The sequence below is a fragment of the Rhinopithecus roxellana genome, chromosome 20, assembly GCF_007565055.1.
Source record: "Rhinopithecus roxellana isolate Shanxi Qingling chromosome 20, ASM756505v1, whole genome shotgun sequence".
NCBI lineage: Eukaryota > Metazoa > Chordata > Mammalia > Primates > Cercopithecidae > Rhinopithecus > Rhinopithecus roxellana.
In genome coordinates this window covers 31,076,115-31,148,203 of record NC_044568.1, presented here as the reverse complement: position 1 = coordinate 31,148,203, position 72,089 = coordinate 31,076,115, and the positions used below count along the sequence as shown (strand labels likewise).

The 72,089-nt window shown below is 42.4% G+C and overlaps 1 protein-coding gene across 1 annotated transcript; it reads right to left on the bottom strand.

Annotated features, from left to right (window-relative positions):
* Positions 1-23,407: 23,407 nt before the first annotated feature.
* On the bottom strand, positions 23,408-71,799 carry SHCBP1 (SHC binding and spindle associated 1). The gene is made up of 13 exons (XM_010354852.2): positions 71,661-71,799; positions 68,324-68,491; positions 67,729-67,844; positions 66,041-66,249; positions 59,394-59,486; positions 55,041-55,274; positions 54,792-54,960; positions 54,355-54,475; positions 50,420-50,551; positions 46,098-46,216; positions 26,852-26,938; positions 26,360-26,501; positions 23,408-24,534 (listed from the first exon to the last, which is right to left on the bottom strand). The coding sequence occupies exons 1-13, from the start codon at positions 71,761-71,763 to the stop codon at positions 24,209-24,211; spliced, it is 2,019 nt and encodes a 672-aa protein (XP_010353154.1). The 5' UTR covers positions 71,764-71,799; the 3' UTR covers positions 23,408-24,208.
* Between the last annotated feature and the right edge of the window lie 290 nt (positions 71,800-72,089).

The window sequence follows — 72,089 nt, the reverse complement described above, 5'->3', positions numbered from 1 at the left end:
GTCACCTAGGGAGCGACGTCGGCCAGGAGTGCGGGAAAACGTTTCCTGTGAAGTCAGTGGATAAAGCTGAGAAATGCCACACAGTGGACAAGCCCTTTGTGAAATGCGCACAAAAGGTTTCACCAGAGGCCCACCTGAAAGAACGCCTAAAAATCCACTTAGGGGCCGGGTGTGATGGCTTATGTCTGTAATGCCAGCACTTTGGGAGGCCAAGGTGGGTGGATCACTTGAGGTCAGGAGTTCGAGACCAGCCTAGCCAACATGATGAAACCCTGTCTCTACCAAAAATATAAAAATTAGCCAGGCATAGTGGTACACGTCTAAAATAGCAGCTACTTGGGAGGCTGAGGCAGGAGAATCACTTGAGCCCAGGAGGTGGAGGTTGCATTGAGCACAGATCCTGCCACTGCACTCCAGCCTGGGTGACAGAGTCAGACTGCAGGGGCCATTGAAAACAATATGCTAAGAATGGATAAGGCTCAAGGACAGTATCTCTAGCTAGTTGCACTTTTAATGAACTCCAGTAGTCAAGGATACTATCTTTAGTTGAACTTTTAATGAACTCTAGTAGGCGCCAAGAAGGCAGACAAAATAAGAAAGAACTTAGAAACAAAGAACTAAGCAGTAGGTTATATCTGGGTGCAGAAAGTTTGTTTTGCACTGTGTTATTTTTGCTGACGTGGGATTTATGGAGCATAAATAAAGTGAGGCGGAGGCTCTAAGTGCGGCCGCCATGTTCTCTGTTTGTCTTTGTCTCTTGTGTTTGTTCATTCTCCACTACCCCCGGCACGGGCCCCAAGAAGTGGCGCAGCGAGCAGGGTGCACAGGGTGAGTAGTGGGGAACAAGAAGGGGAACCCCCGAGGAGCGGGTAAAGCCCGGGAATCATTAAGGGGAAACTTCTTAAGTTTTCATTATGGGGAATTCCAGTTCCTTGGCCTCAGAATATTTAAGGTTATTACAAGGGCTTTTACTTTCGATTGGGGTTGATGTAAAAGAGAGAACTTTGCGGAAATTGTTTGCTCATGTGGAACAACATTGCTCTTGGTTTCAATATCAAACTGAAGTACAATTAAATAAGCGAGAGTGGCAACAGGTTGTTAAGACCCTTCGTCAAGCGCATCAGCTCGGCGATGTAATGTCAGCACCTTTGTGGGCCCTTTGTGCCTCTATTACTCAGGCTTTGGAGCTCTTAGAGGCAGACTCTGAAAAGGGGGAAGGCAGGGATGAGGAGTCTTTGAAGTCTCCGATAGCCATTTCCCCTCCTTAAAGATAATTCTGTAACTGAGGGAGAAGGTCCTTTGTGTGATAATTTGTCTCATGAAAAGGAATCAGAAATTCAAAAGGAGCTTCAGACGGTTGTTCAATTGTTACAACAAATTTTACAATTGCAGTTATCTCCCCCTCAACCTTCTCCTCCACCCACTCCTGTTTTTACTTTTCCCGTGGTTCATCCACCCCCATCAGTACCTAAGGTGGAGGAGGAGGACAGTTTTCCACCACCACCACCACCACCACCACCACCGGTGGAAATGCTGCCTCATTTAGGCATGGTTTTTGCTGTTCCTGCTTCTACTGCTAAAGCTGTAATTAAGGTATTGGATTCTCCAGAGGATGAGGATCCTTTACAATTGTTCCCCATTATTAGGCAACCTTTTGGTCCTAATGACCAATTTCCTCAAGGGGGTATTGTTTTGTTTTTCTAAGACCACCAGAGCGGGTACAAAAGAACCAGCGACTAGGCAAGGGTAGGAGCGAAACTGCAAGTTTATTTTGGTCACCTAGCTTCAAGGGAAGAAGGTGGGTAGGGAGAGGTCTGTTGGCCCCCCGACAAAAGGGGCCCCCAGAGTCACCCGTACAGCTCTCGGACGGAGTTCCCACAGTCCTGACATCCCAACAGGAGTGGAGGACTGAGGAAGGCCGCGCGTGGCGTGCCTCCGGAGCGGCTTTTCTAGGAGTGGGAGGGCAATAGGCGGGGCACGGGCGTGTCAGGGGGCGTTCCACAGGTGCGACCAGGTAAATCTTGGTCTCTTCAGATTGACATCACCTGGCGCATGCCTAGTTGGTCTGCACCTTCCCGGGTCACCGGCTGGATTTTCGCGCGCGCGGGAAAAGTTGGGGGGATGAAGAACCCGGAAGTGCGCCATCTTGCCTCCGTTCATCCAAACAGTCCAACCTTTTATTGATAATAGTGATAAGGGGCGCCGTGGTCTGTCTGGCTACTTCCTGCTGTTAAGGGGCGCTGTTAAGGTCGGGGCCCATGGTTGGCATTTGGATGTACGGATGAAGAATAAAATAAAGCACAGTATTAGTATAGGAACGAGGTATGGAAGCATTTGAGGGTTTGAATGTTAGTGTCTGCTAGGCCTGACTTGCTAACATAATAGCAGCACTCTTCTCTAAGGAAGAGACAAGTGCCTCCTTTTTCAGCTGTAAACAAGCCTAGGGCTTGCCTGTTTTGGACAGCTACTTAGGCTATTGAGGTAGTTCGGCGCTGCAGGGAGGCCAGGCTTTCAGCTGATTCCAATAACTAGAGGGAGGAAAAACAGCCCGTTTTGACGGGAGTGGCGTACTGGCATGGAAAGTTGCTGGAAAAGCTCTGCTACTTCTGCCTGGCTGTATAGAGTTAGACTGGGGACCAAGGACACGGGGACATAGAGGGATCAGTTAGTGGCTGTATGGTTAAGAGTTTTAGAGAGAGATCAGTTGCACGAGAAATAGCCTTCAATGGGGGCTGTTTTGGCCTCCATTGGGTGCCTGAGTATGATTACCTCAGGATGAATTTGGAGTTGAATAACGGAAAGGAAGGATTGGGCAGTTGCACGAGAAATAGTCTTCAATGGGGGCCGTTTTGGCCTCCATTGGGTGCCTGAGTATGATTACCTCAGGATGAATTTGGAGTTGAATAACGGAAAGGAAGGATTGGGCAGTTGCACGAGAAATAGCCTTCAATGGGGGCCGTTTTGGCCTCCATTGGGTGCCTGAGTATGATTACCTCAGGATGAATTTGGAGTTGAATAACGGAAAGGAAGGATTGGGCAGTTGCACGAGAAATAGCCTTCAATGGGGGCCGTTTTGGCCTCCATTGGGTGCCTGAGTATGATTACCTCAGGATGAATTTGGAGTTGAATAACGGAAAGGAAGGATTGGGCAGTTGCACGAGAAATAGCCTTCAATGGGGGCCGTTTTGGCCTCCATTGGGTGCCTGAGTATGATTACCTCAGGATGAATTTGGAGTTGAATAACGGAAAGGAAGGATTGGGCAGTTGCACGAGAAATAGCCTTCAATGGGGGCCGTTTTGGCCTCCATTGGGTGCCTGAGTATGATTACCTCAGGATGAATTTGGAGTTGAATAACGGAAAGGAAGGATTGGGCAGTTGCACGAGAAATAGCCTTCAATGGGGGCCGTTTTGGCCTCCATTGGGTGCCTGAGTATGATTACCTCAGGATGAATTTGGAGCTGAATAACGGAAAGGAAGGATTGGGCAGTAGCACGAGAAATAGCCTTAAGGAAGACAACTGGCAGAACTATGTACTACTGAGTGTGTTCGGCTGTCTTATGGCCAAGTTTCAGTGATGAGAAAAAAATTGCCATACAGTAGGTGGACTAGCAAAGGTCTGAGTGTATGAGTGAAACAGCAATATAAGTATAAAATGAGACTTCATTTTCAGTGTAGTCACGGAGTGTCCCTTGCCACTGGAGATGTGTCTGGGTCCTCCCATGTGAAAGCAAAAAGGAACTGGCAGTCTGTGTGTAGGGGTATGGTAAAGAAAGCATCCTTAAGGTCTAGCACAGTAAAATAAGTAGAATTGGTGGGGATATGGGACAGAAGGGTGTAAGGGTTGGGAACTACAGGGTGCGTGGGACGGGTGGCTTCATTGACTAGCCGAAGATCCTGTACTAACCTATACGTTCCATCTGCCTTTTTAACTGGAAGTATTGGAGTGTTACAGGGGGAATGTGTGCGGACAAGAATATGTTGGCTAAGTAGTCGCGTGATAATTGGCTTTAAACCTTGTAGATGTGTCGGAGAGAGAGAGAATTGGGGGTGGTTTGGGAAACGAGTGGGATCTTTGAGCTTGACAAGAACTGGTGGGTGGTGAGCAGCTATGACCGGGGTGGAAGTGTCCCACACTTGAGGGTGTACAGAAATAGGGAAGATGGGGGGTGGGGGCGACATAGGAGGAGCCTGTGCACTTGCACAAAGCATGAGCAACAGGTCATGAGGGGGTTGAAGGGGAGTGGATGAGTTGGTGGGAATGTATATGGAGGCCTTTAAGGTGCTCAGGATGTCTCGGCCTAGTAAGGGGGTAGGGCATGAGGGTATAATGAGGAACGAGTGCGCAAAGTAGTTGTTGGCCAGGCAGCAATTAAGGAGTGGAGTTTTTCGTGGGGTGGATGGCTTTCCGTCTACTCCTACTACAGAGATATCGGATGGAAGGCTAGGTCCAGAGAAGGACGGCAAAACAGAATAGGTAGCCCCGCTATCTATTAAAAAATCAATTGTCTTACCCGCTACCAAGAGAGTTACCCGCGGCTCGGCGAGGGTGATGGGGGTCCCCAAGTCTCGGCACCTTCAGTTGTCGTCGTCGTCCAGATGTAGGAGCTGGAAGGAGCTCCCAGGATCCTGGGAAAGGGGGTCACGTGGAGACGCAGCACCTGTTCTCAGGGTGGGGCAATCAGACTTCCAGTGTCCTCCCTGCTGGCAAGCAGGGCAGGGGGTTGCTGGTGGATGAGGCTTAGGACATTCATTGGCCCAATGTCCTGACGCCTTGCACTTATGGCAAGGCTGCGTTGGGGCTCGGGGACCTTGCGGACACCTGTTGGCATAGTGTCCCGCCTTGCCGCACTTATAGCAGACTCCTTTTGTAGCCTTGGAGTCTGCGGAGTATGTGCTTTCTGGTCTGGGGTTACAACTGGGCCGTAAAGCCGCTGCTAGGAGCTGGGCCTTCTGTTTGAGGCGTGCCTGTCGCACTGCCTCAGCCATCTCCTCTCTGGAGTTATAGACCTTAAAGGCTAATTTAACCAGGTTTTGTATTGGTGCCTGAGGACTATCCTCTACCTTCTGAAGTTTCTTACGAATGTCAGGAGCTGATTGAGAAATGAAATAAGACGCCAAAATGGTGGCCCCTGTAGGGGAGGCCAGATCTAACTGGGTATATTGGGTTAGAACCTCAGTCAGCCTATTTAAGAATGCGGCTGGATTTTCTTCTGGATTTTGAATAATTTCTTTTAATTTGTTAAAATTTACAGTTTTGTTTGAGGCTGTTTGCATACCAGCCAACAAACACTGAACCATTATGTCTCGCCTACGGCGCCCAGGCTGGTTTGCTTGATAGTTCCAGTCCGGGTCTGCCGAGGGGACTGCTTGCTCCCCTAGTGGGATGGTGGCGTCAGTTAAATGTAGTTGGTTGGCGTGCTGCCTGGCGGCCACTAGGATGCGCTCTTGCTCCTCAGGGTTTAGGGTGGAGGTTAGGATAACCTGGAGGTCATGCCAAGTTAAGTCATAGGCCTGACAAAGGTATCTAAATTCCTTTATGTAGACGGTGGGATTAGCTGAGAAATCCCCTAAACGCTTTTCAATTTTGGAAAGATCGGCCAATGAAAAAGGGACATGCACTCTGACTACCCCCTCCGCCCCAGCCACCTCTCGCAAAGGTGCTAACACTGTAGGAGGGTGTGGGGCAGGAGTGGAGGCATCAGCAGGGCACTTAGAGCGGGTGTGTGCAGAGACAGGAGACTCAAGACAGCCAGTTGGGGGCCCCGAAGGAAGCACGGGACTGAGTGGATTACTAGTAGGTAAGGAAAAGGAAGGAGGAGTCCAAGCGGAGGGAGGAGAAGTATAGGGCGGAAGTGAGGGAAACCCTAGATCCTCCGGCTGAAGAGAAAGGAATGAGGACTCCTCTTTTTCGGGTTCCTGTGAGCCGGCGTCCTTGGCTAGCATAACTTGGGCCAAAGAGCATCGGCTACACAGGTCGGGACGAGAGCGTAAGGCCCAAAAGCCTTGTATGTACGTAATTTCAGACCACTTGCCTAGCCGCTGGCAGAAATTGCTGAGGTTGATCACGCCACAGTGGAAAGGAAAATTAACTGCTTCCTCCTAAGGTCTTGTTCAAGCTGTAAGGTTTTTAAATTGGCTAGGAGGCACCCTAAGGGGGTGCTCTTTGGAAATTTGGACTGGGGGTTTCCCATTTGTTTCCTCTTTACCGACACAATGGACCCAATGGACATGGGAATGGATCCCTGCCTGGCTTCAAAGCGTCCTTTGGAACCAGCAGAGACAGATGAGAGGCTCTTGAAGCCTAAGTGGAGATTACCTTCAGGCGGACGTCTCCGTCCTGAACGGGTCTCCCGAGCCACTTAGTGGCTCCAAATGGACCCCGGACCTGCGCAGGATTTCTGGCCGAGGGAGGTAAAGAGGAGACAAGGGCACTTACCCCAGAGAGGCCGTGAGAGTGAGGGAAGCGGGTCTCAGGTCCTGGTCCGTCTGCTGCGTGGGAGCAGGAGGAGGTTCCTCAACCCTTAGAGGCCTGAGGAGGGGTCTCCTCCCGGGTCTTCGGCACCAACTGTTTTGTTTTTCTAAGACCACCAGAGCGGGTACAAAAGAACCAGCGACTAGGCAAGGGTAGGAGCGAAACTGCAAGTTTATTTTGGTCACCTAGCTTCAAGGGAAGAAGGTGGGTAGGGAGAGGTCTGTTGGCCCCCCGACAAAAGGGGCCCCCAGAGTCACCCGTACAGCTCTCAGACGGAGTTCCCACAGTCCTGACATCCCAACAGGAGTGGAGGACTGAGGAAGGCCGCGCGTGGCGTGCCTCCGGAGCGGCTTTTCTAGGAGTGGGAGGGCAATAGGCGGGGCACGGGCGTGTCAGGGGGCGTTCCACAGGTGCGACCAGGTAAATCTTGGTCTCTTCAGATTGACATCACCTGGCGCATGCCTAGTTGGTCTGCACCTTCCCGGGTCACCGGCTGGATTTTCGCGCGCGCGGGAAAAGTTGGGGGGGATGAAGAACCCGGAAGTGCGCCATCTTGCCTCCGTTCATCCAAACAGGTATAAATGTACAGTATAATGTTCTTCAATTTAAGTTTCTTAAAGAAATGAAGGCAGCTGTTGCTAATTATGGCCCTCAATCTCCTTTTGTCATGGGGCTTCTAGATTCTTTCTCCTCTGAGAATTTGTTTTTGCCTCTTGATTGGGAGACTTTGGGGAAGGCTGTTTTGGACCGCTCTCAGTGGCTTCAGCTACGCAGTTGGTGGCTGGAAGATGCTAAAAAACAGGCCCGCCGTATTGCTGCTGAAAATCCTCCAGGGCCAACAGAGGAGCAATTAACAGATACTGGTCAGTTTGCTACCGTACCGGCTCAATCTGGACTCGATGATATGGCATTATCACAAGCTAAAGGACTGTTTTTAAAGGGTTGGTGTAAAGTAGAATCATCGGGTAAAGCTGCCTTGTCTTTTGTTAAGGTTTTGCAGAGTGCCAATAAACTTCATCTTGATTTTGTTGCTCGGCCCCAAGATGCTGTAATAAAGACTGTGGGTAACGGGGCAGCAGGCAAAATCCTGGTAACCACACTAGCTTTTGAGAATGCTAATCAGGAATGTCAGAGGTTGTTGTGTCCTCTAAAAGCTACTGGAAACTTACAAATAGAAGATTTTATTAGAGCCTGTGCAGGAGTGGGAGGGGCTGCCTACAACGCTCAGTTGTTTGCTGGAGCTTTATCTAAGGCATTCATGGGAAAAAAGGGAGTTTGCTTCCAATGTGGAAAGACCGGTCATTTTAAAAAGGAGTGCCGTAAGTTCTCTAATAGGAGTGACTCCTCCAAAGTAGAATTTAAAAAGCTTCCTACTGAGCCCTGTCGTCGTTGCGGCAAAGGACGACACTGGACTAATGAATGTCACTCTAAGGTGGATAAAAACGGTAACTCTCTCATTTCCGGATCGGGAAACTTGCAGAGGGGCCCTTCAGCTTGGGGCCCCAACAACAATACAAGCCCTCTTCATTTGCAATTTCCAGTCAGCTCGGGAGTCCAGCATCAGCAAGCCATTCAATCTATGTTAACTCCCAATTTTTAGTAGCTCAGCTTTTCTCTGCTACTTCCGGTAGTGCCGCTGCTGATGTGGCGATTTTACAGGCTGTTGAACTCACCCCAGAAATGGGAGTTGTTAAATTGGCTACAGGTGTTTTTGGGCCATTACCTCCACATACTGTTGGATTGCTTATAGGACGAAGTAGTAGCATTTTACAGGGTTTACAAGTTCATTTGGGTGTTATAGATTCTGATTATAAAGGGGAAATTCAAATTATGGCTCAGGCTCATAAACCTATATCCCTGAAAGAGGGGCAGCGAATAGCACTACTCCTTGTACTACCCTATTTTCAGTTTCCTTCACGGAGGCAAGAAAGAACCGGAGGTTTTGGAAGCACGGGTAAACATATTTTTTGGGAAACTTTAGTAACTCAATAAAAACCCTTGTTTCCCCTCGAAGTAGAGGGACAAATTTTTCAGGGCTTGGTTGACACTGGAGCTGACGTTTCTATTATTGCCTCTGATCAATGGCCTTTGCAGTGGCCTAAACGGCCTGTTGCTGTTTCTCTTACAGGATTAGGTTCCGCCTCTGAGGTGTATCAAAGTTCTCAATCCTTAAATTGCCAAGGGCCAGATGGTCAAGTGGCCCAAGTTCAGTTTTATATTGTTCCTATTGCCCTAAATTTATGGTGCCGAGATTTATTGCAACAATTTGGAGCTTTTGTTTCTATTCCTCATGTCTCTAATTCTGCCAAGAATATGATGTTCCGCATGGGCCACAATCCCCTTGAAAAATCTTTAAACATGTAGCCACTGTGCAGCAGCCTCAAGCCCTTCCTTTGACATGGAAAACTAATGTTCCTATATGGATTAAACAGTGGTCTTTAACACATAAAAAGCTTAAGGCCTTGGAAAACTTGGCTCAGGAACAATTATCCTTAGGCCATATAGAGCCTAGTACTTCTCCATTCCCCTGTCTTCGTGTAAGTAAAAAAAAAAAAAAAAAAAGTAAATGGAAACTATTAACAGACCTTCGTGCTATTAATGCATGTATTCAACCCATGGGATCCTTACAACCTGGCCTTCCTAACCCTTTTATGATTCCTCAAGATTGGTTGCTCATGGTTATTAATTTAAAGGATTGTTTTTTCTCTATTCCTTTGGATCAAAAGGATTGTGAGCGTTTTGCCTTCTCTGTCCCTGTTTTTAATAATTCTCAGCCACTTTCTCTATATCAGTGGAAGGTTTTACCTCAAGGAATGTTAAACAGCCCTACCTTGTGTCAAGAATTTGTCCATCGGGCTCTGGATCCTGTTCGAAAGTGTCACCCTTCTGTTCTTTTATATCATTATATGGATGACATTCTTCTTGCTGCACCTACTAAAGAAAAGCAGCAAGATGCTTTCGCATCGTTACAAACTCAGCTTTCTTTATACTCACTTAATATAGCCCCAGAAAAAATTCAAGTGGATTTTCCTATTCAATATTTAGGTTATGCCTTGGGACCACAAAATATTCGACCCAAAAGATTCAAATTCGATGTGATCATTTAAAAACATTAAATGACTTTCAAAAGCTTTTAGGAGATATTAATTGGATGCGTCCTGTTTTAGGAATACCAACGTATCAGTTACAACATCTTTTTTCTATTCTAGAAGGAAACAGTCACTTGGACAGCCCACATCATTTAACTCCTTTGGCTTTACAGGAACTCCAGCTGGTAGAAGAGCAGCTTCAAAAAGCCCATCTACATTATATCCTTCCCGACGTTCCCCTTTCCTTTTGTTTATTTCATACTTTATATTCTCCTACAGGCATGATTCATCAAACAAATCGGCCGTTAGAATGGATTTTTTTATCCAACAAAACATCTAAACGCTTGACTACTTATATCGATCGTTTAGCTAAATTAATCATCAAAGGACGACATCGCTGTCGACAACTCTGGGGAGGAAATCCTTCCTTCATTATTTCTCAATTTACTCATAGTCAGATTACTTATCTTCTTGCCACTTCTGATTCTTGGCAAGTTGCTTGCGCTTCATTTGTCAGACAATTTTCTACCCAATATCCTAAGGCTCCGATTTTTTCATTCTTTAGGCAGCATTCTGTATTGCCCTTCTCACCAATATCTATATTTCCTGTTTAAGGTCCTACTTTTTTCACTGATACTAGTAGTAGTGGTAAAGCTGAATATTGGAGTGTTCATCAATCTCGAGTTACAGTTTATTCTTATCCCTCGGTGCAACAGGGAAAATTGTTTGCTATTCTCATGGTCTTACTTGATTTCCCTTCCACCAGTTGTAACATTGTTAGTGATTCTCAATACGCCGTCTATGTTACTTCTTATATTTCTCAAGCCACTCTACCTCTTTGTGCTACTTCTTCTCTTCAAAAACTCTTTTCTTTGTTGTCTTCTACTTTGAGCCAACGTCGAGCTCCTTTATTCATCACTCATCTTCGTTCTCATTCTCAACTTCCTGGACCGTTAGTTCATGGTAATGCTCAGATTGATTCGCTTTTAATCGGCCACCTACAGGCTGCAGAACAAGAACATGCTCTACATCACACTAATAGTTCTGGTCTTCAACGACGATTTCATTTAACTCGTAAACAAGCTCATTCTCTTTTTCCAGCTTGTCCTTCTTGTGCTCCTTTGAGCATTCCATCTTTCCATCCTGGGGTTAATCTGCGAGGTACTCAAGTTAATCAGATTTGGCAAATGGATGTCACACACGTCCCTTTTTTTGGACGATTAAAGTCTGTTCATCATACCATTGATACTTTCTCTCATTTTCAATGGGCAATTCCTTTGCCATCTAAAAAAGCCGATTCTGTTATTACTCATCTCTTAGCTTGTTTCGCCATCATGGGCATTCCTCTAATACTTAAAACTGATAATGCCCCTGCCTATGTTTCTTGTAAGTTACAAGTTTTCTTACAGCAATACAATATTCAACATCTCACCGGTATCCCGGGCAACAGTCAAGGTCAAGCCATCATTGAGCACGCAAATTTAACCTTAAAAACTCAACTGCTAAAACAAAAAAGGGGGAAATGAGTCCCCCAGAAATCAGATTTTAAAGGTTTTGTTTACCTTAAATTTTTTGAATCAATGGAGACAATTGCAGGACTCCGCTGCCATAACTCATCTTTCCTCACCTCCCTCGACAATAGTCCCCGCCGATAATTTAAAGGTTTGGCATCCTAATGAAGAAGGTAAGTATGCACAGGGGCAAGTTCTAAAACAGGGACGGGGCTATGCTCTTGTCCTTACAGGGAGCGGACCTGAGTGGTTTCCTACAAGGCGATTGAAACCCTGTTGAAAAGAAAACTGGGCTCAGCATGCATCTCTTCCTTTGTTGGATGTGCCTCAGTGGGGGACTTATTTCCCTTAGTGAGGCTTTGTATGAATATTGGACTTATATTCCCTTTCCACCCTTGTATCAGGGAGTCGCCTGGGGGGAGGCAGAAGTTAAGGTTTTCACCAATGACACTACTTGGATGCCGTCCCCCTATATGGACAAGGACAACATAGAACGGGAAACAGGAATAATAAACAGCATATACCAATTTGGAGTGGAAGGACTTCCGATTTGCATGGGAAATAGTCCTCATTGTCTCCGGAAATCGCATGAAGCTTGGGCTGTTCGCTACAATCATAGCCATGTGGCTGCCAATACTGTTATTATTGTAACTAGAAGTTTTCATTATAATCATACTGTATATATTAATGAGACTATTCCTAGTTCCTTACCTTTGTGTCCTATTCCAGAGGTTTCCCCTAATATTGAGGTATTGGAGTGGCAACATTGTCAGGGAACTAAGCCCCGGATTTTATTAGAATATAATGGGCTGCAAGTAATTGATTGGAGTGTGCACGGTGATTTTCAAACAAAATTTAGTCACATACCTTTGAAATGGCACCGGGTAAATAAAAGTATCGTTGCTGATGGTAATGAAACTTTGGTATGGCGTGAAGGAGGCTTGTCGCCACCTATGCCTCATCTTAAATACTCTTTACAAGTACAAAGTCATCTTTGGAAGTTATTAGCTGCAGGTGATGCTATTAGTACTTTTGTGGGGAATATGTCCCTTAATCTTTCTAACCCGAATAACCCCTTTCATATTCAATTATATCGGAATGTCTCCATATATATTATTGCTTGTGTCCGAAAGCCTTACCTATTGTTAGCAGGGAATTTAACATGGGATAATGATACGGGGATTGTTAATTGTAAAGATACCTGTACATTTTTGTCTTGCCTCAATCATTCCTGATGGCGCAGTTTTACGGGGGATATTTATATCCTCAGGGCTCATAAGGAAATTTGGCTACCTGTCAACCTTACGTGACCGTGGGGGGCATCACCTCTTGAGACTTATATTTGGACTTCCCTTCAGCGGACCCGTCGTGCCCTTGGACTTATAATTGCCTTGGTGATGAGCCTTGTTGCCATTGCCTCCACTGCGGCTGTGGCAGGGCTCGCGCTACATCAAGGCATACAAAATGCTGAATTTGTACAGCAATGGCACGAACAGTCTCACTGGTTGTGGCTGCAACAACGGAACATCGACTCCCAACTTGCTGAAAGATTGGACAACATGGAGCAAGCCTTAACGTGGCTTGGAGATCAGCTCACTGTCCTCAGTACTCGAATAACATTGCAATGTGATTGGAACTCCACTCAATTTTGCGTAACACCTGTGTCTTTTAATGTTTCTCAGAATTGGACCGAAATCCGAAGATTATTAATAGGCCATACAAATATTAGTTTGGACATCCAAGAACTCACTCGAAACATTTCTGAAGCATTTCAACAACAATTACATGTATTGTCCGGAGCAGCTACTATGCAGGAGCTGGGTCAACACCTTACTGCTCTTAATCCATGGACCCAGATGAAAACATGGATTTCTACAATCTCTGGAAGTATATTGCTTTGGGCGCTTGGATTGAGTCTACTTCTCCTGGTAATCTGATGCTCCCTCCGTCGCATCCCAAAACAAAGGAAAAAACAGGAACAAGTATGGGCTACCTTTCTTAGATTGAGGCAAAACAAAAAAGGGGGAAATGCAGGGGCCATTGAAAACAATATGCTAAGAATGGATAAGGCTCAAGGACAGTATCTCTAGCTAGTTGCACTTTTAATGAACTCCAGTAGTCAAGGATACTATCTTTAGTTGAACTTTTAATGAACTCTAGTAGGCGCCAAGAAGGCAGACAAAATAAGAAAGAACTTAGAGACAAGGAACTAAGCAGAAGGTTATATCTGGGTGCAGAAAGTTTGTTTTGCACTGTGTTATTTTTGCTGACGTGGGATTTATGGAGTATAAATAAAGTGAGGCGGAGGCTCTAAGTGCGGCCGCCATGTTCTCTGTTTGTCTTTGTCTCTTGTGTCTGTTCATTCTCCACTACCCCCGGCACGGGCCCCAAGACAGACTCCGTCTCAAAACATACACACGGCCGGGTGCAGTGTGTCACACCTATAATCACAGCACTTTGGGAGGCCAGGGCAGGCGGATCACGAGATCAGGAAATTGAGACCAGCCTGACCAACATGGTGAAACACCATCTCTACTAAAAATACAAAACTTAGCCAGGCGTGGTGGTGGGTGTCTGTAATCCCAGTTATTTGGGAGGCTGAGGCAGGAGAATCATTTGAACCCAGGAGGCGGAGTTTGCAGTAAACCAAGATCACGCCATTGCACTCCAGCCTGGGTGACAGAGGGAGACTCCATCTTAAAACAAAAAAAGATACACACACACATACGATGCACACACACTGGATGTAATCCCTACAGTTGTGAGCTGTGTGGAAAATTATTTACTTAAAGCACTGTCCGAGAGTTCACAGTTTAACAAAAGAGTTTGCATGCCACATGAGTGACAAAGCCTTCAAACCCAAGTCCCACCTCAAGATCACAAAAGAAGACACAGAAGGGAAACGCCTTGCATGTGGCTCCTGCACTGAGGCATTTATTTGCCAAGATGTGTGCTCCATAAAGGCACGAGAACCATGTGCCCTGTGAAAGGATGCAGGTTGCCCACAGTGCCATCCAGCAAGGGACCCAGCCGCTGCAGGCAGCATCGATGGCAGAAGCAGAGCAGCAGCTGGAAACACAGCCTGAAGCTCGGGGTGGGGGACAGAGACACTGCCTGGGAAGTAGTGACAGAGATGACATGGATCATAATGAATGGGTGCCAGTTACCCATTTCTGTGGAAGTGTATGGAGCAATGTATTCAGTTGACTTCAGGCAGTGCTTAGATATTTGTAAGACTTTCCAAGGAAATGACGTTCCTCAGTTCTGACCATACCATTTCACTGCCTTGTCTGGTGACTTTGACAACTCCTGTGTCCAGTTCAGAAGTCAGAGACTTCTATCCCATCTTTAATTGCACTACACTCGCCACACTGTCAAGTGCCCTGCACAGAGTACTATGTGAATTTTCTAATCACAATCCTGTTGATTTATGGTCAAAAGAGCAGGTTTAGTAACTTAATAATTAAGTTCTTCAGAAAGACGCAGAAAATATTGGTGGGTGACCAAGAACACTGTGCAAATATAAAACCAAGTTCAAGAAATGCAGAACGGTGTTAGATTTATGTTTGGATTAATTTTACATTACAGTTTTTCACTGTTTTGTGGACAAATCATGATTGCTTTGCTGAAGTGTTTCTTCATCCATTTTGATTGCCTTGTACCTACCCCAGAAGCTGAAGTCACACAGACTGAAGGCTGAGCAAACCCATGATGGTGGTGATCTTGGGGCTGAGCTCTTAGGTTCTTGTGATTGGGGGCAATGCCATGCCACACCAGCTAAGATTTGTGGAGTGGTGCAGTGGTGAGGAGAAAAGGCTCTCAGAGACAAGGCTTTACATGTGTAACAGTTCTAAGGTTTCCTGGATTAAAATAATTCTTGATTTTGAAATTGGATTTTTATTTAGAATTGAAATCAGAACAAGAACAGATATGTTTCTTTAGATACATTTGTGTAACTTCACAGAATGTCATCAAGATTTTGGGGTCTCCTGGGCACATGATTTATCCATAAAGGAGATGCAGTATATTTATTTAATTGATTTAAAATCTGTTAAGTGTGTAAAAAAATAAACAATGCAGTAATCAAAAATAAAATACCTATTTAATAAAGCATGCCCTATTTAGCAACATCTTAAAGTAGGTAGCTCAAGGTTAACTATATAGACCTGAAAATTATTAAAATGTTACTTTTGAAATATTTTCAGTACCAATTTTTCATAAATTTAATCTGGCTTCCAATAACTGTCCACATTAGGAAGGTGTCACGGGCTAACTGTCTCTCACAAAATTCATAAATTGAAGTTATGTTGAAGTCTTAACCTATGTGCCTTAAAATCTGACTGTATTTCGAGACAAGTCCTGTATATTAAAAGTAAAATGAGTCCTTATGGGTGGGCCCTAATCCAATGTGACTGGCATCCTTATAAGAGATTAGGACACAAACAGGCACAGAGTAGAGACCATGTGAAGGCAGAGGGAGAAGACGGCCATCTACAAGCTAGACACCTGCAGATTGGTACTCAAGCGATACCACAGGGGACCCTCTACAGGTTTCTGGTGCTGTCTGTGCATCTCCCTCCCTTCCAGTGCTCTGTTTTGCAAATTCTGGCTGCCTTGGCCTCTAAACTCTGACTCTATCTCCCTGACTTAGTGAATTAACCGGGCTTCATCTCCACTCCCTGTACTGAGGCCTGGAATCTGCCTTTAGGCACTAAGCTGGTGTAATTGTAGAACTTACTTTTTCAGTTTTCTTCTTAGGTATTATCGCCCTGTGTTGTCTGTTATGTAACATCTGGAAAACCGTTGTCTCAGGTATCTTGTCCAGTCTTCTAGGTAAGGTATGGGGGAAACCTGAGACCTATTACTCGATCTTGGCTAAAAACTGGTCTTGAATCGTCCCGATTGGAACAATTTCCAAAGGAAGTGGGAGACTCTATATTAGTAGCCAATTGGTAAGCAGGTCAAATTTCTAAGATTTCTCTAGCTCATTTGTGTTGAAATTCGACTAAAATGGTTGATGTTTGACTGTGGACACATTTGAGAAAACTTAGATAAAGGGGAATCTGGGTGGAACGGATCCATGACATTAACCCTTTCAGATGAACACATTCACATCCCAGAATCTCAGATATTTCTGGTTCTATTTGCTTACATCCAAAATTAAGACTTTTCTGCATTCAGGCCTATTTGTTTGGATGATGTCAAAGGTGGATGGAAATAATCTTTGCATTGTTCTCATAGGAAGCATAATACATTATAGTTATTTATGATTTTTTTTTTTTTTTTTTTTTTTTTTTTTTTTTTTGAGATGGAGATTTGCTCTTGTCACCCAGACTGGAGTTCAATGGCATGATCTCGGCTCACTGCAACCCCTCCACCTCCTGGGTTCAAGTGATTCTCCTGCCACAGTCTCCCTAGTAGCTGGGATTATAGGTGCCTGCCACCACATCTGGCTTATTTTTGTATTTTTAGTAGAGACAGGGTTTCACCATGTTGGCCAGGCTGGTCTCGAACTCCTGACCTTAGGTGATCCACCCGCCTTGGCCTCTCAAAGTGCTGGGATTACAGGCGTGAGCCACTGTGCCCAGCCTGTGATTTTAAGAGACAGGGCATCACTCTGTCACCCAGGCTGGATTGCAGTGGTGCAATCATAGCTCACTGCAGCCTTTAACTCCTGGGTTCAAGCAATCCTCCTACTTCTATCTCCTGAGTAGCCAGAACCACAGATGCATGCTACCATGCCTTCCAAATTTTTAAAACTTTTTAGAGATGAGGTCTTGCTGTGTTGCCCTGGATGGACTCAAACTTTTAGCCCCAAGCCATCTTCCCACCTCAGCCTCCCAAAATGCTGGGATTACAGGCATCCAGCCTAAAATAAATTTTTAAGAAGCAGCTGACAACTTCCATTAATGCATGGAAAGTCAACATTGGAAATATGACTGCCCAGAATTCTGCAAGTGTTGATAATGGCTAAAGGCTATTCTGTCTAGCAAATTTTAGGCTAAGAAATTTTGTGGAATTGCAACTACTGTGATAATGCATGAGAGGATCATGTGCCTCATAAGAGACGTTTAAAAATCAAGAGGTTCATAATCAATAGCTTAAAAACAAACTCATATTTCTTGTATCCCATGCAATTCTGGGGCAGGGGCAATGGGTGAGGTAAAGTAATAAACAACTGTTCTTTATGTTTCTTTTGGAAGTCCCACCATCTATAGCACTTAACACAGGATGAGACAAAAAGTTCCCAGCACATATTTAGATTCACTGGTTGATGGCCATCATCAGAATGGCTGCTCTTGTCCACATCAAGGAATCTGAGTATCCATGAACAGATTTACTGGTGACTGGTACAAATAATAAATCTTACAACAATCAAAGTAATTTAAAATATAAATGTTTTTAATCTTTGTCAGTTGGAAAGGCAGAAAACTTTAAGATTATACTCCCTAAAGCAGCGTTTTTCTTAACAGCCAAAAGATGGAAACAACCCAAATATCCATCAATAGATAAATAGAGGAATAAATAAATTGTTTTATGTACATAAGTGGAATAGTACTAGGCCATAAAAAGAAAGTACTCATGCCTAGCTATAGAATCAACATAGGTTGCTACAACTTGGAAGAACCTCAAATATATTATGCTAACTGAAAGAAGCCAGACACAAAGGGGTACATATTACATGATTCCATTTATTTGCTATATCAAGAATAGGCAAATCCATAGAGACAGAAAGCAGATTAGGTCCCTATTCACTTCTTGGTCTCCTCTGTTCCAAAAGACCCCCACAGGCTCCTCTGGGGCTTCCATCATCCTGTGACCTACAGGTACCAGCAGATCTGTTGGGAGACCATTCAGATACTCCAGAAGCTGGGAAATTGACTAATGGCCTTTGAGGTTGTGGCTGTAACTTCACCCTGCAGGGGTGGGCTTTGCAGGATCCTTCCCAAAAGGATCTCTATAGGGAATGTGACGTGGGAAACTTTTAGAAACATAGCTTCTATAGGAAACAAATGAGAAAACCAGACCACTAAGGATCAGTGTAAAAATTCTTGGAGAAATCAAAGATGCCATATGGTAGCAAGACTGTGTGAAAGTAAAGAAGGTAGTCAGCATGGAGAAATGTTCAGCCAGATTCCAAATCTTAATCTGAACAAGAAAATTCCTACTGGAGTAAAGCTGTTGTGGGAATCAGGAGACTGGAGAGACCAATAGGTGGATCAGGAGGATTTTATTAAGTGCACTAGTGGATTAATATCAAGGGACTGGGCCTAGAACAAAGACAGGACTTGACTTTTTTTTTTTTTTTGACACGGAGTCTCGCTCTGTCACCCAGGCTGGAGTGCAGTGGCGTGATCTGGGCTCACTGCAAGCTCCACCTCCCTGGTTCACAGGACTTGACTTTTATACACACTTCTAAAAGGGGGTTGGCTAGCTTGAAACAAGCTTACAGTGGCATGAAGCGTAGTAGAGCAAAAGAGAGTGTACAGAAGCAGAACAAATGCAGTAACTCAAACTGTGATAGGTTCATAACTCAGACTTACATGTGACTCTTGCTATGGGGCCTAGATGGCTGTTATGTAGGTTTGCTCAAGTCCCTTGCAGGAGCTTATAACCTTCGCTATGGTGCCTAGATGGCTGCAATCCAGGCCTGCTCAGGCATCTTATGACTTCACTGTGCTGCTTAGATGAAAAACAGAATACTTTGAGTTAGTAGTTACAGAAAACAGGAACCTATAAACTCATAAGTTTTCTCACACTATAGGGGAAAGGAAAATAACAATTTGTTTTTCTTCTCCTCATGTTGAGGGAGTGCTGGGAGACTCTCCAGAGCACATTCCTTGGAGCCCTGGCTTCTTAGATAATGTTATCGAGACTTTGCCTGGGTCTGGAGTTTGCCTGTTACTTCTTTTGGGATGAGTCAACCTAATACAGAAAGCTTGTTTCTCTAAAAAAAACCTTGTTTTTCTCTTTTTATTTTTCTTTATTTTACTTTCCTGCCCCACAGCCATGTAAAAGCAGCATGTGTAGAAACGTCTTCACCTGCCATGCCTCCCTTTGGAGGCGTATCATACCTAATTCTGGACACAAATCATGAGTGTGAGGAATGCAGAGAGAAGACATACACATGTAAACAATGTGGAAAAGTCTTCATTTCTCACCAGTGTCCAAGGACACATGGTAATACACACTGGAAGTTGATATTATGAATGTACAGTATGTGGGAAAGCCTTTGATTTTCCCAATTCATTGCAAATCCATCAGAGAACTCACACTGAAGAGAAACCTTACAAATGAAATCAATGTGGGAATCCTTCACTTTTTCCAGGTCCTGTCAAATACATGAAAGAATTCACACTAGCAAAAGACTATGAATATAGGGAATGTAGAAAAAGATCCATTTTTCCTTTGTCTCTTAAAATACATGAAAGGATTCACACTGGATAAAAATTCTATAAATGTAAGAAATGTGGTAAAGCTTTCAGATATTTCAGTTCCCTTGATAACCACGAACTATAGCAAAACCCTATCAATATAAGGAATGTGTTAAGATTTTGCTCATTCCAGCCACCTTCATAATCATAATTAAACTCATACTAGGGAGAAACTCTATGAATGTAATTAATGAGGTAAAACCTTCAGATATTCCAGTTCCCTCCATAACCGTAAAAGAACTCATACTGGTGTGAAGCCATACAAATATAAGAAATGTTAGGCCGGGGGGCGGTGGCTCAAGCCTGTAATCCCAGCACTTTGGGAGGCCGAGATGGGCGGATCACGAGGTCAGGAGATCGAGACCATCCTGGCTAACACGGTGAAACCCCGTCTCTACTAAAAAATACAAAAAACTAGCCGGTCGAGGTGGCAGGCGCCTGTAGTCCCAGCTACTCAGGAGGCTGAGGCAGGAAAATGGTGTAGACCCAGGAGGCGGAGCTTGCAGTGAGCTGAGATCCGACCACTGCACTCCAGCCTGGGCAACAGAGCTAGACTCCATCTCAAAAAAAGAAAGAAAGAAATGTGGTAAACGCTTCACTCATTCCAGTCACCTGCATAACCATGAAACAACTCATACTGGGGAGAAACTCTACAAATGTAGGGAACATAGGAAAGCATTTGTTTTTCCATGTTCTCTTATAAGACGTTAAAATATTCACACTGGAGAAAAACCCTATGTGTGTAAGAAATGTAGTAAAGTATTCACTCTTATTTGTTCCCTTTAACTACATGGAAGAACTCACACTGGACCAGTGTGGTGACTTACATCTGTAATCCCAGCACTTTGGAAGGCCAAGGTAGGTGGATCACCTGAGGTTAGGAGTTTGAGACCAGCCTGGCCAACATGGCAAAAGACTGTCTCTACTAAAAAATATAAAAATTAGCTAGGCATGGTGACGTGCACCTGTAGTCCCAGCTACTCAGGAGGCTAAGGCAGGAGAATCGCTTGAAACTGGGAGTGAGCCAAGATCATGCCATTGCATTCCAGCCTGGGTGACAGAGAAAGACTCCACCAGAGGAGAGGGGAGGGGAAGGGAGGGGAGGGGAGAAAAAGAAAAGAAAGAAAAGAGAACTCATACTGTAAAGAAACCTTATAAAAGTAAGACATGTCATCAAGCTCTCATCCTTAGATGTTTAGTTCCAGGAACCAACTCTCATACATCCTTTCTCAGTTGAGTTTCTATCACTTATAACTGAAAGAATTCTGGCAATGGGCTATAACACAACTATCAAAAGAATAAGGTGGATTTGTATGTACAGACATATTTTTCTGCAATATATTAAGGGAAAATAGCAATAGCAATTTTCAGAGCATTGGTATATTATGCCTGTTTTGTTGTTTTTAAAAGATATATATTTTTCTATTAATAGTGAGAACTGGAAAAAGAGGAGAATGTTCACTTCAACACATATAAGACTTTAAAATATATATACATATACATATATATTTAATCACAGAATAAAACAAAATGTTATAAAATTAAATGCTATACATAAATTTTGCATCAAAGCCCAATTATCAAAATTTATTTCAGCTCAATTTCCATAAAAGCCTATGGAATGTACTTCCTAGGAAGGAATAAGAATAAAAATAACAAACTGAATTACAAAGAAACATGAATGACATGGTTCTTATGAGCTCATTAGTGTTTTATAGAACTCTCTTCAATCTCCCTCTGAAAAGCAAAATCCAGAAAATGGTTATTTCACCATCCTTCTACAACTCCAGAAAAGTGAAGTATACACACTTGAAATCAAATGATTTCTGGACAGTTTTTAAAAATATATTCATGTTACTACCTATGGTGCAACAATACAAGAAACTGAGGAAGGGAAATACATCTGAAGAAGCTGAAATAAAATACTCAAATCAAGGTATAGAATTTTGCTACCTGTCATAAATTCAAGGTCACACAAAGGGTGGACCATAAGAATAGGACACACAATTAGTCAACACAGAAGGCTATCCTTTTTCCACATCAGTGTTTTCATCTCAAATATCAAATCCATACCCTTCTAGAGCACTCCCTAAATTCCCTATGCTATACCATTTGAGATGTTTACCACTCCATGATTGAGGCAAAATGTATTGCATATAACTTAAATAAGAACAAAGAAGGCCTACTCATTATAATGAATCATGTGAATAAAAATTAATATAAGCTAAGATTTAAGCTAAAATAGAAATGAAATCTGAAAAACTCCATGTTATAAAAAGGAACAAGGAACGTATTAATGTTACTAACTTATCTACAAAATCTAAACCAAGATAAAGTAGAAATTAAATTGAAAAATCAATGTGATTTGGGAGGCCGAGGTGGGTGGATCACCTGAGGTCAGGAGTTTGAGACCAGCCTGGCCAAAATGGTGAAACGCCGTCTCACTAAAAATACAAAAATTAGCCAGGCATGGTAGCAGGCACCTGTAATACGAGCTACTCGGGAGGCTAAGGCATGAGAATCACTTGAACCCAGGAGACTGAGATTGCAATGAGCTGAGATCATGCCACTGCACTCCAGCCTGGGTGACAAAGCGAAGCTCCATCTTAAAAACAAAACAAAATAAAATAAATACAAAAAAAAATAGCTGGTCATGGTGGCGGGCACCTATAATCCCAGCTACTCAGGAGGCTAAGACAGGAGAATTGCTCGAATTCAGGAGGCGGAGGTTGCAGTAAGCCGAGATGGCCCCATGCATTCCAGCCTGGGTGACAGAGCAAGACTCCATCTCAAAAAAAAAAAAGAAGTGTTTTTTTTTTAAGTTGAATAATTGGTTTTTATCTTAAGGCATCACATCTAGAGGCAAAAATTTAAAAAAAGAATAAAAGGTTTTAATATCAACATTTGGCTGAAACTGATGCAGAAATGAACATTACTTTTTGAACCTCTTTGCAACAAGATTTTTTTGAAGTAAAAATACCTTTCAATGATCAAATAATAAATCTAACATAAGTTCTACATTTAGTAGCATCCAAAAAATAACAATTATTTTTTACTCAAATTTAAAAAACAAACATAACCACACTTAATGGGAAAAAATGTAATACTCTTTCTAAAGCATGAAAACAGATACCAAATACCATGTGTTCTTCAATGGACCACAAATGCTACACTGACACTATGGCCCATAGTGGGTTTGAAAAGATATAACAAGATTCAATTTTGTTATTTCATCACTATAATTTTAATCATTAGGCATATTAATGTCACATACAGTTTTTAAAATATAAATATTTTTAAAAGCTGTGTTTTACAATATGATACCAAGAACACACAGCAAATACAGGTTGTACAGTTAATCATTTTGACTATGTCAGTACTATAATCAGAATACTGCAATGGTAAGAGAAAAATGCTTTTTTTTTTTTTCTTGAGACAGGGTCTCAACTTTGTCACTCAGGCTGGAATGCGGTGGCACAATCACACCTCACTGCAGCCTCAACCTCCTGGGCTCAAGGATCCTCCAGCCTCAGTCTCCTGAATAGCTGGAACTACATGCATGCACCACCACACCCAGCTAATTTTTTTTTTTTTTTTTTTTTTTTTTCTGAGACGGAGTCTCGCTCTGTCGCCCAGGCTGGAGTGCAGTGGCCGGATCTCAGCTCACTGCAAGCTCCGCCTCCCGGGTTCCCGCCATTCTCCTGCCTCAGCCTCCCGAGTAGCTGAGACTACAGGCGCCCACCACCTCGCCCGGCTAGTTTTTTGTATTGTTAGTAGAGACGGGGTTTCATCGTGTTGCCAGAATGGTCTCGATCTCCTGACCTCGTGATCCGCCCGTCTCGGCCTCCCAAAGTGCTGGGATTACAGGCTTGAGCCACTGCACCCGGCCTTTTTTTTTTAATTTACTTTTAGTAGAGACAGGGTCTCACTATGTTGCCCAGGCTAGTCTCGAACTCTTGGGCTCAAGTGATCCTTCTGCCTCAGCCTCCCAAGGTGCTGTGATTACAAGTGTGAGCCACAACCTGGTCTGAAAAATACCTTGTTTTTAATCATTCCCATTCAGCAACAGTAAAAATGCTCTATGGACAACATTGGCTCTGAATAACACATTTCATTTCTGCTTCAAACTTCCTATGCTGTCTATCACTGTTTTTGATGACTGCATAGCTCAACAGAAAAATGCATCCCATTGACAGTCTCAATAATAAGTCTGATTAGGCAGATAAATTCCCAATCATAAAAGCTTTTATTTTAAGACAAGTACAAGATGGAAATCAGACTCACTGTAATTAGGATGAAAAGGCAACTCTAAGAAGAACCCTGTACATATGACATCTATTGCATTTTTATGCACTAGTCTTGCAGTCCCTTCCTTTCTTCCTCATCTTTGAAGTGCTAAAGGTAATTACACTAAAAAGTTACTATCAGGCTTAATATGAGAGAACCATGTGTAGAAGAAAGCAAGACTTTCAGATAGGAATCTCCAAATATTTTCTATTTTATATGCATTTATGATTTTTCTTATAAAGAGGGAGTGTTTTATGTGCAACACCTGCAAATGGAAATAAATCTACCTTTCACTCAAGCCCAAATAATCAAATATAAAACACAGACATTAAAGCAAACTACAATGGCAGCAGTGATTCTTAGGGCAGCATGTGCAAAATCCAGTCTTTTGCTATCTACTTACATCACTGTTGTCAGAAAAGAAATGTGCCAAAACTACCTTTCCCATTCCACTTGAACTGGTTCCCCACAATCCCAACAAACATCTCCTGTGACATTAAGTTGTCATCAGCTTGAGTGATCCCCAGTTCACTCAACCTTTTCTTCTTCATCTGGCCTTTTTGTGTGGAGGCAGCAATTAGTTCATTTACAATTTCACAATTTCCCTCGACTTGCTCAGAAGGGTCAGTTCTTGCATAAAGCTCCATTTTACCAGTTGCACACTGCATCAGTTCTTCTAGATCCACTCCTTCAGTCACATCTGGCTCTCCACTTGTCTGAATTTTAAGTGCTTTATTTTCTGGAGAAACAAACAAATAATAACAAAGTTAAATATACAAGCTAACCCAACTAAAACATGTATTTCTACACAGTCTGTTAGAGCTTTCAGGTTTCTTTCAGTAAGGATTTCTGCTGTCCTCTAACTGGATTTTACAAATTGTTTGCCATAAGATTCTCAACAAGCAGCTGCCTTGCTTTCTATGCCAAGGTTCCCTGAACCTCAGGCAGGATCAACAATTTTGAACTCTTCCTTCACCCTTTTCATCCCAGAATCACTTTTACTCAACAGACATTTCCTGGATAGTTGACTATCTGCTAAGAACTGTGTCAGGAGCTAGGATGCAGACTGATAAGATAGCGCCACTTTTCTAAATGAAGTCCCAATCTAGCAGCTAATTCTAGATAGGCCCCATGATCCCCACCCCTGGGATTACTTTCATGGCTATAAAATGGCAGAAGAATTTTGCATTGTAATTTTACAATGTAATTAAGATTGCTTATCAGTTTTCTCCAGCTGGTTGCAAAAGAGGAAGTCAAGAGAAATTCAGAGCATGAGATTTGCCTTGAGGGATGTTCTCTGTTGCTGAGATGGGGGGACCACAAGGCAAGAACCTGAGAGCAGGCTCTAGGAGCTGAATGCCAGCCCCAGCAAACAGCCAGCAGCCAGCAAGAAAATGGAGACTTCAGACCCACGAGCTAAAGGAATGAATTCTGCCAATGAATGACATGAATGCGTCTGGAGGCAGAGTCTGCCCCCAGAGCTTTCAGATGAGTCCTGGCCAGCTGACACCTTGATTTTACTTTTTTGAGATCTGTGAATAAATAAAGAACTTGCAGAGATGTAACTGGAGCAGATCCTGAAGGATGACAAAGACTACCCTTTAAACTCTTTCTACCTGAAAAAGCTGATTAAATAAATAAACTGCTTTAAACTTTCCTCACCTACATCAAAGCTTGATAGTGATCTACCTCATAGCTTGAAGTTCACAGATTTCCACTGAGTTAGTTCCCCTTTGCTGCCAAGAATGGCAGGTGACAGGAAGGCATTTACTTCCACCAATAAAAACAGAGGTAAACTCCACTATCCCCTCCAGGAAATGCAGCCTGCAAACTGGTACATTCATTTCACTGCCTTCAGCCTTAACAAATGCCAGTAGGAGCCACTGTTGCTATCACACACCCACCATAGCATCACACACCCACCGTTGCTATCACATACCCACCGTTGCTATCACACATCCACCCTCATTGAAAGCTAAGCATGAGGCCAGGCGCGGTGGCTCAAGCCTGTAATCCCAGCACTTTGGGAGGCCAAGACGGGCGGATCACGAGGTCAGGAGATCGAGACCATCCTGGCTAACACGGTGAAACCCCGTCTCTACTAAAAAATACAAAAAAACTAGCCGGGGGAGGTGGCGGGCGCCTGTAGTCCCAGCTACTCCGGAGGCTGAGGCAGGAGAATAGCGTGAACCGGGAGGCGGAGCTTGCAGTGAGCTGAGATCCGGCCACTGCACTCCAGCCTGGGCGACAGAGCAAGACTCCGTCTCAAAGAAAAAAAAAAAACAAAACAAAACAAAAAAAAACAAAGCTAAGCATGATAAGGGAACTACACAGAAACCACAACATCAAGATTTTGAATGATAGTTGAGCTAGTTGACCTTGAAAGTTTCTTTCACATTCTATAATGTTATGGCTTTATCAAGGTTCTCTCTCTCTCTCTCTCTCTGCCCAAGCATATCCCAACAACCTTTTTTAAGGAACAGAGGAAGACTCAGATCCTTAATCAGCATTTAATGCTGAAATAAATTATGTCTGGTTTTTATATTAAAAATTACTAAACATACCTTCAGTTCCATCTTCAGCATTTTCTTGCAGGTCAGAGAAGATTGTAGGTTTCACCAAGACAACACCATAACCTTCATTATTATGTATTATGTTATTCACCATGGATATCTTGGGAATGTCATAATGTTCATCTAAGAAGTCCTGTGACATTGAAAACAAATGTTTTAGGAACTGTCATATTCAACATTTCCTGCCTTAAAAATCTTCTTTATTCACACTATTCCAAAAATAAAGGAGAAAAGCTATGCTTCGTCCCATGTTGTAGCAGTCTGAGCCCTTAGTGACACAGCTTTCCTCTGTCATTTCTGCAGATCTATAGGTAACAAAGCATTCTCACAAGAGATTCCAATCACTGACTACTGATATTATCGAAATGTGTATACTGCTTGCTTTTCAAAACCAGAAGACAGAACCCAACAATTTAATAAAGCATAATTTGTAGGTGAAGCCATTCTATCTGTTGAAAAGTGGGTGTTTTGGCCAATGCTCACCTTAATGAGGATCCCTTCCTTGCAGTGATGGATCCCATTGTCACTCAGGGTGCACTGACTCCCAGGGTAGATTTCTATACCGGCACCCTGTGAGTCACAGTTTGAGATAATGACAATCAGTTTTTAAAAGGCAAGACTGTAAGAGATTACTACAATTACTTCTTAGCCTTTAACACAGTACAAATGTACAGCACAAAGATAAAGTATTTTACAGGTAAGTTTTATCAGCCATTTTTAATCAACATTTCCATTTGTTCCATTTCTAGCAAGTTGTTGACAATTTATCACTTTCAAAACCACACACACACACACACACACACAGGCTAAGAGTGTCAACACTTGATTCTTGCTCTACTCTCTTTCATTCTAGATAAATGTTTTCTGATTCTGCCAAGAAAAAAAAGTCATTAACAATTTTGTTGAAAGATGTACTTATTCAAAATGACCATTCTCTCAGATACTCAATTAGCTGGAGAAAAGTATTTGAATTTAGTAAAATATTGTAATTTGAGGATAGAAACAAGATCCCACATTTTCCAAACGTGCCAGTTTTAAAATACCCCAACCCAACTTAAAAATCATTTCTATGAATTAAACAATGGCTTTCCCTACCACACACGTTAACATTAGCAGCCAGTTCAAGTGTCATTCAAACAGAGTAACCAGAAAGATCAAACATGACACTATTCTCTCACACCTCATGGCACCAAAAAACATAAGAGTATTAAGAATTTCTTTCCCAATGCTATGCAAGACACTCTGGAAACAAAAATGATTCACTCAAACCTCTATAGTTATTTCAGCAACCATTTGGGAATAATTTAATACACAACAGCATCGATGAAGAAGAGTTGCTATAACCATTGATAACACATCTACTGCATGTATGTTCAGTTAATTTTCTGGTAGCAGTAGTATTCCAAGAGAAAACATTTATTACTTAACCCTGTACATATGCCTGAATCATATGTATACACCAATCTAACTCTTCTGTAGAGAGGACTTTAAAAATGTGCTAATTGGGCCTACTTCTAGGAGATTTTCAGTTTGGGGTTATGTGCAAAAAAAGATTAGGGGTGATTACGTTAAAAAATATCTACAGCAAGATAGTTAAAATTAAATATCAAACTATCAGGAATCACATAAAATTTGTAAAGGAGAACAATTTAAACCAGTAGTCATGTAGCAAATGAAAGTCATATTCAAAATATGTTATGAAAAGGAACAGATAATTTGGCAATTAAAAAGTAACTGAGGAGCCTGCCATTCTGGGATGATGGAGTAGATGTCCCTATTCCTCCTGCTAGGTACGACCAAAAACAGTGAGCATTATATATAAAACAACCATAAGACTGAAAAGTGGAGAGAATAAGACAGACCAGCTAGGGACCTCAGGACCCAAGAAACAACACCAACACAGTGGTAGGTTCCTTTCTTTTTGCTTCATAATCCCTAGACTTGGAGCTGAAGAAGCCAGCAATCCAGTACACCAACAGACATACACCTAAAAAAAAGCTGCTGTAACAAAAGGACTAGGCAACCTAGAAAGACAAAAAACTTTTAGATAATAATAGCTCTATTCCAGGTAAACACCACAGAATAAAACAGCAGCCCCAATCTCACCCATGCCAGCAAAGGTCAAGAGAAAAACCTAAACTTCTGCCCCCTCAAGGATGTATCCAGGTACCCAACACCTTGACTGGGGCAGTACCAGAGAAGATCAAGCAAGGAGCCAGGACTTTCATCCCCACCAACCACAGTTGCAAGGCCCTCCCTGCAGCAGTGAAAGTGAAAACTGTATGAGGAGCCTGGACTTGTACCCCTACCTGGCAGGGCCAAGACAACCACTCCTTCCCTATTGGGGCAGTGTCAGAGCAGGCCTCGTGGAGATTCCAGACTTTCACCATTGCCCAGTGGTAACAAGACCACTCCCATATATCACAGTGCCAGTGGAGACCATGTAGGAAGCTAGACCTCCCATCCCTACATAGCAGTAACAAGGAGCTCCCCGACCCAACTTGGGTATCAATGGAGGCCAAGTGGGAAGCATGACGTCTACCTCCACCAGTAAAAAGACGATGCCCATCTACCCCCAATTCTGTCCCTTCTTGTAGTGTATCAGAGAAGCCAAGTTAAAACAGAAGATCCAGATTCTCACAACATAATACAAAAATATTTGAAAATCTCATGTCATATCAAGAATCAGGAAAGTGTCAAAATGAATAAGACAATCAACAGATGCCAAAACCAAGATGTCAGAGATGATAGAATTAACTGACAGTGATTTTAAAGCAGCCATGATAAAAATGCTTCAATAAGCAATTATGAACACACACAAAAATCCAATGAAAAATGAAAGTCTCAGCAAAGAAGTAGATGATATAAAAAATCAAATGGAAATTTTAGAACTGAAAAATACAATAACTAAAATAGAAAGCTCAGTGGATGTGCTCAACAGCAGAATGAAAACAACAGAGGAAAAAATCAGTGAATTAGAAGACAGAACAATAAAATTTACCCAATAGCAGAGAAAACATGCTGAAAAAGAAAAGTAAACAGAGCTCCTGGGGTCTGCTGGAATATAACAAAAGATCCAATATTAATGTCATCAGAGTCCTGGAAAGAGAAAAGAAAGAGGGTGAAGCTAAAAACATACTTGAAGAAATAATGACTAAAAGCTCCCAAATTTGGCAGGATTTGGATAATAAGCCTACAGGTTCAAGAAGCTGAGCAGACACCAAACAGGATAAACTCAAAGAAATCCATGCCAAAATACATCATAATTAAAATAGTGTAAGCTAAAAATAAAAATCTTGAAAGCATCAATGAAAATGTTATGCCTTACCTATAGGAGAGCAAATGTGATTGACAGCATCAGAAACCATGGATGCCAGATGAAAGAGACACAGTATTGTTCAAGGGCTAAAAGAAAAGAAATTGTCAACCCAGAATCTTATAACCAGTGAAAATATTCTTCAGGAATGAAGAGGAAATCAAGATATTCTAAGAAGAAGGGAAAATAAGAAAATTTGTCACCAGCAGACCTATCTTCATAGAATCACTAAAGGAAGTTATCAAAACAAAAATGATAAAAGAGAGGATCTTGGAACATCAAAAAGAAAAAAAAAGCCTACATAGTAAGCAAAGATACAGGTAAATACAGCAAGCTTTCCTTCTCTTGAGTGTTCTAAATTATGTTTGACATTTGAAACAAAAATCATAAAATTGTCTAATATGGTTCTAGATGTATGTACGTAAGGGAAATGTTTAAGACAGTTATAAAAAGAAGATGGTAAAGAATAATAAAAGAAGGCAAGGTTTCTATACTTTCTTTGAACTGGTGACACCAGTAAACTGTTGGTACATATAAAATAAAACCTAGAGCAACCACTAAAAAAGCTATACAAGGAGAATTCTCAAAAACAAATGAAATTCTGAAAAATATTCGGGTATCCACAGTTGGCAGAAAAAAAGCAAATCACGAAATGAAAAGCAGAACAAACAGAAAACATGAAATAGACTAAAAATATAACATTAATAATTAAATGTAAGTGGTCTAAATACAATTAAAAGACAAAGACTGTCAAAGTGGATTAAAAACATGACTCAACTTTATGCTGTCTACAACTCACTTCAAACAGAATATAGGCAAGTTGAAAGTAAAACAATAGAAAAAGACAATGCTAAAGGGATCAATTCAACAAGAAGAGCTAACTATCCTAAATATATATGCACCCAATACAGGAGCACCCAGATTCATAAAGCAAGTCCTTAGAGACCCACAAAGAGACTTATACTCCCACACAATAATAATGGGAGACTTTAACACCCCACTGTCAACATTAGACAGATCAATGAGACAGAAAGTTAATAAGGATATCGGGAAATGGAACTCAGCTCTGCACCAAGCAGACCTAATAGACATCTACAGAACTCTCCACCCCAAATCAACAGAATATACATTCTTCTCAGCACCACATCGCGCTAATTCCAAAATTGACCACATAGTTGGAAGTAAAGCACTCCTTAGCAAATGTAAAAGAAGGGAAATTAAAACAAACTGTCTCTCAGACCACAGTGCAATCAAACTAGAACTCAGGATTAAGAAACTCACTCAAAACAAAACTGCTCAACTACATGGAAACTGAACAACCTGCTCCTGAATGACTACTGGGTACATAACGAAATGAACGCAGAAATAAAGATGTTCTTTGAAACCAATGAGAACAAAGATACAACACACCAGAATCTCTGGGATACATTTAAAGCAGTGTGTAGAAGGAAATTTATAGCACTAAATGCCCACAAGAGAAAGCAGGAAAGATCTAAAATTGACACCCTAACATCACAATTAAAAGAACTAGAGAAGCAAGAGCAAACACATTCAAAAGCTAGCGGAAGGCAAGAAATCACTAAGATCAGAGTAGAACTGAAGGAGATAGAGACACAGAAAAACCTTCAAAAAATCAGTGAATCCAGGAGCTGGTTTTTTAAAAAGATCAACAAAATTGATACACCGCTAACAAGAAGAAAAGAGAAAAGAATCAAATAGACACAATAAAAAATAATAAAGCGGATATCACCACCAATCTCACAGAAATACAAACTACCATCAGAGAATACTATAAACACCTCTGGGCAAATAAACTAGAAAATCTACAAGAAATGGTTAAATTCCTGGACACATACACCCTCCCAACACTAAACCAGCAAGAAGTTGAATCCCTGAATAGACCAATAGTAGGCTCTGAAATTGAGGCAATAAATAATAGCCTACCAACCAAAAAAAAGTCCAGGACCAGACGGATTCACAGCCGAATTCTATCAGAGGTACAAAGAGGAGCTGGTACCATTGCTTATGAAACTATTCCAATCAATAGAAAAAGAGGGAATCCTCCCTAACTCATTTTATGAGGCCAGCATCATCCTGATACCAAAGCCTGGCAGGGACACAACAAAAAAAGAGAATTTTAGACCAATATCCCTGATGAACATCGATGCAAAAATCCTCAATAAAATACTGGCAAACCGAATCCAGCAGCACATCAAAAAGCTTATCCACCACGATCAAGTTGGCTTCATCCCTGGGATGCAAGGCTGGTTCAACACATGCAAATCAATAAACGTAATCCAGCATATAGACAGAACCAAAGACCAAAACCACATGATTATCTCATAGATGCAGAAAAGGCCTTCAACAACAGTTAACAGCCCTTCATGCTAAAAACTCTCAATAAACTAGGTATTGATGAAATGTATCTCAAAATACTAAGAGCTATTTATGACAAACCCACAGCCAATATCATACTGAATGGGCAAAAACTGGAAGCATTCCCTTTGAAAACTGGCACAAGACAGGGATGCCCTCTCTCACCACTCCTATTCAACATAGTATTGGAAGTTTTGGCCAGGGCAATCAGACAGGAGAAAGAAACAAAGACGACTGAATTAGGAAAAGAGGAAGTCAAATTGTGCCTGTTTGCAGATGACATACATGATTGTATATTTAGAAAACCCCATCATCTCAGCCCAAAATCTCCTTAAGCAGATAACCAACTTTAGCAAAGTCTTAGGAAACAAAATCAATGTGCAAAAATCACAAGCATTCCTATACACCAATAACAGACAGAGAGTCAAATGATAAGTGAACTCCCATTCACAATAGCTTCAAAGAGAATAAAATACCTAGGAATCCAACTTACAAGGGATGTGAAGAACCTCTTCAAGGAGAACTACAAACCACTGCTCAATTACATAAAAGAGGACACAAACAAATGGAAGAATATTCCATGCTCATCAATAGGAAGAATCAGTATCGTGAAAATGGCCATACTGCCCAAGGTAATTTATAGATTCAATGCCATCCCCATTAAGCTACCAATGACTTTCTTCACAGAATTAGAAAAAACTACTTTAAAGTTCATATGGAACCAAAAAAGAGGCCACACTGCCAAGACAATCCTAAGCCAAAAGAATAAAGCTGGAGGCATCATGCTACCTGAATTCAAACTATACTACAAAGCTACAGTAACCAAAACAGCATGGTACTGGTACCAAAATAGAGATATAGACCAATGGAACAGAACAGAGTCCTCAGAAATAATACCACACATCTACAACCATCTGATCTTTGACAAACCTGACAAAAACAAGAAATGGGGAAAGGATTCCCTATTTAATAAATGATGCTGGGAAAACTGGCTAGCCATATGTAGAAAGCTGAAACTGGATCCTTTCCTTACACCTTACAAAAATTAATTCAAGATGGATTAAAGACTTAAATGTTAGACCTAAAACCATAAAAACCTTAGAAGAAAACCTAGGCAATATCATTCAGGACATAGGCATGGGCAAGGACTTCATGACTAAAACAGCAAAAGCAATGGCAACAAAAGCCAAAATTGACAAATGGGATCTAGTTAAACTAAAGAGCTTCTGCACAGCAAAATAAACTACCATCAGAGTGAACAGGCAACCTACAAAATGGGAGAAAATTTTTACAATCTACCCATCTGACAAACAGCTAATATCCAGAATCTACAAAGAACTTAAACAAATTTACAAGAAAAAATATCAAACAACCCCATCAAAAAGTGGGCAAAGGATATGAACAGACATTTCTCAAAAGAAGACATTTATGCAGCCAACAGACACATGAAAAAATGCTCATCATCACCAGCCATCAGAGAAACGCAAATCAAAATCACAATGAGATACCATCTCACACCAGTTAGAATGGTGATCACTAAAAAGTCAGGAAACAACAGGTGCTGGAGAGGATGTGGAGAAATAGGAACACTTTTACCCTGTTGGTGGGACTGTAATCTAGTTCAACTATTGTGGAAGACAGTGTGGAGATTCCTCAAGGATCTAGAACTAGAAATACCATTTGACCCAGCCATCCCATTACTGGGGATATACCCAAAGGAGTATAAATCATGCTGCTATAGACACATGCACACATATGTTTATTGCGGAACTACTCACAATAGCAAAGACTTGGAACCAACCAAAATGTCCATCAGTGACAGACTGGATTAGGAAAATGTGGCACATATACACCATGGAATACTATGCAGCCATAAAAAAGGATGAGTTCATGTCCTTTGTAGGGACATGGATGAAGCTGGAAACCATCATTCTGAGCAAACTATTGCAAGGACAGAAAACCAAACACTGCATGTTCTCACTCATAGGTGGGAACTGAACGAGAATACTTGTACACAGGGTGGGGAACATCACACACCAGGGCCTGTCGTGGGATGGCGGGAGGCAGGAGGGATAGCATTAGGAGATATACCTAATGTAAATGATGAGTTAATGGGTGCAGCACAACAACATGGCACATGTATACATATGTAACAGACCTGCACGTTGTGCATAAGTACCCTAGAACTTAAAGTATAATAAAAAAAAAAAAAAAAGAAAGAAAGAAAAAGACGTACAATGCAAACAATAATCAAAGGAAAGCAGGTGTGGCTACATTAATATCAGATAAAGTAGACTTTGGAGCAAAAAAAATCACCGGAGATGACATAAAGTAATCATAAACACGCTGACTCACCAAAAAGACACAGCAATCCTAAATGAGCATACACCAAATAACAGAACTGCAAAATATGTGAAGCAAAAACTAATAGTACTGAAAAAGCAAACAAACAAACTCAGTTATAGTTAGAGACTTCAACACCCCTCTCTCAACAACTGATAGAAGAAAAAATCAGAAAGAATACAAAAGAACTCACCACCACCAACCAAGTTGATCTAGTTGACATTTTATAGAATATACCACCCAACGACAGCAGAATACACATTTTTTTCATTTGCTCACACAGTATGTATCCAGATAGACCATATCCTGAGCCATAAAAGAAACCTCTAGAAATTTAAAAGAATTAAAATCATAGTGTGTTTTCTGACCAAAATGGAATGAAACTGGAAATCAGCAACAGAAAGATAATAGTAAAAACTCCAAATATTATGAAATTAAACAATACACTTCTAAATTGTGCACGAACTGAAGAATAAAAATAAAAAATATCAAAGTTTACAAAACAGCTAGAGCAATGCTGAGAGACAAGTTTATAACATTAAATGCTTACATTAGAAAAGAGAAAAAGTCTCAAATCAATAACCTAATCTCTCAGGTGGAAAACCCAAAACAAGTAAAATAAACCCAAAACAAGCAGAAGGAGCAAAATCATAAAAAGAACATAAAAAAGTAACACTAAAAATTACAATTAAATTTTAAAAAAGAACTAAAATAAATGAAATTGAAAACAACAATTATCAAAAAGAAAAAAAAAAACACAGAACAAAGAAACAAACTACCAACATCAAGTATGAAACAGGCATCATTACTATATACCCTGCAGATATCAGAAGAATAAGGAAATACTACAAACAATTCTATACATATGAATCTGACAATTTAGAAGTAGTAGTCCAATATCACAAAAAGCACAAACTACCAAAATATACTCAATATGAAATAGGTCAGTTGAATACCCTTTTAAAATTAATAATGAAATTGAGTTCATAATTTTAAAAATTCCAAAAGAGAAATCTCCAGGCCCAGGTGATTGCACTGGAGAAATCCATCAAACATCTGAAGAATAAACAGCAATTATACACAATCTCCTCTACAAAATAGAAGAGAAGGGAACACTTCAGTATTCATTTTATGAAGCTATTATTATCGATAATAAAACCACACAAAGACAGTGGTACAGAAAACCAAAACTGCAGTCCAATATTCATGAATATAGATGCAAAATTTCCTAACAAAAGATTAGCAAATATAATTCAGCAATATATAAAAAGAATTATATATCATGAGCAAGTGGGGTTTATGCCACAGAGGAAGGCTGGCTCAAAATTTGAAAATCAACCAATGTAACTCACCATTTTCTGTTTTCCAATAAGAAAAATCATGTGATCATATCAATCCATCCAGAAAAAACATTAAAAGTCAGCCTATTCCTGAGAAAGGAACTCAGAAAAAAAGAAGTCAACATCCACTTATGATAAAAATTCTCAAAAAAAAAAAAAAAGAGCAGAAATTCTTCAACTTTATGAAGAATATCTAAAAACCCGGTCAACCTTATTCTTTTTGATGGAATACTAAATACATTCTCTCTAATATCAAAACAAGGTAAGGATGTCTGCTTTCATAGTGCTGGAAATTCTAGCCACTGCAATAAGGCAAGGGGGGAAAAGGCATAAAGATTAGAAAAGAAAAAAAAGAACCTGCCCTTATTTGCAAATAACATTACTCTGTATATAGAAAATCCGAAGGAATCTACAAAAACACTCCTGTAAGTACAGTTCAACAAAGTCATAGGATATAGCATAAACATATAAAAATAAATTACATTTCTATATACTAGCAATGAACATATGACATTGAAATTAAAAATATCACTTACAATAACTCAAAGTGAAATAATTAGGTACAAATCTAACAAAACACATACAACATTTGTATACTGAAGAGTACACAACGCTGATGAAAGAAAACAAAGATTTGGCTGGGTGTGGTGGCTCATGTTTATAATTTCAGCACTTCGGGAGACTGAAGCAAGAGGACTGTTTGAGCCTAGGAGTTGGAGAACAGCCTGGGCAACATGGCAAGACCCCATCTCTACAAAAAATAAAGTAAAAAATATTAGTTCGGTGTAGTGGCATGCACCTGTGGTCCCAGCTACTTGAGAGGCAGAGGTGGGAAGATGGCTTGAGCCCAGGAGACTGAAGCTATGCCATGAGCCGTGTTCATGCCACTGTACTCCAGCCTGGGCGACAGAACAAGACCCTATCTCAAAAAAAAGGAAATCAGAGATTTTAAATAAATGGAGAAATACATTGTGTTCAAAGATTGGAAGGCGTTAATCCTTCCCAAATTGACACATGGGTTTATTAAAGTTCCTATCAAAATCTCAGCATGATCTTTTGTGGATATAGACAAAATTATTTTAACATTTGTATTGAAAAGCAAAGGAACCAGAGTAGCTGAAACAATTTTGAAAAAAACAAAGTAGGAGAAATCACTCTACCTAATTTTAAGACTTAATGTATAGCTACAGGTGTTGGTGGAGGGATGGCTATGCAGATTAGTGAAACAGAATAGGAAAAGAAATGAACCATGACCTAAACCTCACACCTTATACCAAAATTAACTAGAAAATGGATCACAACCTTACGTAAAATATAAAGCTATAAAAATTTTAGAAAAAAAATAGGAGAAAATCAGGATCTATGGCTAGGCAGAGTTCTTATCACCAAAACCTTAACTCATAAAAGGAAAAACTGACAGACTGGCCTTCATCAAAATACTTTGCTCCATAAAAGCCCATATGAAGGTGAAAAGACAAGCTACAGAGCAGCAAAAAAAGTCTCCAAACCACATACTTGACAACAGACTAGTACCTAGAATAAACAGAGAACTCTCAAACCTCTACAGTAAAAAAGAACAAACAATCCAATTAGAAAATGGGGCAAAAGTCACGGATATTTCAATAAAGAGGACATAAGAGTGGTAAAAAAGCATATGAGGGCTGGGCGCGGTGGCTCACGCCTGTAATCCCAGCACTTTGGGAGGCCAAGGCGGGCGGATCACAAGGTCAGGAGATAGAGACCACGGTGAAATCCCGTCTCTACTAAAAATACAAAAACTTAGCTGGGCGCGGTAGCAGGCGCCTGTAGTCCCAGCTACTCAGGAGGCTGAGGAAGGAGAATGGCGTGATCCCGGGGGGCGGAGCTTGCAGTGAGCCGAGATCGTGGCCACTCCAGCCCCGGGACAGAGTGAGACTCCGTCTCAAAAAAAAAAAAAAAGCATATGAGTGTTTGGACAAACGGAGGCAAGATGGCGCAGTTCCGGGTTCTTCACCGTCAACTTTCCCGTGCCGGGAAAGACAGGTCGACTGCGCAGGCGCAACCTGACCTCTGACGGAGAAAAACCGGAACCCGCCTAGCCACGCCTACCAACCCGCCCCCGACCCGCCTATGTCCCGCCCACTGCCCTCCCACTCCCGGGCCCAGGACATAAAAGCCACTCCCGGCGGGCGCGCAGTGTGAACTTCCTTGGCCCCTCCTCATGCGCGGGACCCAGGAACCTCGCCCGAGAACGCCGGTGCGAACTTCCTTGGCCCCTCCTCGTACGCGGGACCCAGGAACCTCGTCGGAGAACGCCGGTGCGAACTTCCTTGGCCCCTGCTCCTGTGTGGACCTAGGAACCTCGCCCGAGAACGCCGGAGCGACTTCGTCGGCCTCCACCGCCGGAGACCGGTGAACCTCGCTCCCTCCTTCACATTGGCTTGTAAATAAAGTTTTTTTTTGCCTTGCCTACTTGCCTTTTCTCTGGCATTTGCTCTGGGGGTCGCATTAAAGCAAATCAGCTGGTGCTGAAACCCGGGAGGAGACCCCTCCTCAGGGCCCCCCAAGGTCCGAGGAGCCTCCTCCTTCCACGCCCCAGACGGACCAGGACCTGGACATCGCTTTCCCCACCTCCAAGTCTCCTAGGGGTGAGTACCTTTTGCCTCTCTCTCATATTCCTTGGCCAGAAGTCCTGCGCAGGCCCAAGGCTTTTTTTTTCCGGTCACCAGGTGACCCAGGGAAGTTCCCAAAGGCAGAGACGTCTGCCCAAAGGAACTCCATTCCATTCCGTGGGAGACCCGTCCAGGACGGAGACGTCCGCCTGGAGGTAATCTCCATTCCGGCTCCAGGAGCCTCTCACCGGTCTCTAGTGGCTCCAAAGGACGCTTTGTAGCCAGGTAGAGTTCGGTTTCCATTTCCGCCTATTGGCGAGAGGAAGGCAATGGGAAACCCCCAATCCAAAATACCTAGACACTCCCCTTTAGGGTGTCTTCTAAAAAACCTCAAAACTTTGCAATTAGAACAAGATCTCGGGCGAAAGCGACTGGTGTTCCTCTCCACTGTGGCGTGGCCACAATATAAATTAGACAATCAGTCTCAATGGCCGCCTGAGGGCACTCTAGACCGTAACATTTTAACCGACCTCAGTAGTTTTTGTCAACGCTTAGGCAAGTGATCCGAAATTAATTATATACAAGGATTTTGGGCCTTGCGTTCTCGTCCAGACCTGCGTAGCCAGTGTTCCTTGGCTCAAGTCATGTTGGCTAAGGACGCAGGCCTAACAAAGTCTGAAAAAGAGGAGTCATCTTTCCTGTCTGAGTTGCCCGAAGACCTTACTTCCCCTCCCTCCCTTCCACTCCTGCCGTATACCCCACCTCCCCCTCCCGCTTCGGCCCCACCTCCTCTTTCGGCTCCACCTCCCCCTCCCGCTCTCGCGGTTGTCCCGCCTCCCTCCTCAGACTCTCCCACCATTGTTGAGGCTACACTTCCCTCCAACCCCTTGGCACTTCCGCCTGGTCATCTTAGTTCGCCTATCTCTGCCCATACCCGCTCTAAAGATTGCCTAACTGCCCCCGCTCCTATTCCCACCCTATCCAACCCCTCTGCAGTCTTAGCACCCTTGCGTGAGGTGGCCGGAGCAGAGGGCGTAGTTAGAGTTCATGTTCCCTTTTCATTAGCAGATCTTTCAAAGATTGAAAGACGCCTAGGAGATTTTTCTGCCAACCCTACAATTTATACCAAAGAATTTAGATACCTTTGCCAGGCCTACGATTTAACCTGGCATGATCTCCAGGTTATTCTTACCTCTACTCTAAACCCTGAGGAGCAAGAGCGCATCCTAGTGGCCGCCAGGCAGCATGCCAACCAATTACACTTAACAGACCCTGCCTTACCACTAGGGGAACAAGCAGTCCCCTCTATAGACCCAGACTGGAACTATCAAGTAGGCCAGCCAGGCCACTGAAGACGAGATATGATGACTCAATGTCTTCTGGCTGGTATGCAGGCGGCCTCAAATAAGGTAGTAAATTTTAATAAACTAAAAGAAATTATTCAAGGTCCAGATGAGAACCCGGCCACATTTTTAAACAGGCTAACTGAGGCTTTAATTCAATACACTCGGTTAGGCCCAGCTTCCCCAGCCGGGGCCACTATTCTAGCATCATATTTTATTTCACAATCGGCCTCGGATATTCGGAAAAAACTCCAAAAGGCAGAGGATGGACCTCAAAGTCCTATTCAAGACCTAGTCAAGTTGGCCTTCAAGGTCTATAATTCAAGGGAGGAAACGGCTGAGGCCCAACGACAGGCCCGCCTAAAGCAGAAGGTACAGCTCCAGACTCAAGCCTTAGTTGCTGCTTTGCAGCCTAGCCATAACCCAAAACTGGAGAGCAAAACCCCCGGAGGCTCAAAGACAATAAAAGGGCTTGCTATAAATGCAGTAACCCAGGGCATTGGGCTAATAGATGTCCCCAGAGTCCCCAACCGCCTGAGCCAGTGCGGCCGTGCTACACATGCGGAGTAGCTGGACACTGGGCTAAAAAGTGTCCTAACCCTCGTCTGCCAACAACTCCTTGTCCAGCATGCCATGAAGAAGGGCAGTGGAAGTCTGACTGCCCCACCCTGAAAACGGGCATGGCGCCTCAACGTGATGTCCCTTCTCAGGACCCTGGGGGCTCCTTCCAGCTCTTACATCTGGATGACGACTGAAGGTGCCAGGACTCAGGGACCCCCATCACCCTCGCCGAGCCACGGGTAACTCTCCTGGTAGCGGGTAAGACAATTAATTTTTTAATCGACAGCGGGGCTACCTACTCTGTTTTGCCGTCTTTTGAAGGGCCTAGCCTTCCCTCCAATATTTCTGTTGTAGGAGTCAATGGCTCCCCGTCCAGCCTTCGAAAAACCCCACCCCTTAATTGCTGCCTGGCCAACAACTATTTTGCACACTCGTTCCTCATTATCCCCTCATGCCCCACTCCCCTACTGGGCCGAGATGTTTTAAGTCAACTGAAAGCCTGTATCTCCATCCCTACTAGCGCCCCCCACCCTACCCGCCATCTGCTTCTAGTATTGACTAACTCAAATGACTCCAACAATCCTACTAACCCTTTCCCCGATTTCCCCATTCCTATCGACCCCCAAGTGTGGGACACCTCCACTCCTGTTGTGGCGGACCATCATCCACCAATACTTATAAAACTTAAGAAACCATCTCAGTTTCCAACCCGCCCACAGTTCTCTCTCTCTCCACAGCACTTACGAGGACTAAAACCAATCATTACTAGATTACTCAGCCAACACATCCTCATCCCCATTCATTCTCCCTGTAACACCCCAATCCTACCTGTAAAGAAGGCAGATGGAACTTTTTGGTTAGTGCAGGATCTTCGTCTTATCGATGAAGCTGTTTGTCCCACCCATCCGGTAGTTCCCAACCCCTATACCCTTCTTTCTCTCATTCCACCTAATACAACACACTTTACTGTACTGGAGCTAAAAGATGCATTTTTCACTATTCCCCTGCACCCAGATTGTCAGTTTCTTTTTTGCTTTTACATGGGAAGACCCAGACACCCATACCTCCACCCAACTGACGTGGACAGTGCTTCCCCAAGGGTTCCGAGACAGCCCCCATTTCTTTGGGCAGGCCCTAGTAAAAGACTTAGCCTCCTGTCCTCTTACCAATAGTAAAATTCTCCAATATGTAGATGACCTTTTACTCTGTAGTCCCACGGGACAGGACTCTCTTTTAGACACTGCGATCCTCCTTAATCATCTAGGATCCAAAGGTTACCGAATATCCAAACACAAAGCTCAACTCACACAACAATGTGTCATATATTTAGGTATTGAGATCACTCCTACGACGCACTCACTTACTACAGACCGCTTAACTCTAATACAAAATCTTTCTCCTCCTCAAGACGCTAAGGAAATTCAATCCTTCCTAGGCCTAGTAGGATTTTTCAGACACTGGATTCCTAATTTCGGAATCTTGGCTAAGCCTCTATATGCAGCTGTCAAGGAGACTCCCCAAGGACCTTTGTCTAACCCAAAGTTAATCTATAAACATTTCACTCACCTGAAAAACTGCCTTCTCTCACATCCTACTCTCTCACTCCCAGACTTCCAACGCCCCTTCCAGCTTTTCACAGATGAAAGACAAAAAGTTGCAGTGGGTCTTTTAGCCCAATCTATAGGCGCCACCTACCGCCCTGTGGCATATCTATCTAAACAATTAGACCCCACCGTACAAGGGTGGCAGCCCTGTCTTCGGGCCCTAGCAGCAGCAGCCTGTCTAACCCAAGAAGCAAAGAAACTCATTAGGGGTGGTAACCTAACAGTCTTCTCTACTCACCGCCTTCAAGATCTTATTGCCCACAGAAGTATTAGCCATCTAACCCCGTCCAGACTCCAACTCTTTCACCTCTTATTCATAGAAGACTCCACCATTGCCCTAGGAGTCTGTTCCTCTCTGAATCCAGCAACCCTACTTCCTGACCCTCTCAAGCAACCTAGTACTGAACACTCCTGTCCAGAACTTTTAGAGGCCCAACCACCTAGTCACTTACATTTACATGACCACCCATTGGAAGGCTCACAGTTAACCCTATTTGTAGATGGCAGTTCTTTTATAAATTCTCTAGGAAACAGACAGGCAGGATACGCGGTAGTTACATCTTCTGCTGTCCTAGAAGCTAAGCCTTTACCACAAGGAACAACATCACAGCAGGCAGAACTTATCACACTAACCAGGACTCTCCTCCTATCCAGAGGAAAAACGGTAAACATATACACAGACTCCAAGTATGCCTTCTTGATTGCACACACCCACTCTGTCATCTGGAAAGAGAGAGGGTTCCTAACCACCAGCGGTACCCCTATAGTCAACAAAAAACAGATACTCAAACTGCTAGACGCTTTATCAGCGCCTTCCAGAGCAGCCATCATACACTGTAAAGGTCATCAGACTCCATCTAACTCGGTGGCGGCTGGCAATAACTTTGTCGACACCACTGCCAAGTCGGCAGCCGGATTCTCCACTCCCATGCTTCCCTCTATTTGTTTTCTCTCTCCTCAATATACCCCTACTTATACCCAAGAGGAAAAGACCAAACTATTACAAGATTCAATAGCCAAACTAGCCGCAGACAATTGGATTTACCTCAATAATCAATTAGTTATTCCTGAAACTCAACTCCACACCATTCTAAAAGACATACATAATTCCCTACACATAGGACCCAAAGCTTTATATAACCTCCTAAGCCCCCCTCATTCACTGCCCCACACTCATGAAACACCTAATTATAATCAACCGACAGTGTTCCACATGTCTCAAGTCAAACCCTCAAGGCGCATTGTGCAACCCCCATCTAAGCCATCAACTCAGAGGATACCAACCAGGCGAAGATTGGCAAACTGACTTTACCCACATGCCAAGGCATAAAAAATTCAAATATCTCTTAACCCTCATTGATACTTTTTCAGGATGGATAGAAGCCTATCCTACTACAGGTGAAACCGCCAATATAGTTGCCTCCATACTCACTGAACACATTATTCCCAGGTTTGGCCTCCCGCTCACTCTTCAGTCTGACAACGGCCCAGCATTCATCTCCAAGGTAGTCCAACAGGTGGCAGCCCTCCTACACATCACCTGGAAACTCCACATCCCTTATAGACCTCAGTCTTCTGGTAAAGTAGAGAAGGCCAACAGGCTCATTAAGCAGCAACTCACCAAACTCTCCCTCGAGACTCGACAATCGTGGGTAACTCTCCTTCCCCTGGCCCTAACCTGGCTGCGAGCAGCCCCACGGAGTCCAACAGGCCTCAGTCCGTTTGAATTAGTTTACGGCCGGCCCCTCACCCTCCAGCAGTTACCCACCCTTTCTTCCCCGCTGGCAACTTATCTCCCATACCTCACCCTCTTGAGACAACTCTTGAGACAACATGCAGAACTAGCACACCCCTCTCCAACAGACACCTATAGCCCACATCTCTCTCTCAGCCCAGGAGACCAAGTATACTTAAAAGATATCCAAGCCAAAGATCTTCAGCCTAGGTGGAAAGGCCCCTATACTGTCCTCCTATCCACATACACAGCAGCCTTCCCCTAGTCATCAGAGTCTCCCTGGCCGCCTCCTTAGTGTCGTCAGGGCTTGGAACTGGGGCACTTGCCCCCTCGGTACAGTCTGCCCAGTCTCTAGCAGCTCAAATCCGAGAGGCCATAGCGGCTTCAGCTGAAAGCCTGGCCTCTCTGCAGTGTCAAATTACCTCAGTGGCCCAGGTAACAGCACAAAATAGGCGAGCATTAGATTTACCTACTGCCGAAAAAGGAGGAACATGTCTCTTCTTAGGAGAAGAATGCTGCTATTACGTAAACGAGTCAGGCCTAGTAGACACTAACATCCAAACCCTAAACAGGATTAAAGCACAATTAAAAACCTACAATACCCCCTTCACCCCCGGACCACTGGTATGGCTGCTGCCCGTAATACAGCAGATGCTCCCGTTCCTAATTCCCATACTAATCCTCTGTTTTGTCTTATGTCTCGCTCCTGTTTTAATCAAATTTCTCCGAGCCAAAGTTCAAGAGATCACGCGCGTCACCTTCAACCAGATGCTTCTTCATCCGTACGTCCAAATACCAACCGTAGACCCCAACCTCAACGACGTCCCTTAACAGCAGGAAGTAGCCAGACAGACCATGGCGCCCCTTATCACTATTATCAATAAAAGGTTGGACTGTTTGGACAAACGGAGGCAAGATGGCGCAGTTCCGGGTTCTTCACCATCAACTTTCCCGTGCCCGGGAAAGACAGGTCGACTGCGCAGGCGCAACCTAACCTCTGACGGAGAAAAACCGGAACCCGCCTAGCCACGCCTACCAACCCACCCCCGACCCGCCTATGTCCCGCCCACTGCCCTCCCACTCCCGGGCCCAGGACATAAAAGCCACTCCCGGCGGGCGCGCAGTGTGAACTTCCTCGGCCCCTCCTCATGCGCGGGACCCAGGAACCTCGCCCGAGAACGCCGGTGCGAACTTCCTTGGCCCCTCCTCGTACGCGGGACCCAGGAACCTCGTCGGAGAACGCCGGTGCGAACTTCCTTGGCCCCTGCTCCTGTGCGGACCTAGGAACCTCGCCCGAGAACGCCGGAGCGACTTCGTCGGCCTCCACCGCTGGAGATCGGTGAACCTCACTCCCTCCTTCACATTGGCTTGTAAATAAAGTTTTTTTTTGCCTTGCCTACTTGCCTTTTCTCTGGCATTTGCTCTGGGGGTCACATTAAAGCAAATCAATGAGAAAATGCTCGACATCAGTAACAACTGGGGAAATGACAATCAAAACCACAATGAGATATTACTGCACACTTACCATAATGGCTAAAACAAAAAATAGCCAAAACACCAAATGCTCTTGAGGACATGGAGAAACTGGACCACTCAAACGTTGCTAGTGGGAATGTAAAATGGTACAACTACTCTGGAAAACATTTCAGCGGTTTCTTTAAAAAAAACTAAACATGCAACTACTATATAACCTACAATTGCATCCATTGGCATTTACTCCTTAAAAAATGAAAACTGTGTTCACACAAAAACCTGTACCCAAACGTTTATAGCAGCTTTACCGACAATAGGCAAAAACTGGAGACAATCTAGACATCCTCCCACAAGTCACTAAACAAACTGTGGAACAATCACACATTGGACTATTCCTCCACAGTAAAAAGGAGCAAGCTATTGGTACATACAACGAGCTAGGTGAAGCTCCACAGAACCGCACTAATTGAGAAAAGCCAATCCCAAAGAGCTACACATACTGTATGATTCCATTTCTACAGTTTTTAAATGATGAAATAAATAGAAATGAACCACAGCTTAAGGTGTGCCTGGAGTTAAGGAAGGAGTTGGTGGGAGAGGCAGGTGAGTTTGGCTCTAGGAGGGCAGCATGAGGGGTCCCTGTGGTGATGGGAATATTCTTTCACTTGACTGGATTGATGTCAGTATTCTGGTTGTGATGTCGCACGACAGTTTCACAAGATGTTACCGTTAGGGGACACTGGTGAAGGGCATAATGCAGGACCTCTCCCTGTTATTTCTTACAACACTGTGTGAATCTACAATTACAAAGTTATAATTTTAAGGGTCTAAACCTCTCTTAAAGCTACATAAAGTAATTGTGAGATTTATGACTTTTCTTCCTATCATTTGAAAATCTACACGAGAAGACCCTTGCACAGTTGAGTTTGACTGACTTGGTAGAGATGACTGTCTGAAGAGAGTGGGAGTACGCACATACATCTTAGTCCCATATTTCATATTTTCATTTACAACTTAAACCCAAACTACTTCCCCAAGAGCTTCTACCTTGGCGCCATATAAATCCGAGTTCTTCATTAGAAACTCTGCCGATGTCCGCACTGTGACTCCAGTTGTCTCACACTGCAGCACACAGTTTTCCAGCGTAGTCTTACCACGGTGAACAACTGGGATGAAAATACACAGTGACTGCTTTAAGAAGTAATGTGCCTTTCCCAATGTTAGAGATAGCCTGGTGCTGACATTAGCTATGGTCTAAATATTTCTCAATGGCTATCATTTAAATATTCTTACCTAAATTACAAATTCATAAAATATAAAACAATGACTATTTTGAGTTATTTTCTACAATCCAAAAGCAACATTCTTTAAAAAGAATGACTTGACCTCAGATACAAAAGTACTTTCCATTACCAGAAAAAAAAAGCATCAGAGAGCAATTTTGCTGAGTATCTCGGAAGAAAAAGGCTTTGATTCAAGAAAGGGGACACAAAGATTCCAGGAAACAAGCACTACTCCAGTGTGGAGATAACTTCATTCTAGTGCTACCTTGAATACAGAGAACACAGACCACAACACTGGAAAGCTTTAAAAGAAAAAAATCACCACACAGAAAAGAAATTAATATTAAACAACAAATTCTCATGAATAGGCTATTTTTTACTTCAGGGTTAAGATTGCTAAGTCGTCACACTATGTACACAAAAAAATAATTTTTTAGGCCGCATGCGGTGGCTCACACTTTGGGAGGCCGGGGCGGGAGGCAGATCACCCAAGGTCAGGAGTTCAAGACCAACCTGGCCAACATGGTGAAACCCCATCTCTACTAAAAAATACAAATATTAGCTGGGCGTGGTGGCGGGCACCTGTAATCCCAGCTACTTGGGGGCTGAAGCAGGGGAATCACTCGAACCCGAAAGGTGGAGCTTGCAGTGAGCTGAGATCACGCCACTGCACTCCAGCCTGGGCGACAGAGCGAGACCCCCGCCTCTCAGTTTCCAGTGATTCTCCTGCCTCAGCCTCCTGAGTAGCTGGGATTACAGGCACCTGCCACCACACCCAGCTAACTTTTGTATTTTTTAGTAGAGACAGAGTTTCATCAGGTTGGCCAGGCTGGTCTCGAACTCCTGACCTCAGGTGATCCACCCACCTCAGCCTCCCAAAGTGTTGGAATTACAGGCGTAAGCCACAGCACCCATCCTAAATGAGTAATTTTTTTTTTTTTTTTTTTTTTTTTTTTTTGGAGATGAAGCCTCACTCTGTTGCCTGAGCTGGAGTGCAGTGGTGCGATCTTGGCCCACTGCAACCTCTGCTTCCCGGGTTCAAGGAATTCTCCTGCCTCAGCCTCCAGAGTAGATGGGATCACAGGTGTGTACCACCACACCTGGCTAATTTTTGTATTTTTAGTAGAGATGGGGTTCCACCATGCTCGCAAGGCTGGTCTCAAACTCCTGACCTCAGGTGATCCACCCTCCTCGGCCTCCCAAAGTGCTGGGATTGCAGGTGTGACCCACCATGCCCAGCTTCATAAATAATCAGCCTTCCATACACACTCATACCCCAGAGATACTGCAGGTTGAGTTCCAAACCATCACAATAAAGGAAATATCACAATTAAAGTGAGTTACACAACTTTTTTGTTTTCCCAGTGCATACAAAAGTTGTCTATGGGAGTCTGGGGCGGGTGGATCACTTGAGGCCAGGAGTCTGAGACCAGCCTGGGCAACAGGGCGAGACTCCATCTCTACAAAATACCAAAATTAGCCAGATGTGGTGACACACGCCTGTAGTCCCAGTTACTTGGGGGGCAGAGGCAGAATTGCTTGAGCCCAGGAGTTTGAGGCTACAGTGAGCTATGATCGTGGTATTACACTCTAGCCTAGATAACAGTGAGACTGTCTCTAAAAACAAAAAAATAAATAAAATTTATGTTTATACTAATGAGCATATGAGTTTATACTAATGAGTACTATGTTTATAATGCATCTATTAAGTGTACAAAAGCGTTATGTTTTTTTAAAAATGTATACATCTTAATTTAAAATACTTTATTTTGCTAAAACATGCTAACAATCCTCTGAGCTTTCAGCAAGACATAATCTTTTTGCTGGTGAAGGGTCTTACCTCAATGTTGATAGCTGCTTACTGATCAGAATGATGTTTGCTGAAGGTTAAGGTGGCTGTGGCAATTTTTAAAAATAAGACAACAACGAAGTTTGCCACATTGATTGACTCTTCCTTTCATGAAAGGATTTCTCTGTAGCATGTGATCTTGTTTGATAGCACTTTACCCACAGTAGAAAGTTATTCAAAATTGGAATCAATCCCTTCAAAGTCTGCCTCTGCTTTACCAAGTTTACATAATACTCTAAATCATTCGTTGTCATTCAACCATGTTCACAGCATCCTCCCCAGGAGATTCCATCACAGGAACCCACCTTCTTCGCTCATCCATAAGAAGCAACTCCTCATCTGTTCCAATTTTGTTATAAGATTGTAGCAATTCAGTCACATCTTGAGGTTTTACTTGCTATCATCAGGCTCTAGTTCTCTTGCTATTTCCACATCTGCAGTTACTTCCTCCATTCAAGTCTTGAACCCTTCAATCATCCATGAGGGCTGGAATCAACCTCTTCAGAACCCACGTTAATGTTGAGATTTTAACCTCCTCCCATGAATCATAAATGTTCTTAATGACATCTAGAATGATGACCTCTTCCCAGAAAGTTTTCAGTTGACTTTGCCCCGACCCATCAGAGGAATCACTATCAATAGCTGGTATAGCCTGACGAAATGTATTTCTCAAATAGTAAGATTTGAAAGTCGAAATTACTCCTTGATCCATGGGCTGCAGAATGGATGTTATTAGGAGGCATGAAAACAACATTAATTTCCTGGTACACCTCCATCATAGCTCTCTGATGACCGGGTACATTGTCAATAAGCAATCATATTTTTAAAGGAGTCTTTTTTTTTTTTCAGTAGTAAATCTCAATAATGGGCCTAAAATATTCAGTAAACCATGTTATAAACAAATGTGCTACCATTCAGGCTTTGTTGTTCCATTTCTAGGGTGCAGGCAGAGTAGATGTGGCATAATTCTTAAGGGCTCTAGCATTTTCAGAATGGTAAATGAGCACTGGCTTCAACTTAGAAGTCACCAGTCATATTCGCTCCGAATGAGAGTGTCAGCCTGTCCTTTGAAGCTGTGAAGCCAAGCACTGACTTCTCCTCTCTAGCAATGGAAAGTACTAGACGGCATCTTCTTCCAATAGAAGGTTATTTCACCTACATTGCAAATGTGTTGTTTAGTGTATCCACCTTCATCAATTACCTTAGCTAGATCTTCTGGTTAACTTGCTGTAGCTTGCATCAGCACCTGCTGCTTCATCTTGCACTTCTATGTTACAAAGATGGTTTCTTTCCTTAAACCTCATGAACCAACCTCTGCTAGCTTCAAACTCTTCTTCTACAGCTTCCTCACCTTCTTCAACCTTTACAGAATTGAAGGAAGTTAGGGCTCTGCTCTGCAATAGGCTCTGATTTAAGGAATGTGGTGGCTGATTTGATCTTCTATCCAGACTACGGAAACTTTCTCCATATCAGTAATAAGGCTGTTTCGCTTTCTTATCATTCATGTGTTCACTAGAGTAGTGCTTTTAATTTCCTTTATGAACTTTTCCTTTACATTCAAAACTTCGCCAACTGACACAAGAGACCTAGGTGTCAGCCTGTCTCAGCTTTCAACATGCCTTCCTCACTAAGTTAAACATTTCTAGTTTTTAAATTTAACTTGAGAGACACGTGACTCTTCCTTTCACTTGAACACATAGATGCCATTGTAGGGGTTATTAACTAGTCTAATTTCAATATTGCTGTGTCTCAAGGAATAGGGTAGTCCAAAGAGAAGGAGAGAGATAGGGGAGTGGTTGATTGGTGGAACAGTCAGACCCACAAAATTATCAGTTAAGTTCACCATCTTATATGGATATGGTTCATGGCACCCCAAAACAATTATAGTAGTAACATCAAAATCACTGCTCACAGATCAGCATATCATCTATAATTAAAAAAAAAAAAAAAAAAAAAAGGCTTGCAATGTTATGAGAGTTACCAAAATGTGACACAGAGACACAAGGTGAGCACATGCTCTTGGGAAAATGGTGCCAACAGATGGCTTGAAACAGGGTTGCCACAACCTTCAATTTGTGAAAAAAAAAAAAAAAAAAAACTCAGTATCTGTGAAGTGCAATAAAACAAGGTATGCCTGTACTCAAGAGTGGCATTTCATTAAATTCTATCTTCCATAGAAAGTACAATTTTCCTTCAAATCTTAGAACAAACGATACACCAAACATTCAGATACTTACTTAAGATTCCCTCTACAGCATTGTGCTGAACAAATTTTATGCATGAGATTTTAATATCAGCACCAGTGCAGTCCACAAAAGTGTCACCTTTGCCCCTCTTTTCTATCACAATGTCATCTGGTAGGCCATATCCTAAGGAAGAGAGAGCAAGAACACTCAAGATGGGTAAGGAAAAACATCTAAACATGAACACTCTAGAACAGGTTTCTCTAGTTCAAATGACTGCAGGTGATAACAAGACCAGTCAACCATGTTGCATTTAAATAAAATCTATCTCCCCACATATCCTCTTTAATTTAAACCAGGGTATCCAATTTTTAACAATATCAACTCTCTGACTAGTTCCCGTATCAGAAGACTACCCTATCAACTATCCCACATAAGCTCAGCACTAAATTCACTTACAAAAGTGCTATAAAAAATCATGTTCAAGACCAGCCTAGGCAACATAGTGAGACTCCATCTCTACAAAAATAAAAAAAAAATTAGGCGTGGTGGCATGCACCAATTACTCACTACTCAAGGAGGCTAAGGTGGGAGGGTCACTTGATCCCAGAATTTTAAGGCTGCAGTAAGCTATGATCATGCCTTTGCACTCCAGCCTTCATTCTGGGTGACAGAATGAGACCCTATCTCAAAAAATAATAATAATAAGGACTTACAGCTGAGTCAAAGAACTTTAAAGCACTCACCCTTAGAAGTTTGTTTCTAACTCTAACATTCTATGATTCTAATATAAATTACATTTGAAACCTAAGCAGTTCTCAAGATGATCTAAGTTCAGTATTCTCTTAAACAGTTGTCTTAAAATCTGACAAACCGACGAGTTACTAGAAAAAAAAAAAAAGTCTACCTCATTAACAAATAAAAAGCATCAGATCGAGGCCGGGTGCAGTGGCACACGCCTGTAATCCTAGCACTTTGGGAGGCTGAGACAGGTGGATCACTTAAAGTCAGGAGTTCAAGCAGCCTGGCCAACATGGAGAAATCCTGCCTGTACAAAAAATACAAAAATTAGCCGAGTGTGGCATGTGCCTGTAATCCCAGCTTCTCAGGGGGCTAAGGTGGGAGAATTGCTTGAACCTGAGAGGTGGAGGTTGCAGTGAGCCAAGATCATGCCACTGCACTCTAGCCTGGGTGACAGAGTAAAACTCTGTCTCAAAAAAAGCATCAGATCTCGGTCAGGCGCAGTGGCTCAGGTCTATAATTCCAGCACTTTGGGAGGCCAAGGCAGGTGGATCACTTGAGGTAAGGAGTTCGAGACCAGCCTGGCTAACATGGAGAAACTTTGTCTCTACTAAAACTACTAAAATTAACCAGGCATGGTGGCGGGCACCAGTAATCCCAGCAACTCAGGAGGCTGAGCCGGAATCGCTTGAACCCAGGAGGCAGAGGCTGCAGTGAGCTGAGATCACACCACTCCACTCCAGCCTGGGCGACAGAGCAAGACTCTGTCTCAAAAAAACAAAAAATAAAAAAAAATCAGATCTACTTGAACCATTAATGCAAGCCAAACACCTGAGTGGGCTTACAAAAAACTGGAGTATCAGAAAACTAAGGAATTTGCTTGACTTCCATTATAAAACAGAAGCACATAGACAAAGCTGTAAGAAGTAACTCTCATTATCTAAAGACGAGTCTTTGAGTAAATGAAAGCAGCAGCTGTTTTTAACAAGCAAAGCCACTCAATGTATCTACACTGGAAGGGGACAAAGGCTTTGGGGTCCCTAGAAAATGCAAGGGGACTCCACACACTGGAATGCTACCAGGGGTGGACTCTGGATGCCTGAATTATGAGTGATTTTGTTTCTGATTGTTGTATGTATCTGACTGTACTTTGCATATTTTCTACAATAACCATTGCTTTTTATCATCAGAAAAATTAAAAGTACAGAAAGAATTGCATACTGAGAAAAGATTTTTACACAAATTTTTATATAATTATGTATTTCTTTCCACTTAAAACATAAAACCATCACCTAAATGAATGGATTTTTGAAACAAGAAAGAAAAACCCTATTGTAAGTACTATTGACATCCTGCACATAGTAGGTACTCAATATGAATCTCTTGTTATACGGGTTAGCTATACATCACTATCAGATGAGCTTGAATCTAACTCATGAACACTCCATATATGCACACTAGAGATACCCTCTGATTCCCCAATTCTCAGACCCATACTGTTAGTCAATATACAGCCATTTTTATACTTAACTATCACAATTCTATATGTCTATTTATGACACTCTGGGAATTACATTAAAACTTCCTCACCAATCTAGGAAGAACTCTTATCTACCATACAAACTACAATATCAGTGTTATTTCCACTATGCCAAAAAATAAAGTGTTTTTATCACAGTGATTTATCTTGCAGATGTGTTATTTATACACACATATCTATTATACATCAAAAATTGGAGAGTAGAAAAGAAAAAAAATTATACACATGAAACAAAAAAGGGGTAAGATGATGTACTAGGAATAGGAGAAAACTAAACTTCCAGCCTCAGTTCTTTAGAAGTTTTGACAAGATAAAAAGTATAGCTTAAGCAGTTTCTGAACAGCTGCACAAGTCCCAAAATGATATATGATTTTTTGCATTACAAGCTTCACTGCTAACTTGAAGCTATTTTGGTAAATAGTTGAACAGGTGTAACTAAATTTGACACGTTATGAATATATACAGGACCAAGATGAACAATTGTAAAGTAACCTAAATTCAGAAATCACTCTAAATGAACAATAAGATTATAACTGTCAAAAAGTTATTTTTGGCCGAGACGGGCAGATCACGAGGTCAGGAGATCGAGACCATCCTGGCTAACACGGTGAAACCCCGTCTCTACTAAAAAATACAAAAAACTAGCCGGGCGAGGTGGCAGGTGCCTGTAATCCCAGCTACTCGGGAGGCTGAGGCAGGAGAATGGCGTAAACCCGGGACGCGGAGCTTGCAGTGAGCTGAGATCCGGCCACCGCGCTCCAGCCTGAGTGACAGAGCAAGACTCCGTCTCAAAAAAAAAAAAAGTTATTTTTTTTTTTTTGAGACGGAGTCTTGCTCTGAAACCCAGGCTGAAGCATAGTGGTATGATCTTGGCTCATTGCAACCTCCACCTCCCAGGTTCAAGCGATTCTTCTGCCTCAGCCTCCCGAGTAGCTGGGATTACAGGGTGCAACAATATGCCCAGCTAATTTTATATTTTTAGTACCAACAGGGTTTCACCATGTTAGCCAGACTGGTCTCAAACTCCTGGCCTTAAGTGATCTACTCACCTCGGTCTCCCAAAGTGCTGGGATTTCAGGCATGAGCCACCGCACCCGGCCCAAAAAGTTATTTTTAATAGAATCTTTCAACATTAATCTTTTCTAAAGTATACTTTTGTCAAGACACAAAGTGTAGCATTTGTGACATTCAGCAAGCATTTAGAGAACTAAGATAACTGGTACCAATTTCAAGTTAAATGCCCTTCATTATACCTCTCACAAAAATAAGCTAAGTGTAAAACAAAAAACAAAAAGCCATGCACTAACATATCTGCAACATCTATGAGATAAGAGCAAGCAACAAATTTTTAAAATATTAAAATTTTTTTAAATATTGCTAGGTATCTTTTTTTAATTCTAGAGATTAGATTTCCTTTCCATAAACCACCTACAATCTGGAAAGTATGTTTCTTCCTAATGGTCTTTTTTCTATGTGAGCCTGTGAACATCTCCCCAACATACACACTGCTACAAAGAACCACAACTCAAGTTGCTGAAACACTGGGTCAACCTCTTTTAAGCTTTCCATGTCCTTAATGCTTCAAGGCAGCTCACTAGAAATCAAACGGGTTCAAATCACATTCTTGAAGTTTCAACAAGATCGGTGATTTATTGTTTACTTAAACATATCAGGTGTGAGAGTTTAGCTGTGTGTCTTCCATACTCACCTTCCAACTCAATGGAGTCAGCAATGGAGAAAGTGCCATGTACCACATAATGGCCAGGACAAACAATAACAGTGTCACCTTCGAAGCAGGCATTTATAGCAGACAGTGGATCACTATGGAACTAGAAAACAGTAAGAACACATTTGTAAATATACACTCCCAAAAAAGTAATTTGAGTATTACTCTAGGTACCTTCATGTCTTACTTTGAAAATGGAAGCCAAAAACCGCATATTGAAGCATCTCCTTTGATGGTGCACTGACCTAACACATGCCTGGTAAGTGACTACTGCTGACGAAAGGCAGGGCTCTGACTACTTCCCATCGCACAGAAAACCATCTCGGGAAAGCTCATGTAAATACTTTGTGGGATTTGTGAAAACTTGTGGTGAATCAGAAGGAAAAAAAGCCACCTGAAGTGAGAAACTCTCCGTTTACCTGAATTTCTCTTTCTTCCTCACCGGGCTCCTGACAAAGCCTGTCTGTGAGCAGGGACCGGAGGAGACCAGCCATCATGGTGGAGGAGACCACGTGAGTGACCTTCTGACCGCTGGGACGGACACCCTTTGCTTGGATATTAGAATTCTTCTGATAACCAAACACATACCTTAAAGAAACAAAACAGGCCTATCAATAAGACAGCGAGTAAGAAAAGATGCCAACTAAGAATTACAAAGACACACATACCTCAACAAAGGATTCTCAATGAGTTTCAGCTTTTGTTTCAACTGTTCCATCTCCGAATACAATTTTAACCCTTCCACCATGGAGATATTTTCCTGCTCGGAATCAGAGTTACAATTTGACAAACTGCTTCTCAGATTTAAAAATTTCCTGTAACTCTCCTCACATTGAGATAACAGATTGCGGTAGTCAACAATAAGTCCTGATGGAACTCGGTCTTCAAGAATGTCATAATGCCTGAAAGTTTAAAAGCAAATTGAAATCCTCTTTTCCCATCATTAAAACAGCCCACTTAGCACTCCAAGACCCAGTAAGAAAAGTGTTTTATAATATATAACTCAGGTGCATGTTAAGTCTTTCTGAATAGCACTATAATAATAATAATAATAATAATAAGTGGAAGTTGTTGGAAGTTTAAAGCACCGCTTCCTTAAGGTCACTAATTTTTCTTCTCTTGAGGAGTTGTTTACTTTTTTTCTTGGATCCAAGTATTTGTGCCTTAGAAACACTGAAAGTTCATGTTGCACAATTTGTAACTATTATTTAATAAGAAATTATTTTCTTCTCATATATCAGATTCAAAAGTTTAATAAGAAGGTGGCGGGGGTAATTTGGGAGTGGGGGTAGGGAGAGCAGTATCTCAAATTGTTTCACAACAATGTTTAAGATTACTATATTTTTCATGGATCTGAATATGACTTTAAAAATTTGTTAAAGGTTACCATATTTATGGGATCAAAAAGTAGAAATTACTCAAATAATCTAGTCCCTCCTTCCATTTAAAGCACTATGGCACAAAATTATGCTGAATATTCCCTAAGGAAGATTATTAAAGAATTTCCAAAACTAAACCCTTGAGATTCTGAGGAGGAGAAAAAGGTGCCATTACTAAACTAGAGAGTGACTGAAACAAAATAACCTTGTACTGGACAACCATACTGGCATTTCAAATGTATTAATTTATAAACTTTCTCAAATATAAAAACAGAACACAGAGTATTTCTAGATCCAATAAAATAATTTGTAAATGCACAATCAAGTTAACAATATAAAATTAATGGGTTTAAAAATAAAGTAAAAGAGGCTGGGCACAGTGGCTCAAACCTGTAATCCCAGCATTTTGGGAGGCCAAGGCAGGCAGATCACTTCAGCCCAGGAGTTTGAGGCCAGCCTGGGCAACATGGCAAAACCCTGTCACTACAAAAACACAAAAATGAGCCTGGTGTGGTGGCATGCATTTGTAGTCTCAGCTACTTGGGAGGCTGGGGTGGGAGGATGGCTTGAGCCCCAGGGGCCAAGGCTGCTGTGAGGTCTAATTATGCTACTGTACTCCGTACTCCAGCCTGGGCAACAGAGCAAGACCCTGTCTCAAAAAACAAACAAACAAACAAACAAACAGATGCTCAGGGCCCCATCCAGACCAATTAAATGAGTCTCTGGACATAGAGGGGTATTTTTTTAAGTTCCCTGGGGATGCTAATGTGTAGCCAAGAGTGAACACAATTGCCTTAAATGATTTTTTTTTTAAATTTAGTCATGCTCTAAATAAGATAGGGAAAAACAAAAGTAAGATAGAACCATATCTTAAACAAATTTAGATCATACTATGAACACTTAAACATTTTAAATGAATAAAAAAGAAACTTTTCCCGCTTTTCAAGTAAGTGAATTAGGTGAAGCTTGAAAAGCAAGGATTTTGTCTACTTTGGCTAATCCAAAAGAAACTGAATGAACAGCTGTGAAAAAAAAAAGGGAAAAACAAAAAAATTTTTAAATTTTAAAAATAAAAAAAAGAAATTGAGGATGAAATCATGTTCTACTAAGTTGTGAAGAATAAGACTCAAATTTTAAAATAAGTTTCTTAGCATTTCCAGTATCCATGCCCGTTAGCTTATTTCTTTTCATTATATTGATACTTCATAGTCTAGAAGCAATGAACTAACATTTGTGTCTCAGACCCCAAAGTTCTGAAGCAGTGTTGGTTTTCTTCAGACCTCCTTTAGTCACGTATAAGCAGTGTGTTTTGAAGTAGAAAGGAAAAACTTACTGAACAGTACAAAATCCAGACAGTCTGGTTTGATTTTGCCTATTGATAGCCCCACTCCTATCTTAGCCCAGAGACCTTTTTTAAGTCTGCCCACATTTGATAACATTCCGGTCTCTCCATCGAGTACCACCATGTCTTCTGCATAACCACACACGATTCCTCCCTTATGCCTTCCCATCTGCTAGTGATGTACAAGCTATGCATGTAAGTCATTGCTTGTCGTTAGCACATGCAAGGCTATCAAATCAGCATACAACTTTTTTCCAAGTAAAGATTGAATTTGTCCGATATATGTTATGTTCCCTTATATTTCACATTAATCAAAATCAATCATTTCTTTTCAAGAACAAGGGTATCAAACCTAGAAAATACTCAAGCTTATTGAAATTTTGGGATTTTATTGAATATGCTATGGAAAAATAGGAAATGCACAATGGAAAAACTGGAAAGCCTAAATAGAAATCATAGCCCATTTATGAAGAGCTAAAATCAGACATACATAATTCTAAGCCAGGTAGAACTATTAATCAGACTTTCAAACTTTTTTTTTTTTTTTTTTGAGACAAGGTCTTGCCCTGTCACCTAGGCTGGAGTGCAGTGGTTCAATCACAGCTCATTGCAGCTTCAAACTCCTGAACTCAAGCGATCTTCCTGCCTCAGCCTCCCCAGCAGCTGGGACTATAGGCGTGCCCTACCACACCCAGCTAATTCTTTTTTTTTTTAGGTTTGTAAAGGTGGGGTCGCCGGGCGCGGTGGCTCAAGCCTGTAATCCCAGCACTTTGGGAGGCCGAGACGGGCGGATCACGAGGTCAGGAGATCAAGACCATCCTGGCTAACATGGTGAAACCCCGTCTCTACTAAAAATACAAAAAACTAGCCGGGCAACCTGGCGGGCGCCTGTAGTCCCAGCTACTCGGGAGGCTGAGGCAGGAGAATGGCGTGAACCCGGGAGGCGGAGCTTGCAGTGAGCTGAGATCCGGCCACTGCACTCCAGCCTGGGCGACAGAGCAAGACTCCGTCTCAAAAAAAAAAAAAAAAAAAAAAAGGTGGGGTCTCACTATGTTGCCCAGGCTGGTCTCAAACTCCTAGGGTCAAGAGGTCTTCCCGGGCTGGGCACAATGGCACAGGCCTGTAATCTCAGCATTTTGGGAGGCAGAGGCGGGCAAATCACTTGAGGTCAGGAGTTCAAGACCAGCCTGGCCAACATGGTGAAACCCCGTCTCTACTAAAAATACAAAAATTAGCTCAGTGTGGTGGCGTGCACCTGTATTTACAGCTAGTCAGGAGGCTGAGGTGGGAGGCACACGAGCCCAGGAGGTTGAGGCTGCAGTGAGGGAGATCATACTGCTGCACTCCAGCCTGGGCAACAGAGTGAGAGCTTGTCTCAAAAAAGTTGTCTTCCTCCTTCAGACTCCCAAATTACTGGGATTACAGTCACCATGCCAGGCCTCACACATTTTTTATTTTATTATTATTTACTATTTAAGCCAAGAGAAACTCACTAAATCAACTTGAGCTCCATAAAAATGTAAAGGCCTACCGCCTTATCTTCTCATCTTGTCTTTCATACAGGGGAAAAAAAAAACCATCTTTCAAACGGGGAAAAAAATCATCTTTTACCCAGGGAAAAAAATTACCTCTACAATTATTTTTTTGGAGTGCAAGTTATAATTTCATTCTTATTGCAGCACTGCCTATGAAGTTACTGCTATTGAATACAAGAAAAAAATACTGGTCTTAAAGCACCATCTACTAGGAAGATAAATGCCACATTTAATAAGGTCATTAAGATTTAAGGCAGGAGGCTGACAAAATATCTTAAGGTAGATCTGTTAGTTCAGCCTGCTGTGTTTCACTACAGAAACTTAGAGTAAAGCCATATACCTTTAAAGTATTATTTACAAAATTAAAGCCAAAAAGTCTTATATAATTCAAATAATGTCACTGTTTTTCAAACAATTGAATTTAACAAAGGGCTTCTTAACCCACTAGTTCAATTGAATTTTATTCAAATTAACAAAACAGTGAGCTACTAATTTAGATGTTCTTGAACTTCCTGCTTTTTGACTCAATTTATAAACACTGAAAGTAGGTTTCTCTGCACTTGTACAAGTTTCACTTAATGACTTGTCAAGGGGTAGTACAATTTGTACATCAGTTTATTTCTGTCTATGAGCTCCTGGAAAGAAAATAGAGAGAGAGAGACAGAGAGAGAGAGAGAAAGAGTGTGTGTATCTCACACAGGCAAAATTAAACCATGGGTAACCATTTTTCCAATATGTACAACAAGGTCAGCAATAAATACTTACAATCTTAATCGAGGTTCAACACATCTGACAAAATAATCGTATTCATCCTCCTCTTCTTCATCCCAACTCCTCCAAATGTTTTGGTAGAAAAATCTGAAATGGAACTTAGTATCATTCAAATTCTATCACTGGCTCAAAACATTAAGATTTTGGAGGGGTGAAAGCTAAACAGTAAATCAAAACAATTCTCATAGAATGCTGCATATTTGCTAAGGTTGATAGTCATGAGTCACATAACAGAGACCTTTTTTGGATCGTTAAAGAAGAGAAGTTTCTCCACATTGGTTTTGTTAGGACTTTTTTTTTGAGACGGAGTCTCACTCTGTCTCCGGGGCTGGAGTGCAATAGTGTGATCTTGGCTCACTGCAACCTCCACCTCCTGGGTTTAAGTGATTCTCCTGCCTCAGCCTCCTGAATAGCTGAGATGGCACCCATCAACACGCCCAGCTAATTTTTTGTATTTTTAGTAGAGATGGGGTTTCACCATATGGGCCAGGCTGGTCTCAAACTCCTGACCTCGTGATTCACCCACCTCGGACTCCCAAAGTGCTAGGATTACAGGCGTGAGCCACTGCACCTGGCCAGGACTTTCTTTTTATAGGAATAATTATTTATTGACCACCAGTACCTGGATGGATGGTAGTGCCATTTGCTGAGACAAAAAACACTGAGAGAGAAACAGGTTTGGGGTTGAAAATAACAGAGGAATATACAGCCCAAAGCTCCAGGGAAAGGTCTGGGCTGGAGACATAAACCTGGCAGCTGTCAACACATTGACATTGACGGTGTTAAAGCAATGTATAAGATCACGTAAGGACATAATCATAAGGCAGTGATTCTCAACCCTCACTGTACACTGGAGTCCCCTGGGACACTTTTAAAAATTGATTCCCCTGTAATTCCAGCTACTCAAGAAGCTGAGGCACAAGAATCGCTTGAACTGGGAGGCTGAGGCTGCAGTGAACTCAGATTGCACGACTGCACTCCAGCCTGGGCAACAGAGTGAGATTCTTTCTCAAAATAAATAAATAAATTTAAAAACAAAAACAATTAGTTCACTCTCCCAGACCAATCAATCAGAATCTGGTGGGGATGGGGAAGGTGCAGGGGAACCAGCATCCATACTCTTCTTTTCTTTTTTTTTGAGACGGAGTCTTGCTCTTGTGGCCCAGGCTGGGGTGCAGTGGCTCCATCTTGGCTCACTGCAACCCTCCCGGGTTCAAGCAATTCTCCTGCCTCAGCCTCCTGAGTAGCTGGGATTACAGGCATCCACCACCACGCCCGGCTAATTTTTGTACTTTTAGTAGAAACAGCGTTTTGCCATGTTGGCCAGGCTGGTCTCGAACTCCTCACCTCAGGTGATCCCCCTGCCTCAGCCCCCCAAAGTGCTGGGATTACAGGCATGACCCACAGTGCCCAGCTGTATCCATATTTTTTTAAAGCACTCCAAGTGATTTAACAAATTTATTATGGAAAATCCTAAACATATACAACAGAGAAATAGTATATGAATGCCATGTATCATCAGGCAGCTTCAACAATTACTAACTCACAATCTTATTTCATCTCTGCTTCACCCGGGCACCCTCTGCTCTCCTCCCCCACCATCTTGATACTGGATTTTTTTGTTGTTGTTCAGATGGAGTTTTGCTCTTGTTGCCCAGGCTGGAGTGCAAGGGCACAATCTCATCTCACTGCAACCTCCAGTTCCTGGGTTCAAGTGATTCAGCCTCCCTAGTAGCTCAGATTACAGGCACCTACCACCATGCCCCGCTAATTTTTTGTATTTTTAGTAGAGATGGGGTTTCACTATGTTGGCCAGGCTGGTCTCAAACTGACCTCAGGCAACTCACCCACTTCAGTTTCCCAAATATACTGGATTATTTTGAACCAATCTCAGACACATCAAATCATTCACAAATTTTTAGTATGTATCTCTAAAATAAATCTTTTTCCTTATACCAAAAGTTTTAACTCCTTGATATTACCAAATATCCAGTGTTCAAATTCCCCTAATTGTCTTCTGCTGCTATTTCACAGTTGACTTGTTGCAATCAGGTACCAAATGAGGATCCACTGCTGCCCTTGACAGATACGTCTCTTAAATCACTGTTAGCCTATGCATTACCTCTCCCTCTTTTTTCCCTTGCAATTTATTGACCAATTTCCCACACTCTAAATTTTGGTGATTACATCCCCATGGAGTCATTTTTCTTTTTTCTTTTTTTTTTGAGACAGTGTGTTGCTCTGTTGCCCAGGCTGGAGTGCAGTAGCACGACCTTGGCTCACTGCAGCCTCCACCTCCTGGGTTCAAGCAATTATCCTGCCTCAGCCTCCCGAGCAGCTGGGATTACAGGCACGCACTACCACGCCCTGCTAATTTTTGTATTTTTAGTAGAGATGGGGTTTCGCCATGTTGCCTAGGCTGGTCTCAAACTCCTGGGCTAAAATGATCCGCCTGCCTTGGCCTCCCAGAGTGCTACGATTACAGGTGCACCCAGTCCCCACGGGTCATTTAACATGTACTTCATGTTATTTCTAGTAAGATCTACAGACCTGAGGGGCTTCAGGAAGGATGTTTTGCAAGAATACTTCAAGGGAGGTGTAATGTACTTCAGTCAAGAAGCAGGAAGAGCAGAGCCTCATTCCTGGCCAAAGCCACTGTCTGTGTGGAGTGTGTACATTTTTCCCATGTCCGCATGGGTTTTCTCCAGGTACTCTGATTTCCTCCCACATCCCAAAGATGTATGCATGAGGTGAATTCTGCGTCTGCCTTGTCCCAGTCTGAGTGTGAATGTGTGTCAGTGCACTCTGTGATGAAATGGGCTCCTGTCCACGGCTGGTTCCCGCATTGTACACTGAGCTACGGGAATAGGCTTTGGCCACCTGCAACCCTGAACTGGAATAAACAGGTTGGAAAGTGAATGAATACAAATTACTGTCAAACAAAAATTCATAAAGTATACAATAATCATACAAATGCACAACAATCAATGCTGTGGCATGAAATTGCTCAGCGAGCCCACCATGTTTATCATTGTTTTGAACCGGGTGATGGTAGGAAGTGCTCCTTATAATTTCCGCTTTGCCAACATTTATTCCTTCATTTACGCAACACCACAATGACCACTGTCACTCACTGTTTCACCAAAAATTGGAAACTGGGTCAATAATTATCTTGTTTGCATTAATATTTCTTAATGCATGTATAGTTCATATTTATTTCAATGTTTAAGATTAGAATTGTTTGGGGTCTTTATTTAGAAGTTTGATGATGTTTTCATGACCAGAAATATGCTGTAGAAACTTTAACTTTTGTTTATATCAGTCAGTCTATGGTAAAATTGGTTTCATTAACATTGCAGTTTCTAAGAACCTACCAACAACAGTAACTGAGGACTTTACTAAAACGCCTGGCCAAGTCTTTTTGTGAGGTTAAGACTGATCAACAGATACAGGTTGTCAGCCTGATCCACCCTCTATAAAGTTCTCTTTCCCTAATGGTTGCAACAGTCATTGATGTTCACTGTCTAGAACCTTTATTTCATTAGTGGTTACAAAATACTGATATTCTATCACTTTCTTCATGTATTGGTTGGAATACTTTTATAAAGAAATTCCTCAGGTGATTCCAAGTGGTTCCAAGGTTGATTAGGGAAAAAACAGTAGATGGTCTAGAACTGATCCCTGGGTAACTCTGACATTCTAAAGTTTGAGCATGAGAGGAAAAGCTGGCCAAGATGACTTAAGACAGCAAGCCAGTAAGACACCAGCTGAACAGTGGTGTCCCAAAAGCTGAGAAGAGAGTGTGTTAAGAAGATGGGAATGATCAAATACCTAGAATGTCAAGAGGTCAAGCAAGATGAGATCAGAGGCAAGATGAGATCAGTGAAATGTCGACTGAATACAAAAACATAGAAGTCTTTGAGCACAATTTCAGAGATGAGGTCAGGGTAGAAATGTTACTGGGACGCCAGCAAGTACAGACTGTGATTATATATAACCCTTTCAAGAAGTTCTGCTGTGAAAAGGAAGCACTGAAAATGAAACCAGCCATCTCCTAATTACTGTAGATTGGGCTATTAGTCCCTTCACCCTCTAGTGGAGTCTTTTTTTTTTTTTTTTTTTTTTTGTAATGAACTTAAGCATGCCTCTACTCAACTAAAAAAACCTCTGCTGGCTCCCTTTTAGCCCTCAAAAAGAAGTCCTGAATGTGGTACTATAAATAGATTCATAATCTGGCCCTATCGCACCTCTCCTGCCTCAGAGCCGCTGTACATAAACTCTCAATTTCACAAGCTCTTTCAGACCTCCATGTAACTTGTTAGTCAAGCTGCCAGAAGTGCCTTCCACCTTTTCCACATGATAAACTTACAGTTCTATTCCATGACTCGGCTCCAATGTCATCCTCACCAGTACCATGCCAAGCATTTACACATCATTCCCATCTGCACCTCCCCCAGTGTTGGTTCTTTCAAGCCAGAAACGTGTAAGTCAGCCTTGACTTCTCTCACTTCATTCACATCTTCTCATCTCTGATATTCACTCGACCAAGTCTCAGTTATTCTTTCTCAGTAAGCCTCCATCTGTCCTCTCTATATCCCCACTCTAGTCCTCTCTCTTGCCTCTTAACCGGACTCCCAATTCCATCTCCCACCATTTTTCTACATAGAAGCCACAATGAACCCTTGAAAACACAAAGCAGCACTTTAGGGGACTGAGGTGGGAGGATTGCTTGCGCCCAGGAGTTCAAGACCAGCTTGGGCAACACAACAAGACCCCCATCTCTACGGAAAAATTGTGTCAAAAAATTAGCTGGGCAGTGGTGGCACTTGCCTGTAATCCCAGCTGATCCAGAGGCTGAGGCAAGAGGATGACTTGAGCCCTGCAGTTCGAGCCTGCATTGAACCATAACTGCACCACTGCACTACAGCCTGGGCAACAGAATAAGACCCTGTTTCCAAAAAAATAAAAACACAAAACACAAAACTAGTCATATTTGCCCAAGAATAAAAATCCTTCAGTGGCTTCCCACTGCTCTTAAAGACAAAAATGACTAACCAGCTAACAAAGCCCCACACTGTCTGGCCCCTGCCAACCTCTCTAATCTCGTTTTCTAAGTCTCTCCCAGCACTGTCTGTGTTTCAGCCATGCTGGTCTTTCAGCTCCTTAAATACACTGAGCTCCTAAATCTTTTCCCTTCCCCACCCCTGCCTCCCCTTTCACCCAGCTAACCCAAGTTCAAATGTCATTATTCCAGGAAATAACCCTAGAACAGCAACGACCTAATCTTAGGACACTCTGTAATTCTTCACAGCACTGACTGCTATTTCCAATCATGCAGACATCTGTGCGTGATTATCTCATCAAGGCTCATCTCCCACCTTTAGACTGACAGCTCCCTGATGATGGTGTGTCTCATGCACCAGACATACTCCACCCTTGACTAAGGACCTGGCACTCAAATATTTATTGAATCAATGAACGAATGAAATCCCTCATAATTTGACCTTCTCTGGGCACTGACCCAAATCTCAGCCCTCAAAATGCAGTGTACATTTAACCAGGCTCCTCTTCAAATAATACTACCAAATAACATGCCAGATACTTATTTTTCTACCAACTTCTATGCCAATAGAGATTAGCTCTCTGATTCCTAATTTCCTAAACTTATCAGTTATCTCTTTATCTTCAAATGTTTCAATTGACAGATTTTTTTTTTTAATGAGAAAAATAGAAGGGAGTTATTTGGGTTCTGGACAGAAACCGGTTCTTTAGATTCACTCTGCTTGGCCCAATACTGAACATCTAGGGTTAAATGTTCTTGCATACAATTAGAAACTGTCCGTAAGATGTTGGCAGCAGGGCCTGAAACATTCTGCTTCTTTGCAGAGCATTCGAGTTAAGCTCAGCAAAACTAGGCTAACTTACTAATGGTATAGAAAATGGAAAGTACTTTTTATACTACAAAACACCAAGCAATATTATTTACATTATGGTCATTATATATTACTCAAATGTTATACTCAGATATTTGACTGTGTAGGGGTCGGAGGAGATAGGCACCCCTAACCCCCGCATCATTCAAGAGTCAACTATCCTAGTTTTGTCAGCTTTTCTATTAGTTTGAAATTATCATAAAATGACTTAAAACGTTTTTAGGCCAGGTGCATGGTGGGTCACGCCTGTAATCCCAGCACTTTGGGAGGTAGAGGCAGGTGGATCACCTGAGGTCAAGAGTTTGAGATCAACCTGGCCAAAATGGTGTAACCTCGTCTCTACTAGAAGTACAAAATTTAGCTGGGCATGGTGGTGGATGCCTGTAATCCCAGCTACTCAGAAGGCTGAGGCAGGAGAATCACTCGAACCCAGGAGGTGGAGGTTGCAGTGAGCCGAGATCATGCCAATGCACTCCAGCCTAGACAACAGAGCAAGACTCTGTCTCAAAATTAAAAATAGAAAAAAATGATTTAAGACATTAATTTTTTTTAATTTAAAAAAGATTATCCTATCTTTGGATATTTTTAAATACTGCAATGACCAAGTTTACTGTTGAGTTTTAAATCTGGGTCTAACACAGACCAAATTACTTCATTTCATCCAAAGTTTCTGGCCACAAGGTTATTTTTCTCAACTTCTTTCCCTACCTGACATGCTCAATTGCAAGGGCTGTCTGGTCAAACACTCCCGAATCATCAAACACCACCCAGAGCTCCTCCAGGGGCAACCGATGTTCCTTCAGATCGAGGAGCTCCTTCATGCACTCCATGGTAAAAGTGCTCACTTGAGAGTCACAGAGGTATGGTTCAGCAAGCCTCACCACTGCCTTCAAGGCTGCAAAGTCCACATCTGTGGCCTGAAATTTAAAATAATGAGACTTAACACATGGAAATCAAAATTAAGATACACCTATAAGACTACCGACAACCTGATTTTTTTAAAAGCATGCAACGTGGGTGGAGAGCCTTTACCCATAATACAAAGGATGAACAAGACAGGCTGGCTCTTACCCTTATGGAGCTTACACTGTAATCAGGAAGATCAATAAACACAATGATAACGAGTAGGTGACAGAGAATAACTAGCAGGGGTGGGGATCTTGTTCTGCTGAGATGGCCAAGGAAATCAGCTCTGAGCCAAGCTGAGGAGGATGAGAAGGAAGTGGCATCTGAAGAGCAGGGAAAGCGCAAAAGGCCTGTGCCAGAGACAGGCTTGGCAGCTGAAGGAGCAGGAAGGCAGTCCTTCTTGCTGGAGCCAAAGGGAGGAAATGGAGGAGGGGGGTGGTGTGCAGTGGAGCAGCAAGACATGAGGTGAGAGAGAGAGAGGCAACAAAACAAGGACATGAAGGACATCTGAAGGAGCTTGGATTTTACGTGTTTTCTATACAGTGAGAAGCCATAAAGCCAATACTAAGCCCTTGGTAAAGACAATGCATTAGGAGTTTTAAGCAGAGAAATGGCATGCTTCTGTTTTGAAACAATGACTTTGACTGTTTTCAGAGAACTGACTGGCAGGGGGAGCCCTATCATAACCAAATGAATAGGCCTGAACTTCAACCAAAAAATATTAGCATAATCCAAAATTTTAAAACTCACAAGCAATAGCTGCAATCCACTGCCTCGTACATAATCACTGCAGTATGTGATGCCATTTTCTAAGGGAGCTGCGGCAACAACTTGTATTCACACACCCTGGTTTGACATTTTAGGTTACTAGGGCTTTTTGTGGTCAGTTAACAAACACTGAGAAAAATTCAAAGCTGTAATTAGAATGCAAATGTAATGTAAAAGGCCTAATCAGGTGAAAAATAAGATTGTTTTTACATTCTGCAATGGGACACACTGTCAAGAGATTAACCACATATAAACAAATTTGCTATGCAAAAAATGGGCTAGTTTTAAAACGCCGCTTAGCGGAGGTTACAGTGAGCCAAGATCACGCCACTGCACTCCAGCCTAAGCAACAGAGTGAGACTCCATCTCAAAATAAATAAATAAATAAAAATGCCTCTTAGGTTTGAGCTGCTTAACGAATTACAATTAAGAAGTTAAAAACTTTTTTGAAACCATTAACTTCATAATTAGGCCTAATTTTTTAAGTGATCTCAAATACCTTATTTTAATTAATTTAAACCAGTTTAATTCCCTGGTAACAACTCCTCAGTTGCCTTTAAAATTTGCAGAATACTTCATGCAACATGGCAATTAGATGTGAAACACATGCTATTTGAATCAGCTCATAAACTTTAATTAAAAATAAGCACTTAGGCTCTAACAGTCTGAAGTAAAGTGCTTATAGCTACAGACAAAGGTCTTAAAAACAAAATTAACCTTACCTCAACCAGTACCTTGAACACGTTAGTGTGCCACACTGCCCGCCATCCAGATGGCTCAAGGACCTTCTCCAAGAACTCAGCTGTGAATTCCTGTACCTCAGAGGCCTTGCAGTCAGCTACAAACAAATTAAACACAAGAAGAATTGAGAATACATAAAGCAGAGGGAAGTTAATAAATCCACTTAAATCCACTTTCTCAGAAACAATAACTGGCAATCTGAGGGACTGAAACAAATAATCTACTTGTAAACTAAAAAGATAAAAGATGGAAAAAACCAGCCAGGCATGGTGGCTCATGCGTGTAATCCCAGCACTTTGGGAGGCCAAGGCAGGTGGATCACCTGAGGTTGGGAGTTCGATACCAGCCAGACCAACATGGAGAAACCCCATCTCTAGTAAAAATACAAAATTATCTGGGTGTCATGGCGCATGCCTGTAATCCCAGCTACTAGGGAGGCTGAGGCAGGAGAATCGCTTGAACCAGGGAGGCGGAGGTTGCGGTGAGCCAAGATCACACCATTGCATTCCTGTCTGGGCAACAAGAGCAAAACTCCATCTCAAAAAAAAAAAAAAAAAAAGCAAAAAACCTACTCACCTAAAATGTAATCTTGATAGGCTCTGAATCGCTCATAGAACAAAAGTTGATTTGTTTGGAAAATTTCTGGGAAAAAGGTTTTTCCTTCAGGCATAAAACTTTGTAAACTAGAACCTGGTTTATCACGGTAGCTACAATCACTGCATGAATCTTCATCTTGGAACAAACCTAAAAAAAAAAAGCAAAAATAAGCAAGCTCCAGTGTCTTATTGAATGCTTCTATTTTCATATCCTTGTATAGAAATCCCAAACAAAACACAAACAAGAATTTGAATATGGTCTACTTACCTCTACCACTGTCAGAAGAAACTAGTTTTCCAAACTTAAAAAGATTTCAAAATGCAAATTCTACTTCAAAACAATAAGAATTTAAGATCTTTCAAAGTTAGATTTTTGTTGTTGTTCTGTGAGGTTTTGGGGGGAAGCAGAAGGCTGTTTGTTTTTGTTTTTGTTTTAGAAACGGTCTCACTCTGTCACGTAGGCTGGAGTGCAGAGGTGCAATCATAGCTCACCACAACCTCAGATTCCTGGGCTCAAGCTACCCTCCTGCCTCAGCCTCCTGAGTCTCTGTGACTACAGCAAAGCATACAGCCTGTGATTTATACTGCAGTTAGCACCTTATAATAATCAAGTATCTCAGTTATTTATTTCCAAAACAATTCCATAAAGCTCCTTTAAGAAAGGGAGCTGACTTCCTCTCAGATGGGTTAAACCCTCCCTTTATTTCCTACAATATCAGTCTGTCAATCACCCCTCAATAAACAGGTATGAGAGAGTCTTAATAATCCATAAGGTTTAATTCAGTAAGGTTATTAGGTTCCTCCTCACTGATTTCAATGACTCTGTCTAAGGAAAAGATCGGAAAATGCAAATCACATTAGGTTTGGGCTGTATATAATGTTTCATAAGCTATGATTCAGCCAGTGGCATATCTAATTCTGTGTAATAAGATGTTTTTAATAAATGAAACAACTACTAAATAAGCAATGCTAAAAAGGGTAGCATTTAGAATGTAGAGTAGTTTCCAGAAGTGGTTTCAGGGAAGGTAACTGAGCTGTTAGCAGATACCCTTTTTCTCCCTTCCCCTTGATTTTCTCCTTCCCTTTCCTCCTTCCTTCCATTTCTTTGTCCCTGTTCAGGCCACCAGAAGTACTTGACCCACAGATGACCAAAGTGTACCCAAGGGTCTACTGCTCACACACACTGATGCACATGAGCCTTAGAAGGCATCAGTACCTCACTGGTTATGTGACAATCACTCTGTGCCTCAGTTTCCTCGTCTATAAAGATAAAAATAGTACACCTACTTCAATTAAGATTATTTGTTAATAATTTACAACAGTGCCTATTACATAATGTATGTTAGTAAATGTATGTTTACATAATGTATGTATGTTTACTAAAGAAACAGTAGTACTTCAGCACCATTCTTTTTTTTCCAGCACCATTCTTTATAGCTTTATGGAGGTATAATTAACATAAAGAAGTTATATGCATTTAAAGTGTATAACATGATGGCCAGGCGCGGTGGCTCACGCCTGTAATCCCAGCACTTTGGGAGGCCGAGGTGGGCGGATCACCTGAGGTCAGGAGCTCGAGACCAGCCTGGCCAACATGGTGAAACATGGTGAAACCCCGTCCCTACTAAAAATACAAAAATTAGCCAGGTGTGGTGGCGAGCGCCTGTAATCCCAGCTACTTGGGAGGCTGAGGCAGGAGAATCACTTGAACCCGGGAGGCGGAGGTTGCAGTGAGCTGAGATTGTGTGCCACTGCACTCCAGCCTGGGCAACAGAGTGAGACTCTGCCTCAAAAAAATAAATATATAAATAAAGTGTGTAACATGATGTTTTGATATACCTTTACATTATGATTACCACAGTAAAGTGAATTAATATTTCCATCACCTCGCATAATTTTGTGTGTGTGTGTGGTGTGAACACTTATGATCTACTCTGTTAGCAAATTTCCTTTTTTTTTTTTTTTTTTTTGAGGCGGAGTCTCGCTCTGTCGCCCGGACTGGAGTGCAGTGGCCGGATCTCAGCTCACTGCAAGCTCCGCCTCCCGGGTTTACGCCATTCTCCTGCCTCAGCCTCCGAGTAGCTGGGACTACAGGCGCCCGCCACTTCGCCCGGCTAGTTTTTGTATTTTTAGTAGAGACGGGGTTTCACTGCGTTAGCCAGGATGGTCTCGATCTCCTGACCTCGTGATCCGCCCGTCTCGGCCTCCCAAAGTGCTGGGATTACAGGCTTGAGCCACCGCGCCCGGCCCTGTTAGCAAATTTCAAGTACAAAATTTGCGTCGTCATTGCATCATCACGTCATTGTCTATTAATACTGTAATAATAATACAGTATTATTAACTATAGTCACCATGCTGTATGTACATCAAATCCCCAGAACTATTCATGAGGCATAACTGAAACTTTGGACCCTTTGACCAGCATGTCCCCATTCCCCCCACCCACTGGTAACTACCACTCTACTCTTTCTGAAACTTCCTCTTTTTTAGGTTCCCCATATAAGACATGTCATGCAGTACTGATTTTTGCAACCACTTTAAAAACTTTATTCACTTCCTCTTCACCACAAGTACAACCATTGGCTTAGTCTTCCAGATGGGAAAACTGAAGCCAAGTGACTTTTGCCACTTGGAGAGGTGGGTTAACAGTGAAATTGTCACACTTCTGTTTTCTCACTTTGTTGGGACTCTGCTACACAATACAACGGAAAGTGTTAACGTAAAAACGTGAACCAGCTTAAAATACCAGATAAAAAAAAAAGTAACGAAACTCTATGAGGAGGAAGAAAGGGCAGAGAACTAGGAGACCCCGGCTCTATTTCTGGACTCTGGCCCAAGTTGGCGCTCCTCACTTTGGACACGTCACTACCCTCCGTGGACAGGACGGCCATGTAGACCAAGGCTTCAAGCTTTCCTCTTCTTTGGAAAAGGGAAGTGTGGTTCGTGATCTCCTTTGAGATGCAGATGAAAAAGATGACCCCTTGAGCAACGGTAAACGCACAGTTTCCGCAAAACCCATCTGGATTGGGAATTCCTAGACCAATCCAGCTCCCTCCAATCTCGGGGCTGGCTGAGGCCAGAGAGTGCAGAGACAGGGGGAGATGGGGAGAGGGAAGAGAGGGAAGAGAGGGAGTCCCTCACCCCCCGGTACCGCCCGACTTTGACGTCCGGTCACTGGGTCCCGGCCGCGCGCCGCCGTTCCCGCCACCCTGGACAGACGGGTCCGGAAGGCCCGCGACCCAGGCGCCCTCCGAGGGTCCCGACGCCCCAGGCCTCCGCTCAGAGGCGGCACCTCGGGCCCGGCATGGAGAGCTCACCTTTCTCCAGAGACGCTGGCTCCTGCTCGGCCGCCCAGCCCGTGCGCTCCGGCGACATGGCCGCCGCCTCCAGACCGCCGCAAGTCAGCGATCCGTCAGCCATTTCAAATTTCCGCGGACGGTCGCCCAGGCAATGACGTGTGACGCAGGCTCTGCTGATTTGATAGTCGGGCCGAGGCCGTGGACCAATTAGAGTCCGGCTCCGCTCCAGCCCCCACCAACCCCGCCGCGGCGCCCAAGGCTGACAGCTGTTCTTGTTCAAGTGCCCGGCCTTTGCTTTTCTGGGATGAAGTTGAAGAAAGTCGAACTGGGACATAACTTGGAATGATTTTCGGAAAAAACGAACGAGCAATGCCTGGAAATTAGATATAGTGGAAAAGTCACTGGGTTGAGAGTCAAAAAACATAGTATTTAAACTTATCTGGGCTA

Bases quoted from the DNA above. Each gene is read 5' to 3' on its own strand.
- SHCBP1 (XM_010354852.2), bottom strand. From the start codon at position 71,763: ATGGCTGACGGATCGCTGACTTGCGGCGGTCTGGAGGCGGCGGCCATG. The intron at 26,502-26,851 runs GTGAGCATTGGC...TCAATGTCACAG, and splicing joins AGGAAGGGATCCTCATTAAG to GACTTCTTAGATGAACATTA. The intron at 24,535-26,359 runs GTATGTTTAGTA...TTGTTTCTCCAG, and splicing joins TGCTGAAGATGGAACTGAAG to AAAATAAAGCACTTAAAATT.